The following is a 72,089-nucleotide window of genomic DNA, read 5'->3' as shown; positions in this document are numbered from 1 at the left end:
GGCTGGGTTTTGCTTGCGTTCAACAAAAAGTACCTGAGTGCATTTAACAATCCCCTTGGAGTCTACATTTGGGGAAGCATCATTCAAATTAAACTTAATTTATTTTGTGTGTGTAGCAAAAGTGAGGGACAGTACATTGAAGTTCAGAAATAGACATGGAACGGTTGAACAATTGCCCAAGTTGTTGAGAAGTCAGGAAAATAAACTTAATTTCTAGATGACTTTCTACCTACATACAATCATGCTCACTCTCTCATACTAACTGGTTCCCTGTGTATGGTAATGTGTAACTTTCCCTCTTTCAACAGACCCCTCTACTTCATAGATGTTCTAAAAACTCATGTGAAATACTTAGATGTCCTTCCCTTACTAATTAAGCAGAGTATTCTTGATGGAAGGGGAGAAATAACATCTTCATTAGCCAGTTTTGCTAAGACCTATGCTTTGAAACTTCTAGGACTAGGCAGAACAATGCTGCTGCCCCCTGACAACCACATCCCAATCCCCAGAGCCTGTGGCTGTTAGGAGACACTGTAAAGGAGAATAAGGTTGCATATGGCATTAAGCTTGCTAATCAACTGATCTTGAGATGTGGAGGTGAGCCTGGATTATCCAGGTGGGTCAAATTAATCACAAGAGTCCGTATAAGTGGAAGAGGGAGGCAGGAGAGTGAGACCCAGAGAAATGGCAGCAGGAGAAGGACTTGGCCCAAGGTTCCTGGCTTTGAAGATGGAGGAGTAGGGACACAAATCAAGGAATCTGGGTGGCCTCTGGAAGCTGGGAAAGGCCAGGAAACATCCCCTCTTAGAGTCTTCAGAAGAAACCGCCCTGAGGACCCTGAGTTAGGCCTGTAGGAACTATTACAGGCTTCTGATCCCCAGAACAGTAAGATAGTAAATTCGTATTGCTTTAAGACACTAAAGGTTTTGTAATTTGTTACAGAAGCTGACAACTAATACAGACCACTAATATGCACTTTTTTTTTTAATTGAGCTACTTACTAACATGAAAGTGCATTTTCCTTGATAATATGAATGCAGGGAAAGTTAACAGGAAGCCTGGGGGTGTTTGGACTTTGGACAAGTCATTTGATATATCCTTTATGTATCTTTTGAACATGGCTCGACCATAAAAACTGGGAGGTCATTGTTTTTTAATAATCACAGAGACAACTTGTGTGAGATTTTCTGAATGTTCTCCTTCATTTATGCGTAATACGCAATGTCTGGTCCTCTTTAGGCATCTGTTACTACATTATTTCTCTATATGCCCTTTAGTTCCACCACATAATCCAAGCTGAGGTATTTTGGTTGGATTTTGTGTGAGGCATTATTATTGATAGTCTTTCAAAAATATCCATTTTTCTGCTTCTTTTAAATAAAGAATGCTGGACACAATTTAGCTTTTGATATTTAGATGTAATGGTCCTAAATATTTCTTCTCACAGTCAAGAGATTGTTAATAATAATTAAGGTTTATAAAGCACTAACCATGTGCTAAACATTATATTAAGCCCTTACTGTGTTATCTTAGTTAATAAGTAGTTAGCTTGCTTTCCCCAATTTACAGATGAGAACACTGAGGCTTAAACAGGTAAGACAATTTGTCCAATATATCAAAAATAACAAATGGAAATACTGGACTTAAACCCAGGTGTTCCTCACTCCAAAACCCAAATCTCTCATGCTGCACATATTAAAAATATAGAAGTGTGAACTGAACTCTGGGCTAAATCAACCCAAGTACTGGAAGTCACTTGTGAGTGGTACTTTTCTGAGTTCTGTTTGTTTGTTCAATGGGGTATTTTTTATTCTTCAGTTTGCTTGCTTGCTTGTTCATTTTGCTAAAATCCTGATCTTGGTTTGTGCACTCTAAGATTGACCCCCTTTCTTTGGAAAGTGAACTCTAAGTCTTGATTATTTGAGGGCTCAAAGTCACTGGTGTTCTTGTTAAATGAGATTTAACTGTACACATACAGAATAGCAATGTTCTTTCTGAAAACAATGGCACCTTGAAGATAGTGCCTCCAGCAGGCTGAGCATTTGAAGCAGCATCAGCCAAGACCGGTTGCTGCACCTATAAGAGGACCATAGGTCCTGCATGAAGTAAATACATTCGAACTAATCCCATGTGTTGCACAGCATTTGCTGGTCATCTGATGGGTCTGTCGAGTGAATGGAAGGCAGTTTCCTCAAGAATCTGTGAGCCATAGTCACTGGCAACCACCTGTCAGGAAGGGTCGCTGTGTGTGAGCTGGGCCTCAGCCTCTGTGTCATCGCACTGATCTGGCTTGAGAGTGTGGCTGCTGACACTTTGCCCCAGCAAGCTCCATCCTCCACTCTGTAACTCCCATCCCATAACCCGAACACAGCCTCCCTACCATGCATCCATTGCACTTTCATTGCTAAGTATGAGGGCCACCTGTCATTGAGTTCCTTCCATTGCAGGTGCTTGACTAGGTACTTTAGCTACATACTCTCAGTTTCCACAGAAATCCTCCAGGAGAGATTTTACTGTTCCCCACTTTGCAGATGAGAGAGCTGAGGCTTAGAAAAATCAAGTAACTCGCATTAATTCAGTCCACAAATTTGTACTGAGTACTTAGTATTCTGCTAGGCATGTTGCTAGGCCCTGAGAATACACAGATGAAATGCCCACCCTCAAGGTATTCAAGGTCCAGTGGGAGTTCCTGACACAAGCAGATAATGATAGGAAGCCAAATGATAAAGCTGCAAATGGAACTGCAAGAGCAGAACAGAAGTGCATGGGGTGGGCTGGTGACAAAGTTCAGGGAAGGCTTCCTGGAGGGGGTGACACATGAGCTGTGTCTTCACATTTGCATAAGGAATTGCCTAGGTGAAAAGGTTGAGGGGAATAAAAGGGATTCCTGGGAGAGCAAGGTAAGTAGAGGCAAAGAACAGGAAGCAAGCTGATGTGGGTGGGGAGTCCATAGAGTTCAATGAACCGCAAAGGTGGGAAATGAGGCTGGAGATGCAGACAGAGCCAGATTGTGGTGGACTTCATATCCTCTGTTAGGGAATCTGATTTTTCTGCTAGAATTTTAAAACATTTTAAGCTAGGTGTTGACAAGAACACAATGTATCAAATGAAAGAAGCTGGTCTTCTAGATATTAAAGATTTATGTACGAATGTATGTGTGGGAACAACCTACATGGCCATCAGTAAAGGACATGTGGTACATACACACAATGGCAAAGGATATGTGGTATATACACACAATGGCAAAGGACATGTGGTATATACACACAATGGTAAAGGACATGTGGTATATACACTCAATGGCAGAGGACATGTGGTATATACACACAATGGAATATTATTCAGACTTTAAGGAGACAATTTTTCTATATGCAGCAACATGGGTGAACCTGGAGGGCATCTTGCCAAGTGAAATAAGCTAGTCACAAAAGAACGAATACTGCCTGTGTCTGCTTACGTGAGATAGTGGGAACAGTCAGACTCAGAAGGAGAGTAGATGGCAGTTGTCAGAGGCTTGGGAAGAAGAAAATGGGGAGTCACTGTTCAACAAGCATAAAGTTTCAGTTCTGCAAGATAAATAAGTTCTAGAGATCAGCTGTTCAACACTGTGCCTGTAGTTAACAATACTATATTGTGCACTTACAGATTTGTTGAGGGTAAATCTCATATTAAGTGTTCTTACCACAATAATGTATGTATGTGTGTGTGTGTGTGTGCATGTGTGTATGCCATTGTCATATATGCCACTATCAATCAAGAGCAAATTAATAGACTGCAAGGTATGAAAGACAAGGCATCCAGGAATAAAGGAATTTTACCACCTTTGATAGAGACATGGACAGGCAGAGTGATATGCAATTTCATATATCAATCTTAGAAGTAGTCCTTTATACTTTCTGACTCCTTGAGCTTTTCAGGAAACCTAAGGGAGAATTTGATTTGGCATCTACTATACAGGCCAGTGTGTCCCTTTTGTGAAATACTATTGAAATACTGTTTGCGTTGACTTGTGTGTTTGCAGCTGTCCAAAAGCTTGCCTGGAGGCTTGTGCTGGGTCTTGGCAGCCCCTCTTCAATCACGCCTTTGATTGCTGCAACCCACAAGGAGACCCTAACTCCCAACCATACATGAGTCCCAGGAAATCTACCTGGGGTGACACCTACATTCTTCAAAGAGAAAATAGCTAGAAATAAAACAAATCGGAAAAGGCAGGGCCCTAAAACACATTTTTCTGAATCACCTTAGCAGAAATGGCAAAAGGTGTCACTGGGAAAAATACCTGTCACACAAGAAAGCTGATGTTAAATCTACTGATGCTTATGAAACATCTCATACTAATGTAATCCAGAAACATGGCTGTGCTTTAAGAGACAGTGGTGCTTTTAATTGAGTATCCTGTGTGCAGAATATGCTCTGATAGGGCAAGATACATATCTCAGTTTTTTCTTCTTCTAGTGAATATTGCAAAGGATGTAGGTACAAAAAAAAACTGTGTAGAATCCAAAGTGATCTTAGAGATAAATTTATACAGCCCCCTTCTTTATCAGTTCAGGAAATAGAGGTCACTAAAGGGTTTATTATCTTATCTATAAAAATCATCCCAGGGCCCACAGAAATCAGACAAACTAGAGAAAGTGTCCTTGCCAAGCCTCAAAAGAAAAGAGCCCTGTGATCAAGTGAGTCATAACAACCCTGTCTGATTGTGGGAATCAAACAGTAGCAGGTTGTAAAAAGAAAATGCAGCATGTTCCCTAAACCCCGGAGAAAGTCCCGGAGACAGTATGTAACAGGCTTGAGAGTATTCTCCTCTATCTTGTCAACCATGGTACCTATCCTTGGGGAGGTTATAATCTAGTTAATAAGACAAAATATACAGTCCTCACATGAGTTTAAATGACTCAAAGAGCCACTGTCAATCAAAGGCAAAGTAAGAGAATGCAAGCTATGAAGGGGAAGGCATCCAGGAGTAAAGGACTGTGGTGCCACCTTTGATAGGGGCCCTGTCTGTCACTCAAGGACAGGCAGGACACCTCTGGCTGCCAATCTATCAAAGACTCACTTTGGCTTGTTTTTCCAGGAAGGGTGATGGGCTATACCAAACCAGCACTACTCTCTTCTCTCTGCCTGTGAGCACTGGCTTTACACATTTTAAAGAGAGTCCTTGACCAGTGTCAGAGGTTCAGCCCAGAGCCAGTCACATTGTCTTTCTTCAAATCTACCTTTCCTTTTAAGAGATCAAACATAGTGATGGCCAAGATACCCCACTCACCCAACTAGCTTCCCAGACTAGATTAGAAGAGAAACGTGAAAGTCACACCAACACCCATGACCTTTGACTTGATCTCTCCTTGCCCAAGTCTGCCCCAGAAGACCATCAGGGTTCTCATAACTATCAGCAATAGGGTCCCAAAGAATCATTTCTCCCCTCACTTGCTTCCACACAGGGTTGCCTTCTATGTGTCCGAAATCCCTGCACTCCTTCAGGCACACTGCTTTGTGCTGGGCTCTTTGTTACTCCCAAGTGTGGCAGGACAGTCTTGGTTGCAAGACTCAGAGGGCCTGCTTTCCAGGAAAGTGACCCATCACAGGGTGTGGGCTTAGGGGACTCAGCAGAAGAAGCATCCTGGGTCCCCACTTCCCTCTGCCAATGGGATTAGAGTCTTAAAATAGAAATGCCATAGGCCTGGGATGCTATAATTATCTCAGCCATTTAAGGATTATGCTCCTGGGAGACTATAATTATCTAGATATTGTTGCATTCAGGGATATTCTACTTGCAAGGGAATGCCTTCTGTTTTACAGGATCTTACAAGGGGGCCCAACGGGTGTGTCCTCTCTAATGTGGTTCCTAAAAGAAGCTAGAAATAAACAGCTGCATCTGGCATGAGGGCAGGGCCCAGCTGAAACCAACCCCTCCGAGGACTTTCAACAGGGGCAGAGAGGAACCAGCTTCCTTTGTTGCCTGAAAAAGTAGTTACCAGCCACTCCAGGCCAAAACCTGGGAACTTTGTTCTTTAGTCCCTTCTCCTTCTTCCCACATACCCACAAATACCTCTTCATCTGAAGTCCATCTATTTTGAGAAATTATTAAAGAAAGTTCCAGGCATTTAAGATACAACTTTGTCCTAAGGTTTGTGTATCATATTATTCACATCATGATGGCATCTCACCCTGAGGGCTGACCTCTTATAACTCCCTCTAACTCCAAAAAAATGCTACTTGCTGTAGAAAATTATATAGCCTAAAAGGGGATGTTGGGGTGGAGTACAGGGCACTACATTGTGGATAAGAGATGCTAAATTCAATTCAATGAACTTCCTTGATTAAAATCCGGTTGTTACTATGTGGCTAGCTAGCATTATTCCAAGCTATGTGTCTTATTAATAGTAACATCATCTTTTTGAGATTGATACTGTTACCATCCTTATTGTACAGGTGACAAAATCAAGAAACAGAGTGGTTGGGTAACACAGCTGGTAGGTGACAGGTAGAGGACTGACACTTGGCAATCTGACTCCTAACCTACTCTTAGCCACTATGCTATCTCACTTCCTGACCTTGGGTGCCTGTCCCAAGCTAGACATTGTTAGCAATGTGGTGAGAGGAATGAAACAGTAAGAGAACATGGTTCCTGCTTCCCAAGGCGATATGAGCTACGAGAAAAGACACACATAAAAATCATGGCAGTACAAGACAGAATGTGGCAGATCTGATAGGAGAAGTTCAGATAAAGTGCTGCAGGAGCATGGAGAAAGACCAGAGGAATGGCTTCATAGAGGGGGCAGATTTGACCTGTGGATAGAAACAGACAAGGCATGGCATTCTGTGCAGTGGAGAAAGAGCTCATCAGATGCCCTGGGAAGTCAAGGATGGCCCAGGACATAGCATGCCTGGGAGACGACTGAGACAAATGAGGCTGCAAAGCCTGTTGGGGTCAGGGTATGAAGAGCAAAGAGATGTCTGAAAATGAGCAGGAAAGGATACTCTGTGGCTCAGTGGGAGAAAAGGATGAAGGCAGCCATTGATTTTAGGATTTGGCCAAGTTGTGATTTGCTGTGGTCTAGATAAGACCATAAAGTTGCTGATTCCATGAGAATGCTTTTTTTTTTTTTCATTTCCTAACCACTTTTCTCATATTACTTCTGTTCAGGGTTTAATCCAGTTCAATTCAACCAACAGCTGTTGAGTACCTGCGCATTGGTTCAGTACCAACCACCCCAAAACTTAGTGGTTTAAAACACTTATCTACTTGCTCCCAATTATGCCTTTGGGGCAGGTGTCAGCAGGGACAGCTTATTTCTACACCCAGGGGGCATCATCTGGGGCAGCTCCACAGGGGCTGGAAGATGCACTGTCAAGATGGCCTCCCTCACATGGCAGGCCAGGGGTGCTGTCCATTGTCTGGAAGCTTAACTGGGGCCTCATTTCTCTTCCAGCTGGCCTCTCCATGTGACTAAGTTGAGCTTCTTACAGCACAATCGTCTAGATGTGAGACTGATAATCTGGGGGCTAGCTACCCCCAAAGAGGAAATCTGGAAGCTGCCAGCCTCCTTAAGGCTTGGTCTCGGGGCTTCCTGAATATCACATCTACCACCTTCTCTTGGTCAGAGCAGTTGGAGGGCAAGCCCAGATTCAAGGAGAACAGTCTACCCAAGGGCAGCTACAAAGGGTAGCTACCTGCCATTATACCTGTATTGGTCAGGCTCAAGACTGGAGATAAAATGTGTTAATATATGGTCCTTGCCTCAAAAACTACTGACCCATATTATGAGAATCTGTGTTAGATAAAAAGAGAATGAAGAAACACAACAACTAAAAATAGTGCCTAAACTTTAATTGTATCCTAATTTTTTTTTTCAATCCAGTTAAGAAGACATTTTAAGGAGAGTGGGGATTTAAATATAAAGTCAATATTAGTTGAAATCAGAAATTAATGTTAATTTTCTCAGGTATCATAGTGGTGTTGTGGTTATATAGGACACTGTCCTTATTTTTAAGAGATGAATTATGAAGTATTTTCAGGAAGAGGTATCATATCTGCAACTTACTTTCAAATGATTCAGAAAAAAAATACAAACTTACAGATAAAACATATATTGGTTAAATGTTACCAATTGTTGAGTCTAGGTGTTAATAATACAGTTGATGATTATATCATTCTTTCCAGTTTTTTGACATTTTTTGCAGTAAAAAGTTGGAGATGAAAAAATCATGGCATAGTTCTGATCTCTCCATGGGAGAGTTTTTCCTAAGAGAAACTAAGAAATACACATAAGCAGAAATCATAGTTATATATATCAGCTCCTTCACTACATGACTTAGAAACTTCCTATCAGTAAATACTCCCTGCTTTAAAACACTATTCAGAAGCCTCGGGGTCATGTCTGAAAATAGACCCTTCTGGAAAAGAGCAGAAGCTGCACCAAGATCGCACCCAGAGCTTCATTTTCTGACACGAGATAACACCATGCTTTTCCTTCCTTCCTTGCTGCCGCCGAGAGACTACAACGATCAAAGGAGACTTTCCTTTATGACAAGAGATAAATACCCAGAACTCATACGAGATGTGCAATCATGGAAGTGGCACAGGTACTGATCCTACCACAGCTCCCCACCAAACCCAGCATCTTGTCCATGTGAAAGCACAGCACTGGTGCCAGCCACAGGGGCCCCCTTGGGATGGCTTGATTCCAGAGCATCAAGAGGTGCGGAATGCCCTCTCCTATCAATCAAGGGTCTTGCTTCTGAGTTCTAGTTTGGGTTCTAAGGATGTGCCTCTTTCCCAAACAATGGTACACCCCATGATCACATCCATCCAATACAGCTCCATGCCTGAAGCCAGAACTACAGTTCAATATGATCCAAGAGCCATGGTATTCCTGCCGAAACAATACCTTCCATCCTCCTTTCACAGCTCCTTCTCACCGCCAGTTCTCTGCATTCTCCCCCAGCAGACCCCAGGGGAAGCTGCTCTTCCCTGCCTCTACAACACCTCACTACTAACTAACATTGGTTTTAAGTTCATTTTATCCTCCACCCAGCCTCTAAACAGACACACACACGCACACGCACACACACACACGGTTACTGAAAATCTCTTTTCCCCTGGTTCCCCTGATACTATGGAATAGTAACAGCTTATTATTTTGCACCACCTTCTATTTTGTTGCTCCCCTTTGTTCTGTGTCTTTTGCTAGCTCTTTTTCCCTCTTGAATGAGTTGTTCACCAAGGATGTTCTTCACTCTGGCTGAATGTTGGAATTACCTGTGGAGCTTTGAAAAGAAATATATGCCAAGCCCTGCTTTTGGAATTTCTGATTCAGTATGTCTGGAATGGAGAACAGTCATTCGAATATTTTTAAAGCTCCCAGATGATTCTGATGTACATCTAAGATGGAAACCACTGTTATGACCTTTGTTTTCCTGAGACATCTCATCGAATGAATGAATGAATAAGGGAATGAATGGCTTCAAATAGTAGGCCTATACTGATGACACTCATGTCAAATGAACTACAACTTTTCCATGAACAGAAATTTAGCATCTTAAGATGGCATTTGGTAATTTTCTTGTGCCACAGAGGAGACTTAGCTCCAACTTTGAGCACATTATTGGCTTCCAGTAATTATTGAATGACTACTGGAGTCATGTTATTTCTAACCCTAACATTTCTTAACATTTCTTATAAGCTCTAGCCTGATATGTCCAGTATCCTGCTAGACTATCCATATGCTTCTTAAATTAAATTTGTCTAAACTGAAATCATTACATTTCATGCACATATTGAGTTTCCAGCATCAGCACCATCTCAGTCTATCACACCTAAAACTTCAGTGTTGTCTTTGTCCCGATGTTTATGTAAATACATTTAACCAGATGCCAAATCCTTTCATCCCATTTCAGCAGTATCTTTTACATCTTGTGAGTAGAATACCCAGGTGTGAAATACGCTGCCTCTAGATGGAGTAAGTTGTCCTTTAAAGAGGATGTCTTGACATGTTCAGACCACTGGACCTCTGAAGGTTTCATTGATAGAGTATGCCCTTGAATCTTCTGGGGCTTACTTCTTACCCTCTGGAGTCCAAGTATCTTCTCAATACCATAAAATACTCGCTACTTTATAGTCATTTGGTCTGATCAGAATGTTGTCATCAACAGAGTATATCAGTGTTATGTTCTGAATGTCCAGATAGCTCAAATTTCCTTGAATTATATTATGGCAGAAGACAGGAGAGTTACCATAGCCATGAGGCAAGACTACAGATGTGTCCTGTTGTCCACTGCAAGTGAATGCCAACAGTTTCTGATCCTCCTTTCTGATATAGGTTGTGGCAGGGGACTATTTCCCAGATATTCCTGAGGCCAGGTCAATCTGCCTTAGCTAAGATACCACATCTGGAAAGGCAGCCACAATAGGGGCTTCTAATTGGCTGGGTATGTGGAGATCTGTCATCTTCCATAATTACATGGCTTTTGTAAGAGTCATACTGATTAAATTAAATATAAACATAATAGGGGCTGCCACCCTTGCATGTTTCACTTTAAGAAGTGACAGCAATGTCTTTCATTCCCCTGGCAAGCAATATTGTTTAGATTTATCATCTTGGCTGGAGCAAGTGAGCAGCTTCCACTTGATTTTCTCCACTCCAAGAGCCAAGGAACCCAGAAGCCGAGGAAGCAATGTGCAGGTCATCCAACTCTTAGGTTTGCCCAGGTGTGTGCAAAGTCCCAGTGGACCCACAGATCTGAGCTAGGAGGCCACTCATTACTGAACCCCTGTGTGTCCTTATTCTAAAAGCAGCCTAGGATGAAGCTTGGGTCCCCAGGAACATCAGTCAACCAGGACTGGAAATGTTCGGCTATTCCTTTCTTCCCGTACTTAGTGGGGTAGCATCCATGATAGAACGAGAGTTCTTTATGGATAATTCCCAGTTAATAAAGCAGAAAGAACAAAGACCCATTTTGTAGCCTCTAATGAAAGAATGAATGCAGACAATTGTCAGTAGATACTGAAATAATTAATTAAATGGGTGAGGTTGAATTTCAGAATGAATGGATGAGGCTGATGTCACCCATTCCCATGCAGGGCTCAATCTTGGCACCACTAAGAGAAACAACTACATACCACATGCCACCTCACATAATACAATAAGAAGTACATCTACCTTCCAAATCATCTTGAACATGAATCTAGTCAATCCTAGACCTAACTCCCAGTTTATAGGAAAATAAAAGAAATTTTTTATAAGTATACCAAAAGGAAGCAATCAGTCAAATTTACAGTGTGAGACATTCTGCAGAACTAACAGCCCTGTTCCTTCAACAAACAGCGTGGAGGTGGGAGACGATATGGTGAAAGAAGAGACATAACTACAATGTAAATACAATGCATGGACCTTGTTTGGATCCTTATTTGAACAAACCAACTCTACCATTTTTGAGACAAATAAGGAAAAAGAAAGTGTGTACCCATGGTATTTAGGAAACATTGTTAACTATAATAGGTGTGATGATGATATTGGGGTTAAGTTAAAAAAGACAACAACAGCATTTGGACAAATGATATGGAACTTGTTTCAAAACATCCAAGCAAACTAATGCTAATGTGTATTCCTCTTTATTCATCTTCTACATCATCCTATACCCTGCTTCCTCCCTTTATGAAATATCAGCTAACCCAGCAACATGTAACACAATGTGACAGAACATGCCTAGAAAAATTCTTGTAGGCTATAATAGGAAGCACCAGTGCACATTTCAGGAGGAACTATATTATTTTTGGACGAGACACAGGCAATCAGTTTAAGCAGCAGGTATCCAGTACAAATTCATGGTCCAGTTCAGCAAGCTGAGAGCATTTGGAAAGCCGATCAGTTCCACGGCTGTGCCAATGAACCAACCATGAACTCAAATACCTCCTGAGCTTTGAATGATACTCACGTGAGCAGATCTTCCTGCCTGTCATTTTGGATTTTTTTTTTTAATGTAGTGGTTGTGAGCCAGTTTTGTGCAGTATGGCAGGTCTCCCCTGAAGAGTTGCATGTATCTTGCAAACCAACACAGGATATAGAAACCAAAATTCCCAGAAACAGAGAATATCTTTGGTTATCACTCCATCTGGAAATATCTGAATTTCCTCCAAATGATAATGTGAAACTTTCATATGATATGATCTATTAAAAACTGAGACCTCAAGATTCAAACCAATGTGCAAGTATTTAGAACAGCCACTAACAAAATGTCTCTCTGCATACCTATATAATTTATCTAAACTTTGTGACCCACAAAGTGTCTGCAGATTGGAGGCCTTCCTAGGTTACACTGTACAGAAAGAATCTTTTAAAGATTCAAACAAACATAGACTAAATACAATTATAGGTCATAATCACCCATTTATACACACATTTTTGCCCCAGTTATATTGTTGTGCTTTAAGTATTTGTCCATCCATAAATATTTGTTGAATGAATGAGTGACTGTTTAGAGTATTACAGTAGTTCACACTTTCTCAGCATCTGGTGATTTATAAAGAAAAACTCAAACTGGCTTTGAGTGAGAAAGAGAAAGAGAGAGAGATGGAGGAGGGATTTATTACTTTGTGTAATTAAAAAATTTCAGGGCTACTCTGGTTTCAGGCTCAGATGAATCAGGTAACACAAACAATATCATCAGGATGTGGTTTCTCTCATCTTTCAGGATGGCTTTCCTTTGAATGTCTTCATTTTCAGGCATGCTGTGATCATGGCTACCATCAGTCCAGGCCTCCATGCTCCTCTCTGCAACCCCAGCAGAGGAAAGCATTATGCTAAACTGTTAGAGTTCACTCTGATCAAATAGACTTGCAACCCATTCTCATCCTTTCACAAATCCCTGGGACCAAGAGAATTTGATGCTCTGGTTCACCCCAAAGCCAGGGATGGAGATTGAGGGCATTTGGGTCTCTGATTGGCCAGCCAGTGCCTCATGTCTATTTCTCGACTGGAGAGTGGGCCCCTAACAGAATCACATGGCAGAGGAGAGGAAGGGTGGCTCCAAAAGGAAACTGGTGTGTTGTTTACCTAAACAAGAAGGGAATAAATGCAAGACAGCTCATTTACTTTTTGTTGCATACATAATTGCCTGGTTTGGTATGGAAGAAAAAAACTGCTGCTAATGTCCTTTTGTTTATCCATCACTTAAGATTTGATGCCATGTCATTGAAAAGTTTAGACACAAGGCAGTGACAGCACATTTCAGAAAGCTGACCCCTGAAAGCACACTGTACATCAGTAGCACTGCCTGAGGCACACAGAGATCTTCTCTAGGACTTAGGAAAGTGTAAACCCAGTCCTGCTTCCTCCTTCTACTGCTTGGAAGCACAAATTTAAAACAACCTAACCCAGAGGAGAAAGCAAAGAAAGGCACACTAGGAGTCTAACTAAAAGCGACACACTTTCAGGAACTTAAGCCTCTAAATGAGTGCCCTCTTCAGAGCTGTCCCAGTGAGTGACATCCTGGTCCCTGCCGTCAGGAACCCCTTCTGAAATTGCCTTCAGAGTCTGTTTTCAAATCTTGTGGAGGGTGGAAACCTTGTCTGTCTCTCTGGCTTTGGAAACCCCACAAATGGGCACAATGCCTGGTATATATTAGGTACTAAATAAACACTTTGAAATGAATAAACAAGAAATTTCACATCTCCTTCATTGCCTTTTAATTTTGACACCACCTTCCCTACAAAAGTATTTAGCTTTAAGTAGTTTCTGTCTGTTTGCATCATAATAAAGAGGAGAAAGGGTCCTGAGTTTAATGCGGGTACCTCATGCAGAATATTGTATAGTGTGGAAACAACAGAGGCTCCTAGAGAGGTTAGGTGCTAAGGTCACATGGCTGCTCAAGTGGTGCAGTGCAGCCAAGATCAACATCTCATTCCTGCTCTATCACCCACTCTTCCATCCTCACATTGTTATAATTCATCTGTGTGACCTGCAATAAGTCTCTAAAAAGTGGGTCTATCTCTAACATAGTTGCACTAGACACAGTGATTTTCAAATACTTTTTAGCAAAAGAACCCATTTTTTCAAACGAAGTATATAATTTAAAATAAATACATAGATACATAAATGTGAATCTTCTTGGGGTGAAGGTGGAGGGGTGCCTGGAATCCTGAGGCACCATGCTAAACCCTAAAACTACTGAACAAAATTGATGGTCCCTAAGTTCCTTTCCAGCTCTAGAGAAGAAAGAAGAGAAATTTACTGCACCAGGAAATATTAGTGACCATTAGTAGCCAGTACTAATGACCATCTCTACCCGATTTTAGATAATGACCCTTGGATTCCAAAGGCTGTGCCAACTGGTGAGTTTATCAAACCTGTCTACACAACAGAATCCCTGGGGCAGTGTCTGTCAGTAGTGATGCCTGGGTCCCACACTGGACCAATTACATCAGAAGCTCCAGAGGGTGGTTCCAGGGTATGTGTGTCTGTGTGTCCGTGGTGTGTGTGTGTGTCTATGTGTGTGTGTTTAAATGCCTCAAGTGATCCTATTCTGCCTTGGGGGTTGAAAACACCTGTCTTTAGCCTAACATCACAATCCTGTCTACCATCTCTGACTCCTTCTTCTCAACCTGATTTCTCAACCCTCTCCAGGCTCCTGCTAAGCCAATCGGTTTGCCAACCCTTTCAAATGCCTGGTATAATCACAGTAATGGATGGCCCCTACCCTATGTGTGTCTGACGCCTGGAAGAGGAGAGATTTGAATCGAGGTTTAAAGGACAGAAGTGGACATAAAGGGGTGGATTTTCCATACATGAAGCTCACCTAGAGTGAAGGTTGAGAAGACCCTCACTAATGAGTGGAGCACCAAATAACTGGGGGAGGAGACAGCCACAATGAGAAAAACAATGGAGGCAGAATGTTCTCCAAAGCACAGGAGAGCACAGTGCAGTGAGCACTGAAAATCGAAATTCAAAAAAACAGACTACCATGGAAAATGAGTGAGGTGAAAATTGACCAGCCTCTAAACTATATTCCCTCCTGTGTTTGCACGTGTGTCCAATAGGCAGCATCTGTTTCATCTCTGTAATTGCCCACACCTAATAAAACATGCAAACTCCCCCAGTTGCCTGACCCTCTGCCAAACCCCATCATTTCTCAGGACCCCAAAATCCTTACAGTCTCAAAAGAGACCAGATTCATCTCATTTTTGATGTGAGTAAAGTCAATGTTAAAAGTCATTCAGCTTAAATGTAGTCACCCAACAAATATATCCCAAGGGCCCATTCAGTGCTGGGCACAGGGGTAGGCCTGATGATTCAGAGCTGAGGAGAATGTGGCATCTTCCCTAAACCAGGGCCAGGCTAACTGGGCGAGAGGGACATATAAACAGGGACAGCTGCATGAGAAGGGTTATTACAGAGCGTTTCATGGGAGCTCAGAGGAAGAGGCTCCTAAACCTAGCAGGAGAGGCCCTTTAAAGAGGAAGATACTTCTAAAGGGGAGACTGGGCAGGGATTTTCCAGGCAGGTGGAGATGAAGAATATTCTAGATTCAAGGAACTACATGGGCACAATCATCCAGGCAGGACAAAGCGGAGCCTTTATGAGGAACTGAGGGACCACTGATGGGCTGGGAGGCAGGAAGAAGATTCTATAGAGCTTCTTCTTTTCAAAGAATTGGGACTGTATCCTATAGGTAATGGGTGGCTCAGAAAGTGTGATGATCTTATTTGCCTTTTTTTTTAACTGTAGAGGCTGGATTGGACCAATAAAGACTAGAGCCAAGAACCTAGTCTGGGTCAGTTTAGCCATGCAGTAAACACTATTCAGGATCACAAACGTACAGTTTCCTCTCCTTCCTAAGCCCATGTGACAGTTACACATCTCAGCCACTTTGTAATTGAAGGAAGTGATTTTGTGTGTCACTTCCAGGCTGAGGCACTTTGGAGCTGCAGCCACGTGGACACTGTCTCTCCTGTGCTGCAAAGATCTTGGAAGGTCCCAGTTGAGAAGGTAGCATCACAAGTCCAAGTCCTGAAAAGAAGTCTCCAACTCCCCCCAAACTGTCCTTGCACATGGCATTAGCACTTGCATGAATAAGAAGTAAATTTTTGCTATGCTAAGACATTAAGTAAAAGGCTGCATTCCTACCACCAAGGACCTTGTCTGTTAGGAAGATGGGAAGAAATAACAATGAATCTATTAGAGACTAAAACAAACCAATACATAGCTGAGAGTAAAATCAGATGGATAGGATGTCAAGGGGGGAGTAGTCTGGAAGGCTTCATGGAATAGGGAGCCTCTGTAAGAGCCTTGAAGGATATCAAGTAGAACTTGAAGAGGTCACAGCAGTCATTGGGCAAATGGTTGAAAGGAACGTCCCAGATATGGCCTCCTTAATTGGGAAACGCTTGACTTCTCATGGCGCAGGAATCTATAAAAGGATGGTGATAGCTCAAGTTCCATCTGATTGTTTTTCCAAGTGAGGAAGATAGAGCCTGGTTTGTTTTTTTAACAAACCATATTTTTAGTGGAGTCCATTATGAATCTTACATTTTTCAAGCTGTCTCAAAGCTTATTTTATGTTGACATATTTCAAAGCTTGCAAAATTCTTGCTCAGGCCGAGAGGGGAGTTCAAAATGAAAGTGCATAGACAAGAGCATTACTTCATAACCCATTTAAGAAGAGAGAACTTGAGAGAGAAATGATCATTTGTTTAATCCCTCACGTTATCATCCTGCTGTTTTAAAACACTCTTGTTTATAGTAGTTTCTGCTTGGTGAGAATTCATTACAGACTAGGTGGCCACCTTCTGCCCGGTCCCCTCCTCAGAGGCTCCTTCAAAACAAGACATTCACTCTGACTACTAAATGGCAGATACGAAAGCACAGCCCACAGGGAGCCCTTATGATTCCCTTTCTCGGTCATATAGCCTCCTGTACTATGGGGAAAAATACATACTTGGCCCAAGACTTTGCTCTTTTAATACATTTCAGCTCCTAATACCTGTTCCTAATTGATTTGTTTGGTGATTCATTCAGCAAATGTTCAGGAACAAACAACCTGATACAAAGCATGGTACTAAGTGCCAAGAAACAGATAAAGGTAGAGACAATGTGGCTCTTATATGCCAAGAACCCAGGATTCTCTCTTCTCCCAGCTTTGTATTTAGGCCCAGAGATTGCTCCAGATAGTTGTCTGGGTAAACTGGGGTTTTCCCTGGTGCTGTGCAAAATCAAACTACATCCTCTGATTTAGGAAGTATGCTCTTCCACTAGCTATTTCTTGGGTAGACTAAAATGTTGGTCACAGCCAAAATCATCCCCATCTCTCCTTCCAGCCAGAGTTAGCATGTTAGCATGGGACCAAGAGACTGCTCTGATTATCAAACAGTCTCACTGGGCTGTGAAATCTATTCAGTCACCCCAGATTTTTACACAAAAGTAACTCAAGAGAGAAGCTATTCTCCCCTTGCTGGTCTGCCTGGTGGGGTTTTGCTCAACTGTCAACCAAGTCACTTTACAAAATTCACAACTAGGCTTGGCTGCCTCAACAGAACTTACACAAAAGGAGCTCTATGGTATCCAGAGGGAAAAAAATATTCCCCCTAAAATCTGATAAATCACAGTCCTAATTTAATAATCAGAAACAGCAAGAGCAATAACTCGTTTCTGTTCCTCCATTCAGCTTCCAAATACACCTGGCTCTGATATTAACAGCGAGGTTGAACTCAGTGGTAGAAACATACTCCTATTTAAAGGCATTAAGTCAAAACACTGGCAATCATCTTATCACATGAGAGAACACTGGCTTTTATTTATACCTATTATTTTCTTGAGTTCCATAAATCCATACATAATTTTTAACATAATAGTAAAATACATTAATTTCACTAATTTCACAGAAAACCTAACATAGGCAATCATAGCTAAGAGGGTAATGGATGACTAGTGATACTCTTAGCTAGAGCCTTCTCTCTTGGTTTTTCTAATACATTTTATTTTGTGGCAAATTTGTTTTATGTAATATCTGATTTATTTGTAGGCATTGTTTTCCAAAGTGGGGAAACACTTGTTTTGTTTGTCAAAGAATTGCCTTGAAAACACACTGTTGTTTTGGGACATTTAATTGAATTGGCATCATCCTGTTTAACACATAGCAGTGTTAAGTAACCATGATGGGTGACACCCCTCCCCCCAAGCTGTGCCATGCTCCCCAAATGCATTTGCACCTATATCGTGCCATAATTTCTCTAGCTGAACAGCAAGAGTTAACCTCCCTCTGAAAAATGATTAGAACCTTCTCCTCACCTTCCAAACTCACAGAATCCTACCTAGTTTTGAAGGCAAAACTTTTGCACTAAAGTGGAGCATTATTGTTTATCACTCCCTGTGCAAAGTATTTTCACCAGAATTAGCTGCCAGAAGTGAGCGTCCACCAACAGAACTAGACTATAGTGTACTACAGAGTTGTGCTAAAAATGGGGCAGTCTTCAAGAGTTCTAAGGATCAAGCAAGGTTTTACGCACAAACATGTTCACTGCAACAGTCTTCATAATGGCAAAAGAAAGGAAAAATAAAATGCTCAATTATTGGGAGATGGTTAAATAAATTACAATATAATTCCTGATGGATATTACACATCCTTTAAAATTATGTTAACAGAGAGTTTAGATGTCACATGGAAATCAGCATTATAGAACAAGGGGAAAATGTGTAGAAGTAAAGGAAAAAACTACTGCAAATAGACTGAAATGTGCATCTACCATTGTGATGGGGTGGGATGAGGGTTGGAGAAGGGGAGTTGAGAGAGATTTTCATATTTTGTATTTTTATTTTCCAGCTTTTCCACAATTCCATACATTACCTCCATGCTTGGTTGTTGCTGGTTAGTATATATTAAGGCAAAGGAAAAACAGGATCTGCCCTCCGTAGAATGCAATCTAGTTACTACCATGACCAATGTCTAGCTTATTTTAAGACAGTTTTGTGATCCTGGAATTGCATAGTAATTTATGCATTAGGAAGAAGATTAAGTTTGGGGGCAATTTAGAGATATAAAGTACTTTACCTTCTGTTTTAAAATAACTGGGGATGTGGGAGAGAAATATAGATATAGGCAATGTTACTGAGAGGAAATAAGCTGCTGGTTAGGAAGACACCACACACACAGCACAGCCGGTCAGGTCAGGACAAAGGGGCCAGCTTTGAATTCACAGCTAACACCTGTGTGTCTGATGGGGAAAAACACACAAAACACATAAGTTTCACTCACACTCACCCAAATGCAAGGACCTTTTTTCCCTTTTTTGGGTACCTGATTCCAAGATTTCCAAATGTTGGTCCCCGGCCTTACTCAATGCTTAAAGCAATCAAATAAAGCTTGACAAACTCCCATGCTATAAGTAACCCTTCCCGCCCCCTCCTATTTAGATAGGCAAATAGACACCACCTCACAGAGCAAATGAGTCTTGCCAGACCTTTTTAGGGCAATGAGAAAGCTGTGAATAGAATCTAGCAAATGAATCCCATCCCTGTTCAAAATACGCCAAGATATGTGAGAATTTCCTAAGAGCAAAATGAATGAATGAAGAGGAGCAGATAATGGTTTAAAGAGAAATGATCTGTTCTTAAATTTGGTGCACCTCTGGGTTGTTAGGTTATTTTAAAAAAAAAAAAAAGGGAAAAAAGAAAGAAAAACATAGAAAAGAGCCCCTTGTGGTTACAAAAATCACATAGCTATGTTATGAGGACCAATAAAACTATTAGCTATTGGCCCAAAGCCAAGAATCCATTAATGACAGACTGGTATCTATCCAGGAATGTAAAATGTTTTACTAAATAAACACTAGAGCAGGAAACAGTCAACTTCTGTCATTATGTAAAACTTAAGTGTGATTCTATCCTGAAGTGGAATAGCAAACAGGCCAGTTCAAAAAGAAAAAAATGGAAAAGACAAAGCAGCAGCAGCTCTCTGGCACCAGGAGGAACCACTAAAACTTAAGATATTCTACAGAGTAATTTACAAAGCCTGCTATATAAAGCGTAATACTATTGTTAGAGAATGCCAATAGTGGGATTTAAAAACAAAATGAAAGAAGGAACTTGTTTAGAAGGAAGTGGAGTTAGCCACCCAGGATAATGGTTAGTAATTAAACTATAAAGACTGATTTTTACAGCTTTTCAAGGCTATACAAACAAAAGATTAAGGCTAATTGAAATATGAGATTAAAATAACTATTACTGTTAGTTACTTACCCCTAACTGCAGCTTTCTCACACATATTTACATATTTTTTCAGTGTAATGAAATCTTGTGAGAAATTACCAATAAATATATAACAAATTCCCTAAATACATCAGGCATCCAATAATAAATTAAAGCAGAATAATGCCTCAGCATTCATAAAATACTCAGACCTTTGATGTTTCATGTGAGATGTCTCTGTCTCTGTGTTCATGTAGAATGCAGAGATCAGTTTTCTCTCTGATTATTCTTGGACAGCATTGACTTTCATCAGGATTTTAAACTTTAACTGAAGAATCAGTTAAGGAGATCGATGGGCAGTCATACAAAATTCAGTGTCATTCGAATATTTTAAGACACAAAGATGGCACCAAACAAACCATTTTAACTAAAACAATCACATTTAACTAAGGAATACCCAAATGGATATTTCCTCCTAACATATTCTTCCCATCTTCTGACATGAATCTGTTGTGTAACTTCTATACCCTCTGGATGTCTTTCATCCTTGGGAAGCCAAAATAAATGTTAAAAAAAAAAATGACAAGACGCAAATTATATTCTTGAAAGCAGCTCAGAGTGTTAGTCAACGATGAACTGGCTCAGACTTCTCTATTTGTAAAACAAGACCAGGCTACAGTTTTTCATCCTCAGCTGTCAGAAGAAAGCTCAAGTCATATATTGTAGGGCTCAGGAAGAAAGAAATGTAAATTTAGGTACAGCCTTCAAACCTAAGGATATGAGATAGAACACTCTCAGGGCTCCGGCTACTGCTACAACCTGACAGCCAACTATGAGTTCCATTAGGGAACTAGGAATTTAAGGGGTAACTCTTCAGAATGCCAGGGTCAAGTTAGTAAAGGTAGACCCTTGATCTTTCAAATATTGTAACCACCTGTTGATAACACAGAGGTAGGAAAATCTCTGCTAAGGACACCAACAAAGGTTACCATAGCAACAGCATTCACCCAAACCCTTCTCTAGCACTATCTCTATTTCCATTATATAGTCCAGTTTTAATGTTTTTTTCCCCCTAAGGAAAACACAAAAGAAATCCTGCAGAAAAACCCACTTTTGAAATCTACATGCTAAAAATGCTTTCCTAGTACAGTAATAATTCAGACAACCACTTTAACAGGAAGAATAAATTCTGAAATTAGTGAAAAGTCTGAAGTGATAGAACTTTAAAATAAAATCAGTTTATTTCAAATACATAAACTGCTTGCTATAATAAATAATCTATATGAAATTAGAGAATCTCTACAGTGTTAAAAGAACCACAATGAACACTTCCATTTCTCTAGCTACCATTGATTTTTTTTGCCACAGTCCACCTTTAGAAGAATGTATCAACTCACATAACCACAAGGCTGCATCAGAAAATATCTTTTAAGGCTTCCATAGACCCAATATCCTACTTATTAACATCTACTGACCTATGCAGATTTGACTATTGTCCAGAATAATATCCCTGAAGAAATATAATATCCATTAATTAAATTCCATTACTATATTAGCCAAAACAGAAAAAGATATATTTTTATAATGTTTAAGAACAAAACTTTGTAATACAAGAAATTAAATGACCCAAGATTTTCCCATACAATGATAATTCTTTCAAGAGTTTGTTCTCTATGATCTTGTTCACAGTATTATTTGCTTAGCAAACCCCATTTCATAGCTAGGGCAAATTTAAACCCAACTCAGGATGAATTGTCACAAAGTCTAAGTCCAGGAACTCTTAATTAATGGGTTTTTATCATTTTTGGAAATCTTTGGCCACAACTGTTTTATCAAAATACTCTGCTACCTGTGGCTGGTAACAATCATACTTGATTTGACCCCAAAGTTGAGGAAAAACATTTTACTAAGTCCCATGACATCAGGGTGACAATAATTAAAGAAAAGATGTTTCTATGGCTTGAATCAGAAAGAATGATTTAAAAAAAAATAAATTCAGAAGTGGAGGAAATTTGTTTGACATGCTACAACAGTACAGAATTGACAGTAATTAGTGAAAGAGGAAAGATTAGGCTAAATCTGGAAAATCTCAGAACAAAAGTGTCCAAGATTTGGAGTGAATGCAGCTTTGCTCCTTGAAACACAACAAAAAGAAAGAAATAATGGGATTCAAATTATAAATAAAACTTGGTAACCCAAATGCAAAAAATTTCTTAAATTCTCTAACATTTGTGATCTAATTATTGGATAAAAAACAAAATGGGAATTAAGCAATTATTTGTAGTATAAACTAAAAAGCCACTAAAACAACATCATTTAAAAGGGTTGCCATATACAGGTTTGTTTTTTTAATTATACAAACTAAAAATATACATGGAATATTTATACAAGCACCAGAAGATAGCAATGTCCTTCTTAGGTCTTGGGAGTCATACAGATACGACGTGTATGCACACATATGTTCACACCAACAACTGGTAACAGTATTCCACAAACAGATAAATGCTAAGGGTAGGAAATGTGAACGTGGAAAAGTGACAAAGTCCTTACGACTCTCTTAAATGAAGTTAAGACCTATTAGGTCAAACCCTGCTGGGTAAATAAACTGCTCCCTGGTGTAAATTAGAAACTTTTGGAGGTGCATTAACTTTCTTAGGCCCCTAAGGTATTGTTTAGAAAATTACTGTTCCAGTGAACTAAATGATACCCTAGAGGCCTGCAAGAGTTAATGCACCTCCAAAAATGAGCAATTTACTCTCTTCTCATCAGTAGGATGTCACACACCTGCACACCCATGCCTCACAGCTGAGCACTTCAGACAAAATCTGTTCGTTCATTCGCTCACTTAACGATTGTGACTGTTCACTGGGCTCCAGCTCAGAGCTGGGCAATGTTCTAGGCGATCAGAATACAGTGGTGAAAGGCCAGGAAAGGCCAGACTTTCACAAAAGTTGACATTCTGGTGGAGAAGGACAAATGCTAAGCAAGTAAGGAAACGAGGCACGTCAGAAGGGACACCTGCAGGGAAGACAATACAGCAAGACGGTGTGCTCGCAAGCACCTGGAGAGTCCCCTCTGTCCTGGGTGTTAGAAAGCCTCCCAGAGCCTGAATGTGGAGAAGAAAACAGAAGGGACCACCATCTGGGGGATATTGTTACAGGCACCACAAGCCTCAAATGCAAAGCCCAGAAGGAGCCTCATCAAAGAACAAGAAAAAGGTCAGTGCACCCTGCATGAAGGTGGAGTGAGGTGGGACACCCACTGTGCACCAGCAGCTCCAGGCCCTGTCAGGTTCACTCTTAGAAAACAAACTAATGAAAAAAAGGGAAGTGGAGGGATAACTAAGTTTTAAAAATTAGAAGAGAAAAACTTCTTTGGGATGCTCAGTAGTACTTTGACTAAGCTTTCCAGGAGGAAGGAATTACTTGCAGCAGGAGATCCTAGAGGAAAAGGCAAATGGTTACTAACAGGTTTTAAGAGGTCCCATCCTAAATTGGACAGGCTCTGTATTGGTTAGGGAAACACAACCAGCATAACCAATTGTGTGTGTGTGTGTGTGTACATAGATTACATAGATATATAGAGAGGGAGAATTAATTTAAGGAATTGGCACATATAACTATGGAAACTTGATGAGGCCAAAATTTTCAGTGTAGGCCAACGGGCTGGAGGCCCAGGGAAAAGCTGCAGTTTAAACCCAAATGCAGTCTGCTGGTAAAGTTCCTTGTTGCTCAGGAATAGGTCAGTATTTGTTCAATTAAGGCCTTCAGTTGATTGGATAAGGCCCACCCACATTATGGCAGGCAACCTGCTTAACTCAAAGTCTACCAACTTAAATGTTATTGAGCCTCATCCAAAAACACCCTCACAGAAGCATCCAAAATGCTTGAGCAGATATCTGGGCACTGCAGCCCAGCCAGGTTAACACATAAAATTAACCATAACAGGTTCACAAGAGGAAATGACAGCAGATGATCTGTGTCAGGCATAAAAGCCCATCTCAATACTGCCAGGGTCTTGAGAACCAACCTCTTGTCATCACATACCCCACACCAGGTAAGAGACTGATGGTCCTGAGGCAGTTCTGCAACGCTTTAAAGTCAGAACTCTAAGAAGCTGATAGCCCACAGGCTCTGCCATGCTGATGTGAGTCTGACTTTGGAGTCAGCCTGACTGGGGCTTGAAGTCTGGCTCTGTCACAGAACAGCTGTATGAGCACGAGCAAATAATGTAATCACTTGGAGCCCCACTTTTCCCATCTGTAAAAGGGGGCGATCACAGCAAACACCTCAAGTGAGAGCTTTTTGGTGATGATAAAATGAGATAATACAAACTGTGCCCAGCTCATAGTGAATATCTAATAAATTCTAGTTCTAATTGTTCACTGAAGAGTCTTTTCAACCATATCTGCTCTCCAAAATCTTTGAATCCTTGTGTGCATGCACACATGTGTGCAAACATGTGCTTTTATGAGCACAAATGAGCATGTGTGCACACACACATGCATGCACATGTAGGCATCCATACACATAGATGGCGAGAGCAGGAACAGTAAAATTCTCAAGCGGGCAAGGAAACCACAGCTCCCCCAGTGGCTCAACATGTTTCATCAACCAAGGGGAGAAGCTTCTTCAGAGCACATATCCTATGCCTCAGAGAGCAAAGTAACTCTTACCCACTCTCCTCCTCCTCCTTTCCCCTCCTCCTCTGAATATCCTCAAAGTCCTTTTTTTCCTAAAGGTTTCAGGAAGCTCTAAAGACCCAAACATTTGTTGTTTGTTTTGGGGGTGGGGTTTTTTTTTGGTATTCAGGAAACTAAAGGAAAGCAAGGCTTGATTGATTTTCTCAAAGATACTGAGGGAATTGGCTGCTTTTTGAATTGAGTCTTTTTGACTCATTCGTAGAGAACTGGGACGCAAAGTAATTACATTTTCTAAATAAGTACGAAAAAACCCTTGCTAAATAATAATTCAGTCTTACCGTTAAACATCCACAGGAATCAAGTATTTTATACGTAGCATAGTCACAAATCCTAATAATAACATACCTGCAACATCAGCATCTTGCTGCTAAAATACCAATCAACTTGATGTGTTAAACTCCTACTGTTAGCTGACATCTGTCTGTCTAAGGATGGAGCCCCTCAGGTTACTCACATATTTTTCAGTAACCAGTGCCTTAAAGGAGAGCATCTCTTTGAACGAGAAGAGTAAATACACCAATGCAAGTTGTGTCAAGTTGGGTCCGACAGCGCACATTATATGGCATCTGCCTCACAGTGGGAAGCACCCAAAGTGGCAGGGCAAAGCCTGCCCAGGTTCTCTCATAATTGCTTTGCTGAATGTAAGGCAGCCTATTTGGAACCCACTCCCCTTAATGGACACCTTTCTAAACAGGTTACCCCAATCTAAAAATGAAAGGAAGAGGCAATCACTCACAAGAACTGAGTATTTAGCCATGGCCACCGGTGGGCAGAGCCAGCTGAAGGAAGCTGACAGTCAACTTGTCACTAAACAGAAGATAACCTGTTAAGATAAAAGTATTCTTTTCAGTCCAGTTCTTAAAATATATATATTGGTATCTAGGATCTAGTGGTCATCTGTACTAGGAGTCCTATAACTCATAAGCACTTTGACACAACTGCTAGATCAGGAGAAAGCCCTGACATACCAAACCAAAAATGAGCTGTGGGGATCCAAGTCTCAGCTAATTCACTGGGTTTTGTATGATGTCAAAAAGGAAGTTTAATGGAGAATACATAGAATTGACCCTTAAACAACATGGGTTTGAATGGCATAGGTCTATTTATATGTGGATTTTTTTCAATAAATACACTGGAAATTGTTTGAAGATTTGCAACAATTTAAAAAAACATTTCTCTAGCTTACTTTATTGTAAGAGTACAGTATATAATACATATAACATACAAAACACATGTTAATCGAGGATGTATATTATCAGCAAGGCTCCAGTCAACAGTAGGCTATAGTCATAAGTTTTGGGGAGTCAAAGTTATTGTGCACTTTTTACTGCACAGGGGTGAGTACCCCTAACATTATTCAAGGGTCAACTGTATGTGGCTCAAAGATGTCAGACTTGTTGACATTTTCCTATTTATTTCTTATTTACACTCCTAATAAACTCCCAAGATAAAGGTAGGCTAAGTGTGATGACATTTATTTAATTTGCCCAAGGTCTCGTGACTGCTAAACAGTAGAATCAGTCGAAGCCCTTTCTTTCCAACATTGATGTTCATTCCACTAAGCTGCAAATAATCACACATTTCGAGGGTCAGAATCACATGTCAGTATCCATGTGAAAAAGGTGTGTCTGTTTGTGTATGTATATTCTTATCCCATCATGTCAACAGTAAGCTATTTTTGAGTGAATATTTTGTCTAAGGTAGGTTTAGGACATTAATAATTGGACAGATGACTGTTTTAGAGGAATATTTTATGATATTGGAAAATGTATTATTGTTAAATCAAAAACTTACATACTGATATATATATATAATGATTCTAATCTTGTAGGAAGCAAAATGTGGGCACATGTGGCTGTGTATGTGAGTAGACATGCATACTTGTAGAAAGCAAGACTGGGAGAGCCACATGAGTGTGCATCAGTGTGTGAACAAGGACTGTCTTGGAATTCTGGGATTTTAGGTGATTTTTAGTTATTTTTTTGTAGCTTTCATATTTTCTAAATTTTCTAAAAGGAACATATTTTGCTTTTCTTTTAGAGTAAAAAGAATATGTATTATTTATAAACCAGTGAAATATTTTCTTTAACTATAAAATAGTTAAGTCATTTGATGCTGATCTAATGCTTGATTCTAACAATTAACTCTTATAGGTCACTTAGGAAGGTATATATTTCTACAAAGCTTTTGGAAAGCAATTTGGCAGTATATATTATAGGAATTAAACGATTCACCCCTTTAACCAATAACCCCACTTCTGGAATTTATTTTAAACCACTCACCCTAGATGTAAGTGCCTAATGATATACACAGCATTAATTACAATAGCAAAAAGCTGAAAGTAACCAAAATGTTTAACGATAAGGGCTTGGTTAAGAAAATTATGACATCCACTCAATGGAATATTAAGCCAGTATTAAAAGCTATGTTCAGACGGAAAACTTGAAGATAATGGGGAAAAAATCAGGATAGAAAATAAATCTGTAGAATGGTCAACAGGTACAGATTTTAGTCCACAAACCCAAGGGTGAAAAAATATTTTTTCTAAAACAATTTAATTTCCTTTTTCAAATATACTCCTCAGTACACTAGACACTTAACCTCAGAATCAAGATTTCTACCTTTCTCCTAGCTGCTCCTCAGTACCAAGAGGGTGCTTGGGCATCTGTGAAGATGTCCCCTCCACAACCTGGCCATGGTCCTCATTTCCAGCCTAGGACAACTTCCAACCTTGAGCCATCCAGCTTCATTCAAACCACAGTGAGATGTAGGACGTCCTGTGAGACTCCTTTAGGCTTTGTTGGGTGGACTCACCACAGCTATTTCTTCTCTCTAATTTCGTCACCCTCCAGGTCCCACCTGGAAAATGGGAACAAGCTCCTTCACGCGCAGATCTGACAACCTGTATGGAGATAAATGTGGGGAACAGGGTTAGAACTCTTCTCTCTGAAATTCTCTGAACTTTTCCTGTTTCCTGTTTCCTTTCTCTTCTCCCAGGGGATGTATGTGTGGGGTGGGGCGGCGGAGACAAAAAGAAGGTCCTATTCTCTTCAAACCCTGTTCTCAGAACTCTGGCCTATCATCTCTACATACCCAAGTACACTGGCTTTTCAAACCCCAAAGCAAGGGAGAGATTCTCATTTTCTCTGTTCTGCTCAATCACATATTTTTCCAGAAGCAATGAGCCCAGAATAGTCCAGCTCGCTAGGAACTATGAAAAACCTAAAATATTATGCTAATACAATCACTAATAAGTAAGAAGTAGTTATGCATAGAGAAAAAATCCACTGGATGTAAATATGTTAAAATGTCAGCAGTGGCTATTGAGTCCGGTGAATGGTCTTATGGGTGATTTGGCTCTTTTATTTCTTCCCTCTTCCAAGTTTTTCTGAAAATCTGGGCTATGAGGGGTGAGCTATGGAGCAACTATTATGGAGAGGAGGAAACAAATATCATACCTATACTATGGGGGAAAATATGATTGAAATGTTATTGAAAACATTCACAATGGCAATTTTTTAAAATCCTTTTGAAGATAGAATAGGCCACGATATAGCACACAGTGCATTAAGAATGTCATTGAAATGATAATGTAGGAAAAACTTTTAAAGCACCACTCTATTATATATTGCACTAACTGTTTCAAAGTACACAGTTCACATCTCATAAAGTTTCATTTTACAGGTAACATCTGATTGCAAAATACTATTTATTCTACCTGGTAGACTCTGAGAATTTCTACAACATGAGTGTCCAAAACACTTCCAAGTATTCTGATGGTTCTGGTCATTTAGTTCTACAAAGTGAGAAATTTTAATAGAGTTGAACAGATAATGTCTCTGAGGAAGCAGATTTGGAAGTTAAATTTAGAACTGTGCTAATGTTGCTAGCTTATTAACTGCTCAGCCCTGTGATGTCACTGGATCTACAACTAACTGTTTTTCCTTTGCCTTTACCTATTGTATTGTCAGTTTTATAACATTTGTAATGTACTGTCTAATTACATGCTGGTCTAGATGTGCTTCAAAGAAAGAACTTTTCTGCTTTACTAAAGTTTTGGTCCCCACCTCCATTTAAATTAGGTGTTCTGTTTCTGACTTCTGAAAAGACAAGTTCCTGTGGGGAGTACTTACTTTCAGTTTGTCATTGACTAGCAACGTGACTTGTGTACATGACTTCTCCCTTCTGGGACTCAGTTTTTCCATATTTTCAAACTGAATATGTGGCATGCTCCAGTGTTGGAGATTCTCTGCAGCTACTGTGGGCTCTGAACAGTAACTGCTCTCTGTGTTTCTCAGTCTCCAGCTCTCATCCCCCCTTTTCTCTAAAACTGTTCACATTAGGATATCCTGAAGCATTTTAGGACCTCTTCCCTTCTCTACCTACACTCACTCTGGAGGTGACCAGCTCCAGTCCCGTGACTTTCCGTCTATACCATTTACATACTGATGACTCCCCAGTTGACTTTCCAGCTGGGACCTTCCCCCTGAACTCCAGATCCATATATCCATCAATGTCCCTGTTGAATATGGGATCATCATCTGACTTCACGGACTAAATCAAATGCCTGCTCTTCCTCTCAAAACCTGCAGCACCTACCATTGTCCCCATTGCAATTACAGTAACTCCATTCTTCCATTTGCTCAGGATACATGGCGTCATCCTTAATTCATTTTTTTCTTTCACACACAATTTCCAATTCATCACGAAATTCAATTGACTTTACCTAGATTTATTTAGAGTCTGACCACTTCTCAAGACTCCCAACTGCTCCCACCTGGGTCCAAGCTGCCATACTTCATTCATTTAGGTTGATGTGGTAGCCCCAATAGCCCCAACTGGTGTCCCAACTTCATTTTGTGCCCTTTCCAGTCCTTTGTCAGTGCAGCAGATGGAGCGATCCCTTTAAAACATCAGCCAGCTCTTTGCTTTTCTCTATTCAAAGTCCTCCAGTGGCTTTGCCCTTGCTCTAGATAGAAGCCAGATCCTTATGATGGCTCCCAAGGCCCAGAGCGATCTGCTGCTTCTCCTTGTTCACTTGACTCAGTCCTCCCTGGGCTCCTATTCCTCAAACATGCCAAGCCACCTAAGGCCTTTGCCCTAGTGGCACTCTCTGTCTACCTCACAACCATATGGCTCATTCGCTTACCATTTACAAGTCTTCACATAAATGTCACTCTCTCAATGGGGCCTACGTTAAGATCTCATTTTTTAAGTTGCAACACCAAATCTATCCTGCACACCCACTCCATGTCACATTGCTTTATTCTGTCTCTAAAATTGACATTCATCACCTTCTAACAAAACTATTATCACTTACTTAATTTTTTAATTTTTTAATTTTTTAATTGTGGTAAAATATGCATAACACAAAATTTACCATCTTAACCACATTTTAGTGTATGGTCTAGTAGTATTAAGTACATTCGCATTATGCAAACAATCTCTAGAATACTTGTCATCTTATAAACCTTGAACTCTGTACCCATTAAACAACACCTTTCCATCCACAACTCCCCCCGGCCCCTGGCAACCTCCATTCTACCTTCTGTTTCTGTCAATGTGATTACTCTAAGCACCTCATATAAGTGGCATCATACGGTATTTTGTCTTTTTGTGACTGCCTTATTTCACTTTGTATAATGTCTTCAAGTTTCATCCATGTTGTAACATATGTCAAAATTCCCTTCCTTTCTAAAGCTGAATAATATTTCATTGTATTTTTATACCACATTTTGTTTGCCCATTTATCCATGGATGGACACTTGGCTATTGGACACTTTTGACTATTGTGAGTAATGCTACTATGAGCATGGATGTGTAAATATCTCTTTGAGACTCTGCTTTCAATTTTTAGGGGATATATTATATACATTATATGACATATATATACATTATATGACATATATATACATTATATGACATATATATATTATATGACAATCAAAAATATATTTATATTGCTAAATCAAATAGTAAGTCTATTTTTTCTTTTTTAAGGAAATGCTGTACTGTTTTCCATAGCATCTGCACCATTTTATATTCCCCCCAGTGGTGCACAAAGTTTCCAATTTCTCCATATCCTTGGCAACACTTGTTATTTTCGGTTTTTTTTATACTAGCCATCTTAATGGCTATAAATTGGTATCTATTGTGGATTTGACTGGGATTTTCCCATAATTAGTGCTATTGAGCATCTTTTCACATGTTTGTTGGCCATTTGAATATCTTCTTTGGAGAGATGTCTATTCAAGTACCTTGCCCATTTTTAAAATCTGGTTATTTAGGGGGTTTTGTTGTTGAGTTGTAGGAGTCCTTTATATATTCTGAATATTAAACCCATATTGGATATGTGACTTGCAAAAATTTTCTCCCATTCCATAGGTTGCCTTTTCATTCTGTTGATTGTGTCCTTTGATGCACAAAAGTCCTTTTCTTGTTTATCATGCTTACTGTTTTATTGTCTGTCTCCCCCTCTAGAGTGTGAGCCCCATGAGGACAAGGCCATGTCTGTTTTGTCCGCAGTTGTATCCCCAGTGCTTAGAACAATGCTTTGCACTTGTGGAATCTCAACAAATATTTGCAGAATACATGACTGAGTGAATGGGCAGATTGAAGATACAGCCCAGGCCTTTTGCAGTTCCTAAAACCTATATGCACTGAAAAAAAAAGAAAAAAATGCAAAGGATAATTAACACTTATTAAAAAGAATAATGCTCTAAAACAATAACCTACAAATAGATTTTCTGGATTAAGGGCTTTTTAAAAAATTTTGTCTTGTATGAAGCAGGTTTCCCAGGCTGCTATAGAGCACTTCTGCTTTCTTCTTTGGAATCCATTAAAGTGACAACCCTGGATGTGTGTGAACACACACCATGCTGTCCTGCTCCATTTCCCCCACCCCAGAGTATTGGCTGTCCTTGCTCCCACCCCACCCCTAATGCCTGGCCTCTCTCCCACACTCTCTTCCCCTTTCAGTACTGTGCCTGATGGCCCTATCTCAGATTGCAGGGCCCTAGCTGGGCCCCCATATCTGCTTTTTGTCGCAGGTCCCCACCAGCTCTGTCAGGGACTGCTTTGCCTCCATTATTCCGTTGAGGCCCACACACAGGGGCAGGGCTCAGGTACCCTTCACTCCAAGGAGGCCTTTGGGAATCTGGAGAAAGGAATGAAATGGGACAATGATTGAGCAGTACTTAGGAAAGGGTTGTTAAACGTCAACTCCGATTAATGATAATGGTAATTTAGAATCTGCCCATGGTTTCCATTGTCAGCCTTTGCCAAGAAGTTTCCAACATGGTATTTCAAAGGGTTCCGGGTCTGGCTAATGCTGCGGGCCTCCCTTTCACTGCAGGGGCGTCAGTGGGGCAGAGTGTGGGCTGCTGAAGAGGAGCAAGGAGCAGTATGCCTGACCCACTGTGGGCCCTGTCATTAACACAGGTCCTGTCTGGTCAGAGGCACCTCTTCATTCACATTCACCAGTACCCTCCCACCCCAGAGTGGCCATTTTGAGACCAGAAACCTCCATTATTTTCTTTACAAAGACAAGTTGTTGAGGTTGTCCCCTCCCCTTTACTCCCTCCTCTAGGTTTCTATGTTCACCCAAGAAAAAAAAAGTAAAAGGAAAAAGCCTATACTTCCCAACTAAGAGCAATGGCCTTCAGCACTCTGTTGGCAGGGGAGGGCTGTACCAAAGCAGCTGAGTGCTGAGCGTACATGCACTGGATTCAGGCCATGGAGCTTCAGATCCTGACCCCCCCCCCCCACCCTGCTGCTTTTCAGCCTTACTTTCAGGTAACCACTTAATCTCACCAAAATTCACCTTCTCATCCAAAAAATGACGATGAGCCTGCCTTCTAGAATGGTGAAACGTACCCTGTAATCTTTATGAGAAATAGATGCAATGCTGCATGTAAGACCCTAAGAATGATGTCTGACATGTGGCAAGTGCTTGACAAATGTTAGTAATCATTGTCATTACAAATTAGTGAAGAGTCAAGGGTCTCCTCCTCTAAAACAGGGTTTTTCAACCTCAGCATTACTGATATTTGGGGCCCGATAATCCGTGGTTGTGGGAGGCTGTGTTTTGAAGGGTGTTTAGCCACGTCCCAATCTCTACCCACTAGATGCCAGTAACAATACCCTTCTTTCCCTGCCTAGTTATGACAATCAAAAATGCCTCCAGACAATACTAAATATCCCTGAAAAGGGGTGGGGGTGGGGTAGGGAGGGCGAACCTCTGCAATTGAGAACCACTGCTTTAGAATAAGCAGCAAAAGTTATATAAATGTTAGTATCAATGGCTTTGCCCCACTGTACGTAGGCAGTTTTCCTTAACCTGGGAATTTCAGTGCTCCCAGAGGGGCTTTGAAGAGTTATGAAGTCACCGAAAATGATCCCAGCACATTTCCCATCCTTGCTGTTCTAGTTGGCCTCTTTTAGCACCTCCCTCCAGCCTTAAACCCTACTGTCCAGAGGGTACCCGTCATTCCTTAGCTCCCACCTGAGAGGAAGCAAGACTGACTGCTGCAGGCGCTGTGGTGTGTGATGTGTGTGTCCCTCCCTGTAGAATTCCTGGCACACACTAGGGGCTTAATGAAAGCTTATTAAAAGAAAGCAAAAGAGGTGAGTCTTTATTTAGCTCAGTTTCTTTTCTCTTTCCATTTTGTTTGGCTCATAGAACAACATCAACTTTTCAAAAAGCAGCAGATTCCATACAAAACAGAATCTAAGTGACAGAATAGGAAAATAGGAGACAGAAGAAGGGCCCCAGTAATGGCAGAGAAAGAGAAATTGACAAAGGAGCGATGGTGGAGTATCTTCTGACCCCTACCCCCTCTCCTCTGGGGGAAAAATGCTACTCTTTTTAGGTGACAATAGCCTTCCTTTCCTTATTTTAGGGTTGCACTGGGCATGGGAAAAGGAGGAGGGACGTCCTCCTAGAGCTTAGAGATGGAGGCTGTGTCCTTGGCTGCCTCTAGAAAGGGTTAGGCCACCTCAGCAGACTGGAACAGTCTCCTCCAGAGGAAAATAAGAGCTCAGGGCAGAACGCAGAGAGCTCAACAATGGGAATAATACCACCAAACAGCTGGCCCTGGAGCTGAGGTGGGAAAGAAAGGGAAGGAACAGGGGGACACCTGGAGATGGGACATGAAGGAGGAAGTCAAGAATGACCCTGTGGTCCTCCTTGCTAAGAGTCAATTACCTTGGTCCTCTTTTTCTCTTAGGCATAATCTGGGCTCAGATCAGGCCACCTGAATTATGGGCACTTAGTAGTACATTCTTAGGTGGGAAGAAATCCCTGGTGGAAATACTTTACTGGATTTTAATGGATGGTAGGGAGGACATTAGATCCCCCTAATTGAGTTCTCCGAGAGAAGAAAGGGACAAATATTCCAACCCCAATCCTTCCAGTATAATAAAGACAGAGACAGAAGAGGTCACTCCAAAGGGGAAATGCAGCCATGTCGAAGGCTGAGCCAACTGACAAGACTTGGGCTGGGGGGCTCCCTCAGGTCTCTTTCTTGGCCTCTTTGCTGAAATTCCCTTCTTCTTTCTTGCAGCATCCTGGTACTACTGATTCTCTGAGACAAAGGTGTTCCTGTTGCTCTCCTCCCCCAGGAATTCCATTTCATCCTTTCCCTGTGCTCTAGCAAAGGAAGCTTGCAGACAGGACTTGACATTGAACTGCTTAGACTAGAGGATTCTAGCTCTTAGGTAGTGGATTTTGCTGATGGCCACCTTGAGACCCTGGGGTGGAATGTTGTAAACAGTTGTTCTGTTATTACTGGGGATCTGTTCTTTGTAGCAGCTGCTGCTCTTGTTTTTCAGTTGAGCATCTGTTTATCCACTTCCTTCATAGCCTTCTGTGCCCTCAGAAATAGATGGCAGTGGTGTTAGCAGCATGGCATGGGGCGCATGTTGCTGTCTTGCACTGGCATCAAGGGTTTTGTGGGCTAGCTCTTGCTCAGTCAGTACTACTGGTTGCAATACCCTTCCTGTGCTGGTGGGTGAGGCAAAACCTGGCATAAAGAAGTTAGGTGAGAAATAGGGACCAGGATGAAGTTAGTTCGTGGAGACTAGTATCGAACTGGCCAGGAAAATGGAGACAGGCAGACCAGGGTGAGGTGGCTCAGGAGTCCTAGTCAGTTAGAGCTGCTATAACAAGAATACCATAGACTGGGTGTCTTAGACAACAAATATTTATTTCTAACAGTTCTGGAGGCTGAGAGGTCCAAGGTCAAGGTGCTGGCTGAATCAGTTCCTGGCGAGAGCTGGTCTCCTGGCTTGTAGGCAGGTGCCTCCTTGTTCCTGATGTGGTGGGGAGACAGGGAGGAAGGAAGCAAGCTTTCCCGTCTCTTCTTAGAAGGGCACTGATCGCATCATGAGGGCTCCACCCTCATGACCTGATTACCTCTAAAAGCCCCACCTCCAAATACATCACATGGGGATTCAGGCTAAATATGGATTTGGTGGGGCTTTTCTTTTGACTGAAGTAATGACCGTTCTTTGCCTGATTAACCCTTTCTGATTAACAAACATGCAATCCGTAGCACACAGACCACTGCCTATCCGAGTGGTCAGCTTGAAGTTTCAGGAGCAAATCGGAGCATTCTAGTGTTAATGGTGTCCACCAGCCAAAGCGCAGAGAAGAGGGCGCTCAGCCAGGCTCCTGAGACTTTGGGTTTTGGGGCCATGCTCGAGGTTGTCATGAGGTGGTCGGATCTTTTTGGTTCCTCCTTTCTGCTCCCGACTGACTAACGGCAAAGTTATCTGGCCTGAAGATTTGGCCAAAAGGACTTGAGCAAACATATTTTATAGTCTTTGGTTTATAATCACCCTAGATGACATGACAAAGAAATTAACTACCCGTAGCTTCATTGTAACATGGAGATGTGGTCTCGCTACAAATCGCTGCTCCATTGCAAGTGCTGCCGGGCTCGATGCCATGCTCATCAAGGCACGTCCATCAGAAACAGCACCCGCGGGAGCACCGCTCTGCACAGTGTGGATAGGCAAGGTTTCCCTCAGGGGTGGAATTCATTATTATTTTTTACTCCCCTCAATGTATGTAGAGAACAAGAGAATTTTATATTTCTTCTGTTTATCACACACTCTAAGAGAGGCACATGGCCCAGGAAGCTGCAGCCACTATCTGAGGTCAGGAAGCTGCAGCCACATATCTGAGGCCAGCGATTCCAAGAGTGCTACAGCTCTTATTCTTCGTTTATTATTCTGATTGTTTTTGCCCATTTTAGGTTAGAAGCTTCTGAAGGGCAGAAGAGAGTGTCTTCCCCATTCTATTAACTGTCCCTGTAACAAGAAAAGTGTTCAAGACTGGCCAATGATTCAATAACCATTGACTATTTAAAAGAGAAAACCTTTGCAGACTGTCAACTTAACAGATACCGCTCACACTCTTCATTTCTCAAACATGACACATGGGTGGATTTGGCTTGAAAGAAGGAGAAATTTCACTGGTATCAGGAAAGCAATTTTTCAGGGCTCCATTATTTTCTGTTTCTCACTTTTCTTGTTGTCAGAACTGAAGAAGCACCAGCTACACATACATCAAGATAAGAGCTGCGCTTCCATTAATGAAAGGGGAGGTTTGCTGGGAATCAAGGAGTTTTTTACATTGCAAATGGTAAAAGGGAATTTGTTTCAGGATGTTATCTGCCTTTTGATCATGTGGACAGGCTTGCAGAAAGAGAAAAGTTGGTGTTTATTTTAAAGACAAAAATTGCTTTTTCATTGCATCAAATACATGTTGCAGCTGCTTAGACACACCACTCTGAGAGGCAGAGTGAGCCTTTTCAAGCTAGGCATACAAAATTGCATACTGATCTAAAAAAAAGAACTCTACTTAGTGCAACCAGTTTGTAAAAGTCAAAAGGACTTTCAAAATCCACATCTGACTGCCTAAATGAACAGCATCTTTCAATAACCAGAGGTTAACACAGTTAATAAGCAAGTGTCTGTTCACATTAAGAGAAACAGAACAGGGAAGCAGAGAGAACCATGTTCATCTGGTTCCCTTTTACTGATGTGAGACCAAGACTCCAAGGCAGAACAAAGCTCACCTAGACCACCAGTCATCGTTTGTGGTATCTACACAGTTTTTATTAATTTATTATGACCATGTAGACACTTTTCTCTGGTTCCCTTTGAGCTCAGACTCATGGACTGATCCCCAGGGTGCAGAATGCCCAGCACTATAGTCACATCTGACTACCACCATTTCAATGAAGCACTTTCAGGGAGAAGACTATGCCTTCTCCACCTTCTCATTCTTAACAGTGTTTTGCAGATGCTAACAAACTTTTACTGAGCAAATGAATGAATGAATGGGCTTCCATCAGTATTCTAGAGTGTGATTATCATCACTACAAGTTGTTCTCTTTGTGTACACGAGAGAAAAATTTTGAATCCCCATGGCAGCTTTAATTCCTAGGCTGATGTCCATCAGTGAAATATATTCACTCCAAGGGTGCCCTTCAGATGTTAAATGTCTGGCTAGCCCTGGTCAGGTCATCCTTTCCTTTCAATCCTGTCAACCTTATTTTTATAACCTCCAACAATCTCTTTGCTTCTGCCTTTTTCCATTCTTACACTCAGCTATCTCCCTTCTTCAGTCACTTTTTGTGCTTCCATAAAATTCCCCCATTTTTTATCAACTGTAACTTTTATCAGTTGTAACTCTTTCTATGGCAAATAAGAAAACTCAGTCCAAATGGCTGAATTGAGAGAAAATTGGTCTATTGCTCATATAACTGAAAATCCAGGGCTGGACTAGCTTCTGGCATAGGTCTGAGATGATGTCATGCAAACCCAGTTTCTCTCTCCATCTATTAATTGTGCCTTCCCCTATATTGTCTATATTCTCTGGTATGCTTTCCCCTAAAGGTTGTAAAGGATCTGTATCAGTTCCAGTTTATATCCTTCTAGGTTCAAGTTCAGCATTAGAGAAAGGGTCCTCTTCCTCAATAGCTGAGTACTGAATCCCAGAATTGAACCTCCCTACCTCTGACTTGAGCTGTGTGCCAGTTACTATGTGGAGGTGTGGCAGGGGGTGGGGGAATATGCTCTTAGGACGGGACCAGTTCTCCCATTCTAGTGCTGGGGCTCAGGCACTCAATTAAATACTAAGCATTTGAGCTAAATGTTAATTAAGAGTTGTTTCCCCAAAACAAATTCTGGGAATTCTCAGAAGTAGGTATGAATGTCAGGTGGCAAAAGCAATAAATACCCACTACCAACCTAAAGTTGCTTTCTACTTTTCTTATGTTTTCTCGTGTCTCGGCACCCACATTGACTTCATACATTCCCTCTTTCTCTTCCCTTCTTTACTGTTATCTCTATTAATATCTTGCTCCCTTAGGTCAAACACACTTCCATTCCATTTTGTCTCTGGCTGCTCTCTACCTCTTCAGCAGTGTCTCTTTGTCTGTCTTCCCCCACAATTTTCACCTGGATTTTAACTCACCACCATCATCTTTGATAATTGGAGTACCTACTGATAGCGAGCCTCCTACCAGAACTTAACATCTGCTGGAACTGTTTGCTTTCTCTAGTGACCATAGAATCTCCCTCATTTTTCACCAGCATTTTCCTTCTGTTTCTATAACCCCATCAAAACCAAATATACCCAGGCTTCCCCATCCATCTTCGGAAACAAGACAAAACCACTTTCATGCAGCCTTGGCAGCATGCCCACCCCCACTCCCTCCTTCCCACCCACTGTCCCCTTCCCCATTACCGCCTCCTTCCTGTTCGCTGTCCCCTCCCTCATCACCCCCCCTTTCCTGTCCACTGTCCCCTCCCCCATCACACTATCACCCCATCTCAACCCCTCCAGGCTTAAACTCTCTCAACCTGTCTCTGCTTTCTTTCACCAAACTCATTTCTTACATCGCTGAAGTTCTGTTTCTGGGGCTGTCTCCTTTCACCACCCTCTCAAAGATTTCCTCATAGTCAAAATATTTGAGTCCTCTTTCTCCCTCACCTTCCACATCCAAATTGCCCTTGAGACCTTTCAGAAAGCCCCTGCAAGTGTCCCTTAGCGCCCTCCCCTCCTCTCTAGTCCTCCTGCCATGCCAAGAATTCTCTTATAGCTTACCCATCTTCCTTGTTCCAGTCTCTCCACCCTGTAATCTGTCCTTCTAACCAGTGCTCAGTTGATTTGTGAAACACTTCCCTTCTTTAACAACTTTTCATGGTGAGCCACAAGATAAAATTCAGATGCTCTAGTTTGAATTCAAGACCGCTCATCACATGCCCTCATCCTCTGTCATAACCCAGAGATACTCCACACCCCAGCTGCATTTCCCTGCATGTGCCCACACTGATCCTTCCACCTGGAATAACCGTGCCATTCTCCCTTCAGCCGATTCTGCAACTGCAAAATTTCTATTCTTTCTTCAAGGGCCCCATCACCCATCTCTAACAATCTGACATCAGCTTTAGCCCCCCCTCCCATGGGACCTCACTCCCCACCCTGAAGCAGAATGAAGTTCTTGCTGATTGTACTCCTCTAATATTACCACTTTGATTACTTTATAGTCCCAAACTGGTTATTTGTGATTGTCTTAAAGTGCCAGACCATGAACACCATGGACACCAAGAGCTGCTTGTGTGTGCCACCCACCTCTGTCCCTAGGGCCTGCACAGCGCCTGGCACACTCTGGACTGAGATCACCACCCCTCCATTCCAGAAGCCTCGTCCGCTCTACATCTCTTCCACCTCTCAACTATTGCTTCTGTATTTTCTGTTCTGGCCCACTGGGAGTGAGACTCCACATAGCCTTCCACACTTCCTGCTAGATGCCTCGTCCCTGTAAATCAGCTCTGCTTCCAAACACTTGTTCTCAGGCCTTGATCTCACCTCTTCTTCACATCCGGTTCTGCTTCCTCCACCTGTGCAGTTTCATTCATCTAACAAATATGAATTATTTTTTGTTTAATACTATCAACTGTTCCTGGGGCTCCTGCTGTCATATGGAGCAATGCATTTCTCCCTCACAGTCCCCTCGGGCCTCCTTGTGATCAGGGATCACCAGTTAGGTCACTTCTCATTGTTCCCATTACCTTGCTTGTTTTGTTTTGTCAAACAACAATCTCTCTGAAATCTATCTCTCTCCCTCCACATGCATAGCTGAGTATGTGATTTATTTCTTGACCATGAACCATATGTAAACTCAGCATGGGTGACTGTCATTTACCAGCTAAACCAGGACACTCAGACAGTGAACAGGGGAGCTATTAATAATTCACCTGGGCAGCAGGTATAATCTGGGGCCTTCTCTGGCCAATTACTGCATCTGGCATCCCTAACTATAGGCTTATAATTCTTGAATTTTCCCCTACCAGGACCCACTGCTTTGAATGCTTCCACCATCATCCGAAGTTGCCAGCCTCACCTCCTTACTCTTCATTCCTGCCTCTATACTTCTCAGTAATTCCCCACTGCTTTTAGTGTAAAATTCATACTTGGTCTCCTGCAGTTTGCCAAGAGTCTGGCTGATCCAAATTCTTCCAGCTACTGTCAAGAAGATGCTGGTGACTTCTGTTGTTTTTTTATTTTTCTCTCCATCTCTTCTTGCTTCCAACCCTCACCTGTAGGAGTCACTCCCACCCCCAATTCATAGTTCCGATTTCTTTTTCTCCCCGTAATTAAACCCAATTTGAAGTTCACCGCCACAGGGAATCTTGCCATGATTGTGGGGAGTCAGGGGAGAAAATCTCCTCCAAAGCCAAACCTCCCCCATTTATTTGCATCCTGCATTATTTACAAAAAAAAACAAAAAACTGGGATGGGAGCAGAAATACCGTGTTTATCCACACAATCTCTTTCACACTTTACCCTATAAGTACCTTACACATAGGATTTATGCCTTCTGCGTGTTCAAACATTTGCACGTGTGTATTTTCACAGTAACATATCAAGGATGTTGAAGGGTTTTCTCAAGTACTCAATACACGTTTGGGGACAGCTTCTGCATGTTTTGAAATAAAGTTGTCCAAAATGATACTTAGGGACTCAGAGCTACCAGCAGTTACTGATAATTTCCTGTCTTCAGTACCATTTTTTAATTTAACGAATTTTTTAGCCCTAAAAGTCTGAGCATTTTTGGAGCTGTGTGCCTGTCCGTTTCTCACCTTCCGACTGAAGCGGCTCCCTCTTCTGGTCGCCGCGGAGGGAACGTGCCTAGAAACAGCGCGCAGGCCCTTTGCTTGGAGCGCGTGGAGGCGGAGGGTGAGAAAATTCACCCTACCTTGGCTAGACAAGACAAAGATGTGCGATAGGCTCAACTCTATTATCGCATTTGGTTTAATCAGCTTTGTGGCACTTTCACTCTCATCAAGAGTCGGGAAACGCCCACCCTCCGCCTCAGCAACTCCAGAGAGTGAGAACAACCCCGCCTTCCTCCCAGGAGCCCGCGGCGCGGCCAGCGCCCCATCTGCGAGTTCGTGGCCCACCCGCTCCCCGTCGGCTCCACACCAGGGAGCACGGCCAAGCCGAAAAGGAAGGAGACGGCAGTTCGGGCTATTAGAAAGAGTTGCCAGAAAGTGCTCACAAAGTGAACAATTAATTTCGGCTGTCAAAACAGATAGTAGAGGAACCCAGTTAGATTTCAAGCATTTTTTTCTCTACCAGCAAATCCAAAGCTTTGTCAGTGAGAAGAGATGGAGCGAGCCGATTCTTGGGAGCTTTTTGAAACAGTATTACATAGTGGTTAAGACTGTTGTGGGCTTTGGGATCAGATTGCCTGGTGTGGCTCCCTGCTTTGCTTTTTTTCTGGCTGTATCCACAGGCATTTTATTTAACCTCTTGGAGCCTCGGTTTTTCTATCTATAAACTGGGGATAGTACAAGTACAGAGGAGGAAAGGGGGAGGGGCCAGATGCGTGAAAAGCCCTGAGCATTGCTCCTGGCAGATTGTAAGCAGTCAATAACTGGTTGCTGTTTTTATTACTGGTGGCGGTGATATTATCATACAAAACCTCCTGCTTCTCTGGGAAGTTGATAGACTCAAGTCGTTTGTTCCCTTTTCCTGAATGAGTAGTGCTTTGCCCACATTTCAGAAAATTTTCTGAAGATTAGTTCCTTTAGGGAACCCTCAGTGGTAAGCAGCGATTTATTGACTCATAAAAATGTTCCACACAAATGTAAAACCTCAAAGAAAAGAGAAATAGTTTTTGTTGTTGTTCTCCCCCAGTGAGGCTGTAGCATAGATGACACATACATAAGTAAAATGGAATTTGAAAAGCAAGAGGCAGAATATTTTGAAAAATTAAAAGTTTTTTATAAATCTTTACGAAAATGCATCTGTGTCAACACAATAAAAACAATATCCCAGCCTACTGGTTTTCATCTCCTAGCCCTGGGTCAGCAGGAACTCATTAACCCTTGCATTGCTGTTCAGCAGGTAGGAAAGCCAACTGCTGCTGCGCTCTTTAGGGCACATGAGTCAACACTTCCCTCATCTCCCAGGACATGAAATTTCTCTCCTCACGGGATCACAATTTCCCAGATAATTCAAGAAAGCAGTATCTTAAAAGCATATTATACAATAACACAAATATTAAGGATAAGTCATTTTCATAATTGAGAAAAGTACAGTGTTTTGTGGTTTGTTGGTTTGTTTTTAAAAGAAGAGAAAGCTCACCCTACATTCCTGGCTCCTCTTTGCTTCTCTATTCCCATTGGCATGTCCCTTACTACTAGGCAGAATTTATTCCTCTAGGCAACATTTTTCTAAAAAACCTTGCAGTCTAGTAACCTTTACTCATGCCTCTTATCTCACAGACTGCCAGTATCTTCCAAATATCTATGTTTGCCCTTCCATGAATACAGAACCTCTGTTTTATTTCCATCAAAAATGTGCCCAGATAAAAGACTACATTTCCCACCCTCCATTAAGCCTCATGACCGAGTTCTAGTCAATGTGAAGTAAGTGAATATGTTGTGAAACTTCAGAAAGGCTCCATAAAGGTAGTGGACATCGCTAAGATTGCTATGTACTCTTCTTTACTTTCCTTCTTTCTCTTTTCTTGTTTACCTGAATACGGTTGTGATGACCAGAGTTCCAGCAGCTATCCTGGACTAGGTGGCAACTTGATGATAGAAAACATATTCAAATGATGAAAAAATTCTAACAAATCACATGTCAACCATGAAATGTTAAATTTAAATTATTTTTTTCAAGAGAGAAATAAACTATCTGGTTTGAACCACTGTTATCTGGGGCTTTCTATTTTAAGCAGAAGAACCTGATTCTAATTGACACACCCATTTTTTTTTTCTTTTTCTGGCTCCAGAGTGAATTCTCTACATTGACTTAAGATCCCAGACTTCATTCTACCCAAGCTGACATAGCAAGGTTTATTACAAGGCATACCCCATAACCTTTAAGATAGCTGACTAAAATATAGAGTCCAGGTGAGTTTGCTCCTCAGGGTTAATAAGATGTGTGTTAAAACTTTGATTCTCAAAAAACATAGTTCATTTTAGATAGTGGAAAGAAAATTTTATAATCACATGCTGCGCATTAACTTGTCAACCCACCTAACCAATGAGAGAGATTAACAGTGAGGGAACAGCTCACTAAAAACTCAAGGGGATGCCACTCTTGTATGCAGGACCTCTGTATCCTCCTCTCTAGAATGTTGTTCAAATCTCTAATAATTCTTACCACGTTGTGTTGCAATTATTTTAGCAAGTCTTCTCTTTTGCAGAGACTTTCTATTTAAGTCAATATGCTTAGTGCCAAGCAGAGCACTTGGCAAATGATACCCAAAAATATTCACAACTCTTTAATGAAAGAGTCATATCCCTTACTGGAGACTCATTTGAACTCTCATTTCTATCACTAGTCAAAAATTAATGTAGCTTTCAAAAATCTACCCAAAAATAATACAATGATAATAGTTATTGACAATTACCAAATACTTCCTATATACTTGAGTCATTTGTTAAGCTTGAAAAAAACTCTCTGAGAGAGATATATGTGTGTGTGTGTGTGTATTTCTGTTTTATCTATACCTACAGTCCACATTTTCAGATCATACATACTCCCAAAAGCAGCCTTGTGATTTGGTGCCATGATCACTGAACGCCTCCCCTCTACCCCACCACCCCTACAGAGCTGAATAGGCTTCTGAATGTCTTGTTGAGCATACTTTTTGGAAGAAGTATTTATTCTGTAATCTACCTTTAGGAAGCAAAATAACATATGTGGTTATTGGGCACTTAACACTTAGTCTATGAAAGGACCTCAACTGTTAACATTCACTTAAGTTTACCATTTCGTCTCGGTAGAACAAAGATTGAGTGTTAAATAATAAACCATGTTTTATTATTTAAAGAATGTTTTAGGTGGAAAAGATGCCACTTGAATGCATATATATTATTTACAGGTCTTCGTGAAACTCCACTGAAAGCATCCAAGTAGTGAAATATTGCTTTGGGTTTTATTGTTTATCATAGAAAATGTCACAAATATCACCAACACCTTAATTGCTTGAAATAGCCTAGCCTTTCATCTGTCTCATTAAAAATCTTTGTTCTGTAGGCTATGGAGGTTTCGATTCTCAGCTATGGTTATCCTGACTAGTCCTTACCTCTCTCCACTGATCACAAGATCAAGAGCACAGGTCAGCACTGCATTTAATCAGTCTTATGGCTTGGTGCCTATAACCAACTTGAGCTTCTGCTTGTTTTCCATCACTGATAAATGACAATCAAAGTGATGTACTCACTGCACATACCATGAGGTTGCCTAGAATAAACCAATTTATAGCAGTGTTTTCAGCATGTTTGGGGACAGAGAACACACTGAAAGTGATAGTATTTGTGAAAGAGCCTGGGGCAAGCAGAAGCATCTGCTTTGGGATAGCAGTGATGTGCTGTCAGCTTTGGCTGCCCCAAGCCCAACATCTCAACACACCTGTAGTCCTTTCAGGGTCCATTGATTGCAGAACTCAAAGTTATAAGTCTTAAACATTGTTTAATATATAACACATGGCATATATAAAGATATAGAATTTATCTGTATTTATATAACAGGATTATTTATACATCTGTATATCTCTGTGTGTAGACACATGTACAGCCTATAAGAACACCTGCTTGCGGGACAGTCAAGGTTGACATGGGATCCTCCACCTTATGCCCTTCCCCCAATTAGAGCCTTCTAGTCCAATTGAGCAAAGTCAGTCATTTGCCTTACTGGTCAATATTTCTCTTAAAATGCTCTTGCTCTCTTTTTTCAGTTTTGATGTTTTTTGTTTCCACAATTAAGTGGCTAAGTCAGGTTGATGTTCTCTGTAGATGCAGACGCTTTCAGTTCTGGAGGGAAGGAGCAAAAGACTTTAGTCTCCCAAGCCTCAACTTGGTCTCCCAGTCAAGCTTTTACCAGAGAGCTTGTACTTTTCTACCATCACTTTAGGAACCCATGGTTTCCCTTATAACTAATTGTACTCAAGGCGACAAGCTCTCAGAGTTAGGAAACCCCCAGGAATGAAGAGGTATAAGTGATACGATTGGATCCACTCCTTAATACCACTGTATTACCAGGCTTATTTGTTGCCTAACCAAAGAATGATTATATGCTATACTGAATAAGACTATGTTTACGAGTCTCCTTGGAAGCCAGATGTAGGTTTGTTCTGGCCAATGAAAAATACAGAAAAATATTCTTTGGGACTTTTGGGAAGGCTGGTTAAAGGGAGCTGGCCCAGTTGAGAAGAGCCTTTTTTCCCCTTCTGGCTTTTTTCTCTCTTTGACCTGCAGCTGGGATGTGATGGCTGGACTCCAGCTGCTATCTTCAGTCATGAGGTAAACTTGAATATGAAAGCCATGCACTAGAGCAGAGGAAGAGAAGGAGTCTCAGGCTCTGAAGACATGGTGGAACCCTCATTAAGCCCTGGACTGCCTATCATTGAACTTTTTTCATTTACGTGTGTGAACTTAACTTTTCTTATTTAAGTTACTCTTAACCTGAGGGTTTCTGTTAAAAAAAATTAAACAAAGACCTAAGTGATACAACCATCCATTACTGTCAAAGCTTTATCTCTAATTTCTAATGGTTGAAGTGACTGGCTGCAACCACCATTAACACCACCACTGTCTATAATATTATATAACTAGCAGAGAGTCAGATCTCATGACCAACCTCAAAACCCACCAACTTCCAGGCAAGAGTGAGCAGAGGTCCTGCCCTAATGACCTCTCCTTCACACTCTTGACTTGCTTGGGAAGATACAAATTCCTGGCTACTCTCCTGCTAGAAACAATGGTGGACCTATACAGACCCAGGAAACATGATCACAGGGGGCCCACCTATAGCCTTGGAAACACTCATGTGAAGGAGCTAGATCTTCCTGTACCCGCACTCCTCTGGTAGACAAATAGCCCTAATTCAAAGAACTTGGATAATCTGGAGGAATTCTAAGATACCATGGCTGTTCAGATCATACCTCCAACACATCTTCTTTAACCATTATGTTGTCACACTGTTCAATTCAGGGCACTCTCACTGTCAGCTAGACAACAGCTACCGATGCGATGGCTAAGAAATCACTTTCCAATTAATAAATGTAAACTTTAGAAACCAGAAAATTACTTTTTAATGAAACAATTATCTGTTTATTTGGAAAAACCATTTGTTCACTGTAATGGCAGGGGTTCTTGTTCACTGGCAACTCATTCCCAACAAACTTCAGTAGCCAGATTTTAGTATAAGTTGAAATCTGGAATGAATACATACAGTTTGGTTTAAACCAAACATACTTATAAGATAAATGTCCATTTGTTCTGGACAGCGATTTTGAAGTGAGCAACATTAAAAGTTCTTTCTGATGCAAATAAACTATGAACTGAGCCCTCTAACCTAAAGCCTTGAATAAATTCAAATCTTCTACCATGATTTGAATACTTCTGGATTCCAGGAAACATTAACCACTAAGAATATAATAATATAACTCAGATACTAATTATCTCCATGGTTTGTTCAACTTAGTTATATTTTAGGTATAAAACTGGAGATGTGGAAGTTTCAAAATTAACACTAAACCTCTGAGACTTTTAAGACTATCTCCACATAAACTGTAAATATTCCCCAGTGTAAATGACTGTATTCATTGCAAAGGCAAGGAGTGAAGACATCTGTCAGGCCAGGTGTCCCTTTTTACCAACAGATTGGAGTCCATCACTTCCCTAGAACTTTTAAAAGAATTCCAAGTAGCGATCAAATCAGTAATTATTTTTTCTGAAGTTTAGGGCACAACTGGCTTGGTGTAAGTCACTGGGCGTTCCTGAGTAAATCATCAGGTCTTCTGGATAGAGACACAGATTCTCTCTGCTCCAAAGAGGGGCAATCAGACACAGAGCTGTCAAATCTATGCGTGGGGGTTGCATCCCATTCGGTCATTGCTGTATGTCAAGAGTAAACAATCCTGTTAAACTTATTTAAAAATTCTGTGGACACACACTGTTGGTTTCCTAGCTTTTTGAGGAGAAAGAGTATATAAACTGGTTTCACATTCCTGCTACTGAATAATTATCACGATTAAAAACTCCCAATAGAGGTAAAAGAATAATCACTTCTGAAATAAGAATTTTCAAAAACATAGTTGCACCAAGAGGTTTTGTTTTCCACTCATGTGCTCATTCTCAGTTACATCTGTTGAATCCTGTCTCTAGTCCGAGATAACGCTAATATACAATAAGTATTTATTAAATTCTTTCTTTTTAAATCACATTTTATTCCTATTAAGTTTGGACTTCTTGGAAGGGTTAGCGTTACGCCCTTTGTAATTTTGAACATCTGCATGGCTGTAAATGTTGCCCTTTTCCCCAGCCCTCAACAACTAGTCCTGTTCTCCCTGCTTCCTCAATGGAGGAAGGGTGGATCAAGCTTTCAGAGAATTGATGAGTTGGAAAGGAGAGAAGTAAGCCATAAAAAGCAAAACTTAGGTAGAGGGAGCAGCATGCCCTTAGGAGTCTGCAAAATCTTGGAAGTTCAAGTCCGTTTTGCAATTTCCTTTATCTCTAGTTCTATTTGCAAAGTTCCCAGAGCCTCAACCAGGGCCTGCCAGACTATGGTAGCTTATTTATCAACTGCTCAATGACTGAGTAGCTAAGAATGTGCTTTGGATTCTACCAGAGTAAATCCTAGCTCTTCCCAAGTGATTGAACCTCACAAAGCCTGTTTTCTATCTGTAAAGCGGAGTGATGATCACTAGAGTTTTTGTAATCATTACCTCATAAGATAATAATAACAATAATAATATTCCTGTGGACTCAATAAGCATAGATAGGGGCTGTGTTTTCATTAACACAACGTTAGTGTTATGGCCATAGAATTAGACAAAGAACAAGGGATGTACAGTTTCTGTTAGATGTCATTTCAATATCTGTAAGAGTTGTAGCTCTTCCACACAGGAAGAATGTAGAGAAACAATACAGAATTCTGATCACCAGAGTTTGATAATAAAGCTGGGAGAGGTTGTGGAAGAATTATGTAAGGGCAGAATCATTCAATAAAGTGGCAGTCAAATAATTTTAAAGCAAAAGGTAAAAACAAAGTAATGTCCTATGATTGTTAAATAAATGTGAAATTCAGTTAATCAGTCAAGAAAGTTACCTACAATCTTAACAGGGAGAGAGGAGTTCAATTTATTCAAATCAGGAGGAAAAATTGTTAATGGACTATTTAGAACCCAGACCAGACCCAGTAAATGGACGGTCTAGAACCAGGCCAGACCAGACCCAGAAGAGACCAACTCATAAAAGATATGGATTTGGGGTTCCTGTTGTTACCGTAAGTATTAAAAGGAACTTTTAACTGCGTGTTGGTCAGTATCCCAGGGAGAACCCATCTCTTTTCTCAACCAAAGCCTCTGGTAGATATGCAGCCACAGTCTGCTGAAATGGTCTCCCTCCTTGCTTATGACACTATAATTTTTCAGTTGTGGGTTAGTATTTTTAACCCAAAGAAATTTTGTAATAGAGTTACAAAGATTAATAAGTCAAATCTAGATTATTAATACTTTTATATTACACTCAAAAATGGTTTCTGAAATCATCATGAATCTGTACGTATTTGGTGTTTAAAATATTTGCAAGCTTTAAGAAAATGTAGTTATTTAGGTATCTAACAGGTTAGCCTTCTGACATCAATTTAAATGGGTAATGAGTAATTTTAGATTCCTGATGGTAAGCCAAATACTGAAAACAGTACTGAAATCCTTAATAGAACTTAAGCATCACCATTTTTAGAAGTTTAATTTATTAGTCTTACTTGGTGTGGTTTAATATGGAAAAGTTTTTCCTGTTACAGAAATGTAAGGGCTTTAAAAGAAAATTGAATATATTAAATTGATAAAAGCATGTATAATATTTAAAGGAAGTTTATTAACTAGATTTGTAACAGAACTGATTGATTAAGGGAGGTTGGTCCATTCAACTTGAGTGGAAGAGATATAAATTAAAAGCTTCCTTGAACATGCTTGTGAAAATTTCTAGATTTACAAGTAAAATAGGATTTGTAAATTTATTCACTCGACATATTTATTAAAATTATGTTATGTGTCATGCACTATTCTGGATACTAGTAATATGGCAGGTAACAAAACAAAGGCAAAAAAATGTTTAGGGGCCTACATTCATTAGATTTAAGAGGTTTAAGAAAAAAACCAAGTTGTTAAAAGTTTTGCTTTAATACATTGGCTATTTTAAACAAGTTAGCTATAAATAGTCTCTTCACTGCACAAAATATCCCCTAAGGGACACCGAAAAATTAACATTGACAAGTATCTCCATTCATCTCTGTATCATTAGTGCCTAGCTCACATGCAACTCTCAAAATTGCATGGCTTGAGTATTGAATCTTCCCATCTATTGTCTTTCACATCACTCACAAGAAATCTGGGTTAACTAAGACTTTTTTCTGAAAATGCAAATGTCTCCAAGGTTAAGGAGCTAGGGGATATTTATATCAAATATAAATACGATGCAATCACATTGTGTTTCTTTTAACATCTGAATTAAGGAATGAAGTTTATGATGGAGGGAAGAAAGGAAAATAATGCTGGAGACAGAAATATTTTTGTGCCAAAAAGGAAATCTCTGGTTTGGGGACATCTTAAGGTGCAGAGTCAGGAGTCCTCAGGGTAGTTGGGAGGTGAGGGATATAGAATATTAGTGGTGGAAAAATGAAAATAATTCTCAACTATTTCAAAAACAGCTTCCACCCAGGAAAGAGAAAGAGATGCTTTTTTTGTATTCCCAGGTGATTATTCCCTAAACTCAAAAGTCAAAATTGCTTTGTTAAAAAGTTCCATTTGGGTAAATAAAACTTGTGCAAAAGACCTGGAAATGCAAATGGATGTTGTTGCCGTAGGAAATGTTTCTCAGTTCTAAGCCCACATATAACCAGTCTATTGAAACATGACCTATTTGTAAATCGATCATTATTTTAATAACCGAAACTCACAAAACCACACCCAAGGCAGTTCCAGAAAATTGCAGAGAAGCTACAGAAGCCCAGCAATGGCCTAAACTATGGATTTGCTCTGAACTAAGAACTCACTGAGCTTTGCAATCTATATCCATTTTTCAGCTTCCTCTATCCCAGCAGTCACAATCCATGTGTTACAAAAGTGCAGGCAGTGCTGATGGCCCCTATGGCATCTCCATCTTCACTGGTTGGCCACCCCCACAATTGTACCTAATTGCAAATTCCCTACATTAACATTTAAGAACAATTAAAGAGCAAGTAAATGATCTTGGGCAGAATTATATAGTGGTTAACCCCTCAGGCTATAGTGTCGAAAGAACTAGGTATAATTCCTAACTATCACTCCTTGGCTAGATGATCACTGGCAGGTTACTTAACTTCTCTGCACTTCAGTTTTCTCATCTGTAAAATGGGGATTATAATAATACCTACTTAGTGAAGCTTCTGAGGGATTTAAGTGAAATAATGCATATACAACATTGTGCCCGACACAGTGAGTGCTCAGACTTAACACTTGCATACAGGCTCCATAATTTATAGCAAGTTTCATACAAGAAAACATTTCGTATCTTCCACTTCCAGTATGCTGTAAGTGTAAACAGTAATTACCAAAATCTTGGTTGGCTTAGGTAACGTACAACTTTTTCTCAACACAAAAGAAACCAAGAAATAATCCAATTCCTATTTGGGCCCTTGAGATGCTGAAATGAGCTACAGGCTTATGAACACTATTCTAATAGTTGACAAAGATTTGGCTGTAACCTAGTGAATGACAATACCATGAAGAGTTATGAAGAAAAAGCACAATGCTCTAAATGATGGATTTTAAAATAATCACTGCCTTTTCAGACATTCAGACCCATACTAGACCAAAATACCACTGAAACAATAATTCCTTCAGAAAATGATTTTTCTAAATAGATCCATATAAACCAGGCTGAGTTATTAAGGGGAAAAAAACGACTTTAATAGTACAGCATAGATTGAGTATCATCCAAAAAAAGTTACTGTAAAAAATGTTTTGAATATTAATTCACTTCTCATAATTTTAGTGTTGTAAATACTTGTATTATAGTGAGGTAGACAGTTAAAAAAAACTCTCCATTAGACAGACTTAAAATTTTGTTATAATATTTAAGAAAATGATAACATTATGAAAGAATGAAATATCTGATTAATGCTTAACTTTGTACAACTCGAATATAAACTTTAAAAATATTAGAAATTATAACATTTGAGTGCATATAACGTTTTGTACACTAAGATGAATTGCATGCTGTCCATTTCCTCTTTGCACTTTCAGTCACCTTAAATAAACAAATATATACAGCCTTAACAGAACAACAGTGCATCCAAAGCAAATGTGCATTTAAATTATTTCTCCTGGCCAAGTCTTTCTTTTTTTTTTTTTTACTTAGCATTTTATATTAGCATTTATTATCATTCTCACTCTTTCTTGGACAGTTTGTAGTTCTCTGAACCAAACAAATAACAGGTTTAGATGGGGAGAGCAAAACCATGTAGGAAAAACAAAAACTTTTTTTAATGATCCGTACAAGTTAACTTGTTGACACCATTTCATGGTCAAAGAGGAGAAGGAAGCTAACCCTTCTGAGGACCTGATACTCAAGGACAATGTTTGAAAATAACACTGGCGCAGTCAAGGGGAATGTTCGTTTGTGCCAATCTGGGAATGGGTATTAAATTGTGCTGTGCTCTCTCCTGCTTCCTTCTGGAAAATGAGTTCTGCCTCTGCCTCCTTCCTCACTGTCCATTCCCCACCTCCCAGGGGAGCTCAATCTAACACTTTGCTCTTTTCACAGTTTCTCATTACTAAGTTTTAAAAACATTGCCTATCTGGTAATTACAATCTGCAAAAATTCTTTTGGGGGAGTCTTGGGCTATTGCTGGCTGGTAATCTTTCAGGAATGTCAGAGAGAGGGCAGGGAACACAGATTTTAAAGAAACTTCAGAGGCAGGGACTGTGTCCCCTTTCATCCTTCTCTCCCTGCTCCTGGCCTGCCCTTTATCCCCATCCTTCTGTGGGGCCCACCACCTCTCCTCCTGACTTTACCTTCTTCTTGGGCCACTTTCCCCTCCTCTGCACCTCTTCCCTTAGTTACAGTTTCCCATCCATACCCATTTTTTTTGTTGTTGTTAACTGGGAAATCACCTTCCCCTTTAAAAGGGATGTCTGAATTTTGGCAATTTCTGTCCAAAAAAAATCAATTAGAAACAGACATGGCAAAGGGCTTTTCCTGGATTACCTCTTGCCTGTAATGCACTCAGCATCAGCCCTGTCAGAGGCCTTGTGGCTTCTCACTGTCCTTCAGGGGATTCCATTCAGACCCATTCTTGTCATTCCACCCATACCAGCTCCCCTTTCCCCACCAGAAAAAGCTACAGTAAAGGCAGTGACCTCAGCCCCCTGGAGGGAGATGCCAGTTGCCAGTTTTGTACGCTGGGAGAAACGAGGGCAGAGCTGGGTATACAAGAAGCAGAAAGGCCCACTTGGGCCCACCTCTTTTAAAGCTCTTCTAAAAGCAGGGCCCTCCCTGGCTTCCCTATTCTCTGTGCCACTTCCTCTATTTTAACACTTTCTCCTTGGGAGGTCAGAAGGCATGGGCTATGACATGGGCAGAAAGACCCCATCTTCTTTACACTGGTGAAAAACAAAGCAAGAAATGGGTCAAAGGTGGTTCTTCCTCCCACACAGGACCTCTTCTTAAACTATTGGTTATTCAATACATGGAGCAGTTAAGATTAACAGGTATGTGACTCCCTCAATCTCCTGTCAAAACCTGTGAGACACACAAGGAAATCCAAAGCCACTATAATAAAAACTAAAGAAATCCTCCTTGGCATGTTTTTCCAGCATGGCCAGGTAAGGTGTGAAAATCCGTATCTCCTTCTGAGCTGGAAGGTGGAAGGTTCTGGGAAGGCTGAACTCCCTCCTCTCCCACCGGGCTGCACGTCCAGGCTGTTCCCCCACCCTCTGCCTCCTCCAAGGCCAGCTCCTCCTCCACCTCTCTGCAGTCAGGCCTCCCCTAAGGACCCACCAAGGCGGCAGGAACGGCGCCGCTACCTGCAGCCGCAGGACTCCACCACCATGTCCTCGTACTGCTTGTAGACCACGTTATTGCCCGCGTCGATGTACAGGATGCTGATGGGAGTCAATTTGGTAGGCACGCAGCAGCTGGGCGGCGTAGAGCCGGGATCCATGGAGTTCATCAGCGTCTGGATGATGGCGTGGTTGGTGGGCTCCAGGTGCGAGCGCAGCGGGAAGTCGCACACGCCTTCGCAGTGGTAGGCCTCGTACTCCAGGGGCGCGATAATCCAGTCATCCCAGCCCAGCTCCTTGAAGTTCACGTGCAGGGGCTTCTTGCTGCAGCGCAGCCTCGACTTCTTGCCATGCCGCTTGCCGTGGCGACTGGCAAAGGCCGTGCGCCGCCGCCGCCGGCCTGGCGAGGGCAGCCAAGGTCCGGCGTCCGGGGCGCCCGACGGCGGCGGCCACGATCCCTCGGCTCCTGGGCCTGTGGCCTCAGCCGAGCCCAGCACCTCGCGCATCTCGGCGAACAGGTTCTTGCGCTGGGATCTGGTAAACACGACGAGCAGGGCGCGCTCCTGGGGAGGCCGCACCCTCCGGCCGAAGCCCAGACTCCGCAGGTCGGGGGGCGGTGGCTGCTGGGGCCCTGGCTCGCTCGCCGCGGCCTCCCAGGTCCCGGGCTCGCCCCAGGCCGCCCGCAGCTCCAAGCACAGCTGCTTCCAGGGCTGGTAGTGCAGACCCTGCCACACGTCGAAGACTTCCCAGCCGTCCCGGGGCGCCCCCTGCGGGTCCAGCGCCCGCGCGTCCAGCAGCAGAGGCGACAGGCAGGGGAAGAGCTGCACGTGGAGCGGCCCGGCCGGCGGCCCCCAAGGCGCGTTGGGCGCCTGGCGAAAGAGCCGCAGCTCTGCGCCCACCAGCTCTTCTTTGTCTGAGAGTGTGGACACATCAAACAAATACGTCTGTCTCCGGAGAGGAGTGTGAGAGAGATCGTCTGCGAGATAAAAAATAATTACAGTCAGTTTCACTTAAGGGGGAAATCAGCCGGTGCTCTGTGGCTGCCCCCGAGAGGAAGAGGGCGGGAAGCGGGGCAGGCCGGCCGGGAGTCCTGCACGCCTGCCCAGGGCCAGACCGCCCCGAATCCCCTCCCGGTCCGTGCACGGCGAGGGGAGGGGTGCACGGGGGCAGGCGCCCTCCTCCCGGTCAGCCCAGGACTCCCAGGGCAGAAATCGGTGGCTGCTGGTGAGACGGGCGCGGCGGTGGCCTCCCGGTTTTTTCCCAAGAGCCTGCGTAACCACTAATGTGCCCTTTGTGGTCTCGAGTCTGGGCCGCGCTTCTTCCCCCAGACCTGCTCTCCACTGGCTCACTCTCTGCATTCGCATCCCGGTTCAAACGTCACCTCCTCCGACAGCCCATTCTCCCATCCTCGACCACCCTGACCTAAAGTAGCCTTCCTTGATCACCATCACAGGACCCTCGTTTTTTAACCTTCCCAGCACTTAGCACTATCTACAATGATCTCGTTTACTTTTGTCTCCTTAATGGTCTTTCCCAGCAATACGCGCCGCCCCACACCCCGCCACCACCACCACCACCGGCCACAGGAACTAGAACCATGTCGAGTCCATCTTCCTGGCCGCAGCGGCTACAGCCGTGCCTGACCTAGAGTACACGCTGTTCAATAAGTGGGGAACGTCTAGAGCAGTCATTCCTCAATACGCTGTCCCGTTGTAATCTGGAGAACTATAAACTACCAGTTCCAGGCTTGCTTCAACTAACCCAATCTGTATCTGAGGACGAAGCCTGGGAGTTGTTGTTTTTTGTTTGTTTGTTAGCTGTTCTTTTCTTAAGTTCCGAAATGATTTGAAGGTGCAGCCCTAGTTTAGACTCACTGGTCTGGGAGAACGTTGCTGCCCTTTAGGAAATTTTGCTGAAGCATTTAAGCCCAATGCAAAATTTATACAATGAAGAGCATTTGTGATTTATTTCTTTCTTTTTTAAATTCCCCAACCATTTAACAACAAACAAAAAAAGCAAAGAGGCTTTTCAGAAGTGGGGGAGTGGCAAATGAACCAACACACCCACTAGGCTTCTACCTGTTGAGAAGATGCTGCAGAAATTAATGCATCAGTAAAGAGAAAACGTCAGACACACACAACACACACACACACACACACACACAGTGACATTCTCTGCTCCTCCACCCACCCAATCTGAAATCTTGCTTTGTAATTAACCTGAAGAAAAAATTGGGGGTTACAAGTGAGATAAAGAAATGTGGGGCTCATGGTGGGAGGGGATAGCAAGCCTTTAAAATCCAAGGCAAATTCTTTGGGACCAAGGCAAAACTGGACTTCTTTTCTGACACATTTGCATATGAAGCTAACCCCATTCCAATGTGCAAGGCAGAAAGCTAACCAGATTTTCCTGGGCTGCCTTCTCATAAAATATTTACAACCCAGCAAATACAAAAATCCCCAAAGCTCCCAGTTTTTCCCAGAAGCCAGTAAAGTTTGGGTCAATTTCAATAGTAAAAGTGCCACTGAGTCCCAGTCCGACCCTCACTGCCTGTCCAGATGTAGCCTCAGGGCACTGGACCTGCAGCTTCAGCCACAGCTAGTGCGCACTCCAGGCTGACGGCAGTGCTGGCAGCCTCACTCTAACGCACATGTCCCAACCTGAGATGAAGCTGTGGGAAGGGTTAGAGGGGTGAAAAGGGAAAAGCTGCTGGACGCAGTTGATTTATGGAAGCCAAGACCTTCAAATAGACCAGGTCACATTAAAATCAGTGGGAATTCAGCACACTTTCTTCTCTTCCTTTAAAGAAACCTGTGTTTGATAATGCTCAGCCATCACCCAGATCTCTGGACCTATCGCATTAGGCTTCAAGTTCCTGCCTCTCCTATTTCTCTCTTTCCAAATTCAAGATGTGATAAGAGGGGCAAACTTAAGGCACTTTCTGCACCAGCTAAATGGTGTGACAACTGACACAGGTTTCATCCTTACTTCATCCACAAGCACAGAACAGCTCTGTAAGGTGAGTACGCATATTGTTCCCATTTTACAGATAGGAAAGCCAAGGCCTGGAGAAATTGATTAAATTTCCAGTGTCTGAAAGTGAGTACGTAGTGAGGCTGAGAACCAAACCTAGGTCTATGTATTTTCAGAGTTAGAGCATTTAGCCCCAAAGTGCCATTGCCTCTCCACTATGGACCAGCTACTGGGGTCTAAAACCAACCAGGGTGTACAGGATGGGAAATATAGTTCAAACTGTGTTTGCAGGACTTGCTAGGAATAAAACCTGGGTTCCCTAAAGAAATCATTTCCGTCTCTGCTTACATAACTCTTGAGTAATTTGTCACTGGCTGGAGCACACTGGAGGAAAGGATAATGGTTTGTTTATTTCTCTCTCATGCAGCATGGATACATCAACCTTCTTTTGTTTTTATTCTTTTTTTTAAATTGTGAGCTAATAAATGGTTAATATGCACAGTTGAGCCAAATTTCTGTGGTCCTTGAGAGTGGTCAAAACAGAGAAAAGCAACTGGAGAGAGAGGTCTATAGTGATTCTGCAGCCTTTGGATTTCTGATGATCTTTTAGCAAGGTCAGCTCATTCTTACTCTTTCTAGGGCTCTGGGAAAGAGCACAGTTGGGGGCTTCAACCTGTATCCTACTGCCTTTTCTTCCTATACCAGTTCTATCCCATGGTCTGAGGGGACTCACTGGTGTAAATGTGGACACCCTTGCCCATGGGTCCCAGCTTCCCAGACTACAGGTGCTCACCTGGGGGGTGTGATACACTCTTAGGAGGGTAGGCCCAATGAAGAAGCTGCCCAGGCCTTGGAAGTGGGCTTAGGGCTGCTGGGCAAGAATTCTGGCTCAGGACTACACTAGAGTAGTAACTCTTAAAGCCACTAAATTTGTAGTGGTCCCTAAATCTGCATTGGCATCACACATGAACTTTTTAGAAGCACAGATTATCCTGGGCCCCAGAGGTCTGTGGTAAGGCCCAGAATCTGTGTTTCTCCTAAGTTCCCAGGTGGTGCTGATGCTGATTGTCTTGACCTGGGATTCCACTGTAAGAACCACTGATCTACATGAACAGGTCCCCGTGGCTCTTCAGGTGCCGGGTGAACACCGCACTATTGGAAGTGGGACAAAGCAGGGCCCTCCAAAGCACAGGGCCCAGGGCAGGTTCTAAGGCAGTACTCACCAGGACCAAGTCACAGTCACTCCCAGAGACTTCCTGCCCCCACAACCACACCTACATTTTTTTTTTTACTTTCAGCCACATGTACTCTCACTGGGTCTCCAGAACCGTGAACCTCTTAAACAGAGGGTCCAAGATGCTGGCTGCTCTGTGTAGCTTCCTACAAATCACATTCCCCACCTGTCTGGATCTGCTCTGGAGCCATGCACCACAGAAATAGCCTAGAGGAGTCATCCAACTTGGGGAGTGCTTGCTTATCATCCGCCATGACCCTGAAGACGCTTTGCCTGTTGACTGGGCATCACAAAGCCTGGCCCTGCTGCCCTGGCACACTGTGAGTAGGAGGCTGGCCCTTCACACTCTTTTCGACAGCCTCTTCTCCCATTAAGTCCTGCGTAAATGAGGGCAGATGAATCAAATGACCCTCTCTCCCTCAATGATCCTCTTGACTAGAAACATACACTTTTGCCTGGGTTTGTGGCATTTTCTTATATATTATGCTTTAGGCCTTAAAACTGAAATTGATCAGTAATAAATCATGGGAGCTTTTTATTTTGCTTTAACTTGTATCAACCTCTTTTATTACAGCTTGGCTCACACCCCAGTTAACTCAGTGTTGAGTAGTAGACATTCAGACCTTTCAAAATACAGTTGTTGGATTTGTGCTTATAACTGTTCCTGGAGAATGGGTGGTTAGAGGAAGGAGCCTCAGGAGAGGAGAAGGGCAAAACAAACACCTGTGTATTTGTAGAAAATTCTTCATGATAGGTCAGCCTTTTTAAGTTAAGAGCAAGTTGGTGAAAGGCTGAAGACATCTCAAACATGTACATCTGGTGTGAAATTGATCAATTAAAATGAGAATGAGAAAAAGAACTAATCACTTGCAAATTAGGGACTGTCACTCTCATTTTAGATGGCTTTAGAAAGGCACAGTCATCTATGCAGGGAGACAGTAGTTGGGGGGCTGGAGGGAGCTGAGAAGGAAACACCAGATGGGAAAGGAAAGGATGTCCTAAGCCCCAGCAGGGCGGCCCTAGGGAGGGACGCGCAGTGGCGGAAATGCACCTCTGGGGGCAGCTCCCCTGGGCCACCCTGCAGGCTGGGGTTAGGGCGGGTAGAGCCTGCCCTTAAGTTTTTCCAAGCCATCTCCGAGATATGCATGCAGCTTAAGGTCTTAAGAGTCCTAATTGGGTTTCCTGTCACTCACCGCCCCGGAGGTGCCGCTGAGGCTCCAGCTCCCGAGAGAGCTTCATGCCACAGACTGAGTTACACGAAGCTCCTCAGAGCGGGTCCTGCTCTCATCTCCTGAATTCGCAGCGACCCTGGATCGCCCCTGGCCAGGCGTCTAAAAGTTCCCACCCGTCTCTATCCGCTATCCCGCCACGCGTCCCGCCCCATGCCCTCCGAAGGCACAAACCCTGCGACTAGATGGCAGTTCATAAGGCCGAGATGGCAGTGGACTTTCCCATCCACCCACCCCCAAGGCGGTAGTGGGAGAGACGGGGATAGTCGCCCATCTTCACAAGGAATCTCCAGCCGTCTTTACACTAGCCTTTCCCCTCCACTCCCTCATTTTTGAGCCAACAGCAGCACTGAACGTTTGTCGTGCCCACCTTTGTGGCAGCCATGTGCCTGGGCTTGGAAGGCCTCTGTGCCTGGGCTTGGAAGGCCTCTGTCCCTGGGTCCTCACCGCCAGCGTTGGAGACCCACCCAACCACTGCACTCACTTATAGATTAGGACACTGGGCTCTAGGAAGTATCATCAGTAGCCCAGTGTCTTGCAACTAGTAAAGGACAGGATGTGAAGGTGTCAGTTCCAACTAAAGTCCTCTGACATGCAGACACACCCCTCTTCCAGGGTTCTGATTGGATGGTGCAGCAGAGGGAGGCATGGGACACACAGTCATCATCTATGCAGTCGACACCAAGTTGGCTGGGTTCCCTGGGATTTCCTTTTTTCCTTACTAGAAGGAAGAAGATCTCCAGGCGGGGAACTATGGGTCAGGGGTGGCTTCTTCCCTGGGTCCCTCAGCTTAGGCATTGCCCTGCTGTGCCAAAATCCACAGAATGGAAATAGAGTCAGGTATACTGGATGAGTAAAAATGAGCCACCAGTCTTCTCCCTGGTTTTAGGAAGGCCTCTGAGTAATTTGTGCTCCAATGATTGCCCTTTCTTGGAACATGGTGGTCTCCTGAGCATCCCTCTATACTCTTGTCCTAAATTTGGCCTCTGCTGAGATCTGTTGCAAACTGCTGATATTGCTAAGCATCCTGACTGCTATGTGGATTCAGGAGGCAGTGTGCACAATTTACCCTCTACAGGGTGCTCTTCCTTAACCATTCAGCGTAATAATCATAATAGCAAACACTGGTGTAAAACTTACTATGTGCTGGGCATGATCTAAATTCTTACAACAACTCATCTAAGCCTCAAAACCACCTATGGGGGAACAGAGATAGCAGTATTATGTCCATGTTATATAGATCAGAAAACCAAAACACTGATTACTTAAGAGAAACTTGCCTGAGATAGTAAGATGTAGACATGGCAGTCTGCCTCCAGTGTCTGGCCGCACCCCAACATCCCAGCCATTAATCTTTGTGTCTAGTAGAAACCCTGAGAAGGCTCTAACCCTTTTATGCTGTCCATTTAGGGAGGCGGGGTAGGGGAGGTGGGCATCCCAGGTCCTGATTAGGAGAACTGAGGGGATGCCAAACTGGACTTTTGAAAGAACTAACAAGGAAACTTAATTTTCTTATCTACAAAATGAGGACATCACCAGCTCACAGAGTCCCTGAGGGAGGGGTAGCAAATGAGATAAAGAGGAGGAAAGATATCTGAGGATGTGTGCAAATATTAGTTACTACTGAGAACATGGAATGAGCATTGGAATCTAGGGTCTAAGAGACATACATTTGAATCCTGTGATGTATTGGCTAGATGACCTTGGATAGACTGGGTCACGTAATCTCTCCTAGCTTCATATGCCTCATCTGTAAAATGGGAGAACTACCTCCACTTTCAAGTCACTGTAAAATTACTTTTTACAGAATCAAGGCATCCAGGGTAGGCTGTACATGACACACAGAAGCACCCATAAATGCAGCCAACAGTATTATAACTACACCCATGTATGGGGAAGATGTACCTGTCATCTTTCTGGCCTTCTCTGTGGAGATGCAGTCCAGTCCTAACTACAGGATTTCCAGAACTGAGTGGAGGAAAGGTGCTGGGCAGAGGGGTAAAGGGAGAAGCAAGCTTCCAGTTTCCACTCATCTGAGGTCCAGCAAAGTTCAAGGCCCCTAGGGGCAGTGGCCTCACCCCTATCACCATGATCCTTCTCAGTCCCCTAGGGACATATCCACTACTGAGGTCCCTCTCACAAGCCAGGTGAACAACCCACCTCTAGCCCCTACCCCATGGAGGATGGGGCCCTCCTTGCAGTTCCCTCCTCTGCCAGATCAGGGCCAGCACCCCGTTTGGCTCCCTGGCTGGGCAGACCACCCTGACAGGCCTGGGGGCTAGGCTCCTTGCCCCACCCTCATCTCCCCAGTTGGTACCCTTTTGCGGGGCGTGATCTGTTAGAGAGCCAGCCTGAGGTGGCTGGCGGGGATGCCCTTCCAATCTTCTTCAGCCGGCAGAGGGCCAGGCCCATGTTGGAGGAAGGGGCTGTAGAAATGAAAGGCTCTTGGGCTGTAGTACACAGCCAGTTGCTGCCTGAGTCACCAGAGAATGTCTAGTGGATAGGTCTGACAGTGTGTGCCCTGCCTCGCCACACATCCTCACCACACACGCACCTGCCCAGCTTCTCTCTGGGTCTCTTGGCTTCTCCAGTGCTTTCCCCAATAGCTTGTCCTGCATTTCTCCCCTTTCCTCCTTCCAAAGACCAGGAAGGGCCAACGCAAGTCCTCCATGGAATCTGCAGAGATTTTTCCATCCCTTTTCCTTGAGGACTGTGCCCTCCTTCTTCCTGTGATGACCCCGGGCCTTGTGAACCCCACAGGAGTAAGTGGGTCTGGTGGCCTGCTTGGACCACGCAGAGAAATCCCAGAGTCAGCACAGCAAGCTTTTCCTCAACCTGAGGCAAATGAGGTATGGGGAACGCCGAATTCCATCACTAAAAACTTAGCTTCACCGGCCCTGGGAGCGTCAGCACAGCCTCCAATGGTAGTCAGGCCAGTTTCTGGTGGGAGACAGAAGTACAGATCCTTCACCCCTGACTACTGGGCCTGGGAAACCCCACAGGTTCCTTTTATCTCTCTGGGATGAAAAGTTCGTTTATAAGGTAGCTTACATGAACTTATTCATTGCAAGCCCTTGTGGCCGCTTGTCCTTAAGAGGGACTCGGGAGCCAGAGATGCAAAGCTGAGATCAAGGACATTTCAAGGGGTATCTCTTTTCACCGCGGTCCAACCTTGTCTCCCAACCTCAGCGGCTCAAATCCTTGTCTCCCAACCCCAGGCTCAAATGCAAACGGAAGCTCAGTATAGTCCCCACACGCCTGACCCTCTCTCTCTCTCTCCACCTTTCTACTGGCCCAAGCAGCCTGAACCCCGACACCTCTGCCCCCGCATTCCCAGAAAGTAGCCACACTCCCTAGGAGCCCCCCCCCCCCCCCCCCCCGCGCAGGGCCACGACCGGGTTGATCTGCCAGGGTCCACCCACCCTCCCTGCTCCGTTGACCAGCAAGGCCACCTGGGAGCCCAGGGGAGCCCAGACACAGTCACTGGATGAGAGCGCAGAAAGTCGCAGCGGTGAAACTACCGTTTAGGCAGGAACGTGATCCGGGCCTTTTGACTTTGAGACCTTCAAAATCAAAAGAAAAAAAGGTTCCTATTTATGTAGTTTCGCCTCCCCGACCAGTTCTGAGGGTGCAGGTCGGGACAAGAGTTTTCAGACTGGCGTGCTGTGGTGGGCAGGATATTGGACCCGCAGCGCTCAGGGGTCCTGCACAGGAGAAACCTCAGTGATGTGCTCTTTGAAGTGTTGGGCTGCGCGCAGACTCTGAGAAAGGGATCGCTGCAACTCGGCTCCACTGCATTCACCTCGGGCTGAATCCCAAAATGACGTCGAAGCAAATTGAATTTCGTGATGGCAGCTATAAGCCGTAGTAGCCTCGTTCAATTTTCCTTCCCATGGGGCGTGGGAGCGGCACTCAGCTGGGAAGTGCACTGGGGTCGGGACCAACTGGTCTTAAAGCCAAATTTGCTAAGTGGGAACTTTGGATCCTGTTATTTAGGGAAGGAGCCGGGCGTGTAAACCACCCGCGACCTCAAAGCCAAACCTCCGCGCGGACCTGGCTCCAGCTTTCTGCACAGCTCCCCTAGCTAAACCTCCGCCAGTCGGGGCCCAAGGCCCGCCCTTCCTCTCCTGCACGCCCACAATCGTGTCCCCAAACTGTGTCCCGCCCCCAGGCTCCTAGGGCCACTGGCAGCTTTGCGCGCGCGTCTCCATGAGCGCTGGCCGGCACAACCTGGCGCTGGTCGCCGGCCGCCCGCCCCCTCCAGGCGCCTGAAGCCGCTCACTCCAAGGCGACCCAAACCCTCTGCCTAAGGCAGCACTAATGGACTATCCCGGAGAGCGGGGAACAGCAACCCTGGAGCCCATTAGTCCAACTAGGACCTATTTAATTCCTGTAAACAGAGGACACCACTTAACCGATTGAGCTTAAAAAATAAACAGCCAGGGCTTTAAGGGGGTGGGTGCAGGTTTGGGTAGGTGGTAGATGCCAAGCGACGAAAAGGCGCGGCGGATCCATATTTCCGCTTGCCGCACCAAGTGGCGTCCGCTGGATTCCGGGTCTGCAGAGCATCGTTTAACCAGGGTTATTCCACACCCGAAGGAAGTGTTATCGAACTATTGCCCTTCAGTTTATTTAAAAGCCTCCAGGGATTATTGTGCATTTGCTCTGGGTCTTTTGATGCATGCTGCAGTCCTGGCAGGGAACAAAGGTTTCGTTCTGTTCTATTTCTATCATTCGTCTTTTCCCCACCTCTCGTTCCATTCCGGTCTCCCACTCCCCGCGCCGCCCAGGAATACGTCACCAAGTTTAAAGGCGGTGTACCGCCGGAACCCCGAGAACTCCACTGGGTAAAAACGGGTTGCGCTAGGGCAACATCCATCAGTGCTATGCCTGGCGTTGCCAGCGGGTCCAGGCGACCTGCATCCTCCCTGGGTCTGACTGGGGGGGGCTTTCCTGTCTTAATTCAATTTTTAGGGGAAGGGGTTCACACCGCCTGTCGTGGGCTGTACCTTAGCGTTTTGTTTTTTGTTTTTTAATGTGCAGAACCACAAGGACTTCTGAGCATGTTTTTCTATCCCCTCCCCCACCAGCAACTCGACAGCGCAAACTCCCGGAGCACGAGAGCCTCCCGCGCTCTGCGCAAAGCGTTGTGTCCTTCTCACACTAGCCAGCCCTGCGGAAACGCCCAGAATCCCGGCAGAACTTGCACTCTCTCTGCGGAAGACAGTAGGTGTTCTTAGCTTCTTACTGAGATAGGTTTGTAAAGCAGCCCATGTAAAGGTCTTGTAAGGCAGCCCTTAAGGCCTTAGGGATGGGGATGACATTTACTGTTATTTAACAAGCCAGTGGCTAAGGGGTTGGTGTGTGACCTTTAATATGTTTAAATCATTCCCACCAGAAGAGCAGAACAAACTTTTGGTGTAAGTCCTCCTTCCCTCTACCCAGACTTTCCCCAGGATTGCCAGTTCACCGAGCCAGAGGAGGATCCTGAACCTGGACGGCGACGCAAACCCCGCGCCGGCGCTCACGCGGGCGCGCGCTCTCACGCACACACTTAAACGCTAAGCAGTTCTTTTCCAAGGCGCTCTTTCCGGGGAAATAAAGCCTAGATTGGAACCTTCTGCCGGCTTCCTCACATGGCCGTCTGGTCTGCATTAGTGTTTTTATAAGGGACTCAAACAAATCGAATACAAGGTCACCAAATAATTAACAGTTGTGAATTCCCTCCGTCCCCATTAAAATACTTCCCTGCTTATATTTCATTTTCCGTTTGCCAGCGACAACAGGGTCCGGACAAAAAGTGCTGCTGCGTTGATTACACCACTCTGCGGCCTACGTCCACCCAGGAACTCACTGTCTTGCACTGACATGCTATACCAAGCTGCTTCAATCGCGAGGAAACTGCGTAGCTCAGAATGCTCTCCCAGCCACGCTGCCCCAGCAATTGCCCTGCCCTGCCCTGCCCCCTGATAATCGCGACCCAGAAGGGAAACCGAGAAGCCAACAAACAGGCAGCGCAAACTCTCTATAGAGAGTCACTTCTGGGGTGTCACGTTCCTCAAGGATGTTCCTATCTCCTTTTTGATTTTTATCTGTTCCCTGCAGTCTCCTTTTTGAAAGCGCTATTGTAACAATAACAATAACACAAAAATGTTTAAAAAGAGTGTTCTTATTTTGAAATCATCTGGAAACTTAACTCATAGCAATATTCTTAGACTCATTTTGGTTTGTTCATCCTTGAGAGACTCCCCACCTTGTTGGAATTGTGTGGCACGTCTTACCACATAAGATGTGGATCAGAGTTTAGTTTCTCTTCCTCCTTCCCACTCTCGGCCATGTTGAATTCATAGACGTAGGAATTGTCTGCCTTTCCTAGGCCTCAGTGTTGGAGGTCCAAGGCTCCAGCACTAGTGGCCTTTTGATGAGTTATATCATGTGTAAACTGTAATTTCTGTATATCTAACCTGGTTCACTCTGATCCTATGACTGCATCAACATTCACATGTGCATTCTTTCTCATCCTTGTGGATCCAAAATCATTTATAAAGCACAATATGGAGGCATTTTTAAAGATCAGGAATAAGATGGCTTGTGCCTTTTACAAAATGCCTCGCCCCTTACCTTATCCATGCAGTGCCATAGCTAAGCATGTAAGGTCTAGAACTGGACATGTGCTTCACCTCTTGTTAGCTGTGTGACATTGAGCAACTTGTTTAACCTGTCTTCCTTAATTCATCTGTATAACAGTGATTATAGCACTTTCCCCAAGGACTGTTGTTAGAATTAAATGGAACAATTCATGTAAGAGACTTTGGCACAGTACTTGGTACACAGTAAATGCTCAATATATCTTCGTTATTACTATTGTCCCTAGATGTTTGGAGAGCAAACCCAAAGGAGGGACTTCTTTTCTGTTTTTAACTTGCAATAAGGTTTCCTTGTGGCAGGAGTGGGAGAAGGTGGCAGGCGAAGAGATGGTATAGAACGTGGTGTCTTTATGAACTTCATTCATTTTGAACAGTTGCTCCCTGTCTCCCACTCTTAATTGCAAGCTTCAGGCATAACTTCGGAGTTCAGGGGGTCACGGGTGAGGAAGGATTCTTATAAATATTGTACACAAGTAAGTAGTGCATGCCTCTTGACCCGGCTCAGGATTCCTTCCATTTTGTTTGCTCCTCCCCCTGAGAGACCCCTGCTCCTGGAAGCCAAGCTTGCAACACTCGACGGCAATTAAACATCCCCGAGGCCAGGCGCCAAGTTAGTGCGGCTGGCCCTGCTCTTGGCTGGCGGCTGCTCTTTCCTCCTTGCCTTGCCTTCCAAGGGTTGGGGGAGGGGGTGCTGGAGAGTTTCGCGCGGTTAAGAGTCCCCACGTGAGAGGGGCGGAAGTCCTCGCCAGGAGCCCGGGATGCGCGGCTGGCGGGTCCCTTCCATCACGGGAGACTAGACACCGTTTGATGTGTTATGACATGAACCCTCAATTAGATCGCTGAGTTGAAACACTCCAATCAGGGGCCCGATGCTAAGCAAGCCCCGGAAGGTCCAGCCCGAGGTCACCGCCGGTGACACATCAAATCAAAATCAGTGAGAGGGAAAGTGAGGCTTTTCCTTTATCAAACTGGGGCTGTAGCCCGCAACGCACCCCCTCCTCTGAAGGGGCCAGCCAGCCACTCCGCACTACTTCGCCCCCGCGCGGCGTGCGACGCTCGGCACAACCTTCCCAGTCAACTAGGGGCCTTTCCTCCGTTCTCTGGGAACCTGAGGGTTTGAAGGACACCGCGTCTTGAAGCTGCGGTCCAGGTGGTCACGCCATGGCTGGTCTTGCTGGGGATCGCTGTGCGGCTAGCCTGGAGACCTTGGCTTGGGAAGAGAAGTACCCTAGCCTGCGCGCGCAGGTGGTCCCTTCCCAGCCTCCAACGCCCGGGTGAGCCCAGAGCCAAGGGACGCCCAGCGCGGTGCCTGGGAAGAGGCTGCAGCGTGCAAGAAAGGGTGAAGTCAGCCGACGTCTGCGCAGGACCTGAAGCCCCCAGAACCCTCCCACACTTGCCTGAACTCTACAGGCTTTGGTAGACACCTCCGAACAGCCTGCAGGGTCCCTTGGTCCTGTGCCAAGCTCACAGGACGCCAGCTTACAAGTTAGGGTTGCTGCTTGAGGGAGGGGCAGAGAGTCTTGCCACCTCCCTTGGGGACAAGAAAATGCGCTCCCATCTGCCAGCCAGCTTGGGCCTCCGGGATTTCTTTCCTTGGGGGAAAGGCCTCTTGAGCAATTCACTCTGAACTTCCCTGGCCTAGGGTATTCGATCAGGGTAGTAGAGAAGGCGCGCGATTATCATATTTGGAGGGAGAGGGACTACGGAGTCAGGGAAGGCGTGTGGGGGAGAAGTTGTACAGCACGGAGGCTGGGGACCCAGTTGCAGCGCTACGAAGAAGCCAAGTGTATTTGCAAAGGTGACTTCCTAAAATCATCATAAAATACCCGGCGTTAATTTGCCGCCCGGACCTTTCAGCAGCTCATGAACCTCAGTGACCTCCGTCTGCAGCGGCGAACCGAGCCTGAGCAGGACCCTTGTCCTCAGGGAAGGCTGCTGCAAGGCAGGGAGCTGGGGGCTTAAGTCCGGGAAGAGCCCGGGGCTCGGGGGCCATTAGCCTTCTCTGAATAGCTTCGAGGGCATTCGAGTACCCAACGCAGCCTGGCGGAGCAGCTCTCTCAGCCCGAATGCTGGCGCTGGCGGGTCACTGGGCGACCCCACTTTCACTCGCCTCTGAGTGCGAGGCGGGGAACAAGTCAAAGCTGCGGAGCTAAGTCTCGGGTGGAGGGAATGGATAGCCGCTTGTATCTTTCTTTTTCTTTTTTCTTTTTAATCTCCCCCTCCCTTTCTTCGCGTCCCCTTCCTCCCCTTTCCTCTTCTTTTCCTATTTCTTGCTTGCTTTTCTATCCTTCCAGGTTATCTCCTCTGTAGGGGCTGGGTTCGCGGCGCCTATGGATCCCTCCCCAATTCTGGGACCGGTGGGAGTGCGCGGTTCTCTCGAAGGCACTCGCCACGCTGCGGGCCAAAGCCGGCGGCAGGAAGGTGGTGCAGGGTTTTCCGCAGACACCCACACGTGCACCCGCGCCTGCAGAGGGGACCAGGCACGGGGGCTGTGGTAGAAGCTCAAAGAGTTGATTGTTGCCTGAGAAAGGTGGATGAGGACATCCATGCACCCTTGTGGGTTAAGTACCAACAAACCCCAAACTTAGCTGCCCTGCCGCTGCCCCTGGCTCTCCCTGCCAGTTGCTCCTGTTGTTTCTGCAGAAGCCGCTCAGTTGCGGCCTCTGAACTGCGGAGAGAGCGCTGCCGGAGCAAAAACGTCCGAGGGCGCCCAGTTCCCGTGGGGTCGACAGCTCCACACCCAACTAGAACCCGTGCAGCCGCTGGGCCCCGGTCTGCCAGACGACGCTGGCGGACCCACTCCTCTAGCCGCGGGACTCGCTTCTGCCGGCTGTTCCCGCAGGGGACCGGAGCTTGAGGCTTTCCGGCGCTCACGTATGCCCCAGGGCCCGCCCGGTCCGCTGCAACTCAGGCTTTGGACCTCGCACCGCGTACAATCCGGGACCCAGCAGCGCGGGTTCTGTCAGTCCCCGCCACGACCCCTCTCCAGCTTCGGTCATTTACCTCCCACCCCCGTCCACCAAGCTTTCTCCACCAACCACCAGACGAGCTTCCACCACGCTGCCTTCTGCAAAAGCCGAGAGGAAGAAGGGAGAGAAAGGAAAGGAAAGAAAGAACGAAGAAGGGAGGATTACGAACTGGAATAAAATCGGCAACAGCATTCAGAAACTTACCCGGGCTTGAGAAAAACAATTTAAGAAAAGAAAGGGGGAGGTATCCAGAGAGGGAAGGAATTCACAAATGTAGCCTCCTGCCAGAGCCAGAGCAGCGCCCTGGCTGAGGAGCTCCAGGGAGAAAGGAGTGGGGCGTCTTCTCTGCCACTTACCTAGTCCCCTGTCTACAAAGCTCGTGATCGTATTAGCCGACTTGGAAGACTGGAAAAAGCTGGCATTGATGCCCAGCTTCTCAGCGATGGAGTAAGTCCTGTAGATTGACAGCATGTACTCGTGGGGCACCACGCGCGGGCCCCTGCCCGGAAGCTCCTGTTCTTGGGGCTGGGGCTGCGGCTGCTGCCGGTGCCGGAGCTCGTCCTGCGGCCGCGGCTGCGGCTCCTGGCGCTCCAGGGACGCCCGGGCCGTGGGACTCTCCCGCGGCGCCTGCGGCATCTTCCCTTCCTTGCGGCTTCGCATTCGCTTGGCTGAGCCCAGCTCCGCGGACGACGAGGAGGATGGGATGGAAGCCTGCTGAAAACCTGGCAAATCCCACAGGAAACTGATGAGGAAGACGGCCGAAAGCAAGACCCTAGGAGTATCCATGGCGAGCGGGTGGCAGCGTCTCCCCGAAGGCGGCGGCGCAGGGCGCGCTGGGCACAGAGCGGCTGGACAGCGTCCGGGGCCCGGCTCCTCGAGCGGACTCGGAGTGCGAGGAGCCGGGTCCCAGCCACACAAACCCCGGGCCCGCCACGCCCCCTCCCGCCCCTCGTCGGGAGGGGAGGAGAGGAGAGCGGAGGGAGGGAGGGAAGCGGAGGGTGGGAGGAGAGGCCCGGTGGTGCGGGCAGGAGGTGTGGGGGAGAGGGGCCGTGGTGTGCCGGTGTGGCGGGAGATGCAGCGCCCCTGCGGGACGCGCGCGGGGTTGCCGGGCGGGGCGCGCAGAGCGGGCGCTGAGCGCTGGGCAGGGAGGGCGGGCAAGGCCACCCGGCGGCGAGGAAGCCTGGAGCATCCGCAGCGCCGAGTGCCCCTAGCATTTCCCGAAGCCTCGTCCCTCCGCAGCGCCGCGCGGGCTCTCTGTTCTCGCCAGCCGCCTCCACTTTCCTGGCAGCGTGCGGCCCGGGACGAGGGAAGTGGCGGCGGCGCCCCCAAGAGACAGCTCGGAGCAGGCGCCTCTGCAGCGGACCGCGCGCAAGCTCCGGGCGGTGGTACCTTCCTTCCTCGGCCCCAGGCTCCCTGCCGGCTGTTCGCTCCCCTCAGGGCCAGCCCAGGGCCAGGGAAGCCTCTCCGCGAGCCAGGCGCAGGGCCCAGCTCTGAACAGCCCCATTCTCTCGGTGAGGCACCGCTCTCCACAAAGACAGGACGTCTGTTCCCGACCCTCGAGGTCAGGCAAAGGCCACGAGTCTTTAGCGTCTGGATGGATGCTAAAAGCTGCTGCGCTCTCCTGCAGGCCCCGGCCTCCCTTCGCGCAGTCCCCCACCTCTTCTGACGCTGGCTTTAGCCGCTTCTTTCCTTCTTCGACTGCTTCTCGGATTCTCTTCGCCCTCGCGGCCTAGCCCTCGCCTCCACTGCATCCCCATTTCCCTCTCTTCTTCCCCTCCCGCCTTCAATCCTTCCTCCTTCCCCAAGTTCCTTCTGCATTCCAGCCCCTTTCCCCAGCCTGCTTCTCTTCTCTCATTGCCCTCCCATCTCACTTTGCCTTCCCACTCTTTCCCTCCCCGGCCCCCTCCCCTTTCCGTGGACCTCTCCCTTTGCAGAGCTTCCCCAATCTGTTTCTCTTCAACCCAGCCTCGCCCCATCACGAGTTTCCTTTATCTGTCCCCAGATTCCCCGTGCCTGTCTTCCCCGCCCACTGCCTCGCTCACTCCCGGGCCTGAGCGCTGGAAGTGGGGCGGAGGGCTGCCTCTCTCCCACGGTGTTCTGTGCTTTCTGTGCTCTGGAATGCGATGGACATAGAGGTTCTCGGGCAGTGCTGGGTGTTCAGCTACCAACCCCCAAATGCTCCCCTTCAGTCGTCCCACCAGTTCTGTGAGGTTGACCTTACTATTTTCACTTTCACAGATTTAAAGAAACTGACAGTGGGTGAATGACATTCCCAAGGACTCTCAGCCAAGAAGACTTGCAACCAGGGACAAAAACCAAGGCTCAGACCTCAAACCTAGTGTTCTTCCATTCCAGCATAGAAAAATGGGTCCCCAGCCCAGTATCTCCATGTGATCCTTGCCTCTTTTCTTCTTCTTGGTTTCATTTGATCTCAGACGATTTCCTGCCCCCATTGCTGTGTGTGTGTGTGTGTGTGTGTGTGTGTGTGTGTGTTCCCAGTCTCTCTACCCCAGTCCCTTGCTTTCTTACCCCTTACCCTTTCTCCCTTTTGCTTTTTCATGCTTTTTCCTGTCTGCAGGGACCACTGACCTGAAGGCGTGGGGAAGGAGTTTTGCTTCCCTGTTCCCTTCATTTCTTAACTTCCTTAAGTTCTGAGCTATACCCCACACCCTGGGCACTGGCTTCCCCCAGGTAATGGCAAGCACCTGAGAGAACTTCAGTACTGGGCAGGGTTGTAAGCAGTCTACATAAATTATTTAATTTAACCTTCAAAACAGCCTTAGGAGACAAGTGCTGTGTTATCCCGGCGTTACAGGTAGGGAAACTGCAGCCCAAGGTCACATTGCTCCGGAGTCTGGGCCCCTCACCGGTGGGCTATTGGCTGGCTGCTCTCCTCAGGACCTGCTCTGTGGCTGCCCTGCGGGCCCTACCCCCATCCTACCTATGTCTCCTAGTTCTGATTTCATGTTTGTTAAGCTCTGAGACTTTAGATTCAAAGGTGCTTTGCCCTAACCTCTTCTTCCTTCCTCTCTTTCTCTGCATTATTCTTAACAAATTAGCAACATAAAAGGAAAGGAGACTGGATGAAAAAACGTTTCTCAGATTTTTACCACTGAAACAAATCAAAATGTTCTTACCTTTATGGGATCCCTTCCATTCCTTCTTTATTTTTTGTGTATATATCATTTTCATATTATTACAGTCAGGGATAGATACTATGCTGTATCCTTCCCTTGTCACTTGATGTTATAACCAAAGCCTGTCTGCTGGCCCTTCTTTTCATCTTTTTGCTTGGCTTTATATTATGGCCAAGCCCATTTACTTCACATCCATCCTCCTCCTCCTTCTCTGCAGGTGGTTACTTCCACTCTACAGCCTGCACATACCTCAGACTCAAAGCTCCTCACTTCTCCCCTGCAGGAGCAACATTTCCCCTTCTGCCTACCTGTCACCCCTGGGATGCACATGGTCTTATCTGGCCTGGCCTGCAATTCACTCTATACATCTACCTCTTGAGTGTTATCCAGAAGAGGCTTCCTCCCTGTGGTCTCTTCATCCCTTCCCTCAGG

At 44.2% G+C, this 72,089-nt stretch overlaps 1 protein-coding gene across 1 annotated transcript; it reads right to left on the bottom strand.

Moving 5' to 3' along the window:
* Positions 1 to 51,410: 51,410 nt before the first annotated feature.
* GDF6 (growth differentiation factor 6) lies at positions 51,411 to 70,536 on the bottom strand. Its single transcript, XM_036875487.2, has 2 exons — positions 68,877 to 70,536; positions 51,411 to 54,444 (listed from the first exon to the last, which is right to left on the bottom strand). The coding sequence occupies exons 1-2, from the start codon at positions 69,304 to 69,306 to the stop codon at positions 53,489 to 53,491; spliced, it is 1,386 nt and encodes a 461-aa protein (XP_036731382.1). The 5' UTR covers positions 69,307 to 70,536; the 3' UTR covers positions 51,411 to 53,488.
* Positions 70,537 to 72,089: the final 1,553 nt, after the last annotated feature.

This window comes from Manis pentadactyla, chromosome 3, assembly GCF_030020395.1.
Source record: "Manis pentadactyla isolate mManPen7 chromosome 3, mManPen7.hap1, whole genome shotgun sequence".
NCBI classification, from domain to species: domain Eukaryota; kingdom Metazoa; phylum Chordata; class Mammalia; order Pholidota; family Manidae; genus Manis; species Manis pentadactyla.
Note: the sequence above shows the minus strand (reverse complement) of the source record. Positions and strands in the feature narration are given on the sequence as shown.

Coding starts and splice junctions, on each gene's coding strand:
- GDF6 (XM_036875487.2), bottom strand. CDS start 69,306: ATGGATACTCCTAGGGTCTTGCTTTCGGCCGTCTTCCTCATCAGTTTC. Junction 54,445..68,876: donor CTTTGTAGACAGGGGACTAG/GTAAGTGGCAGA, acceptor TTTATCTCGCAG/ACGATCTCTCTCACACTCCT.